This window comes from Pyricularia pennisetigena, chromosome 2 (assembly GCF_004337985.1).
Source record: "Pyricularia pennisetigena strain Br36 chromosome 2, whole genome shotgun sequence".
NCBI classification, from domain to species: Eukaryota; Fungi; Ascomycota; class Sordariomycetes; order Magnaporthales; family Pyriculariaceae; genus Pyricularia; species Pyricularia pennisetigena.
In genome coordinates this window covers 7,519,274-7,591,362 of record NC_043741.1, presented here as the reverse complement: position 1 = coordinate 7,591,362, position 72,089 = coordinate 7,519,274, and the positions used below count along the sequence as shown (strand labels likewise).

At 35.0% G+C, this 72,089-nt stretch overlaps 5 protein-coding genes across 5 annotated transcripts; 2 read left to right on the top strand and 3 right to left on the bottom strand.

Annotated features, from left to right (window-relative positions):
* Positions 1-35,664: 35,664 nt before the first annotated feature.
* PpBr36_02071 (uncharacterized protein) lies at positions 35,665-36,483 on the bottom strand (the record flags this gene model as incomplete). The annotated part of the gene is made up of 1 exon (XM_029889254.1): positions 35,665-36,483. The coding sequence occupies one exon, from the start codon at positions 36,481-36,483 to the stop codon at positions 35,665-35,667; it is 819 nt and encodes a 272-aa protein (XP_029751854.1).
* Positions 36,484-37,996: 1,513 nt separating this feature from the next.
* Positions 37,997-42,047, bottom strand: PpBr36_02070 (uncharacterized protein; the record flags this gene model as incomplete). The annotated part of the gene is made up of 6 exons (XM_029889253.1): positions 37,997-38,043; positions 38,106-38,403; positions 38,503-38,609; positions 38,672-38,794; positions 38,857-39,122; positions 40,978-42,047. 6 exons carry the CDS (start codon positions 42,045-42,047, stop codon positions 37,997-37,999), a joined length of 1,911 nt encoding a protein of 636 aa, XP_029751855.1.
* Positions 42,048-42,733: 686 nt separating this feature from the next.
* PpBr36_02068 (uncharacterized protein) lies at positions 42,734-46,509 on the top strand (the record flags this gene model as incomplete). The annotated part of the gene is made up of 4 exons (XM_029889251.1): positions 42,734-43,160; positions 43,237-43,394; positions 43,463-43,609; positions 46,300-46,509. The coding sequence occupies 4 exons, from the start codon at positions 42,734-42,736 to the stop codon at positions 46,507-46,509; spliced, it is 942 nt and encodes a 313-aa protein (XP_029750748.1).
* On the bottom strand, positions 44,131-44,700 carry PpBr36_02069 (uncharacterized protein; the record flags this gene model as incomplete). The annotated part of the gene is made up of 3 exons (XM_029889252.1): positions 44,131-44,223; positions 44,265-44,501; positions 44,572-44,700. 3 exons carry the CDS (start codon positions 44,698-44,700, stop codon positions 44,131-44,133), a joined length of 459 nt encoding a protein of 152 aa, XP_029750749.1.
* A 335-nt stretch (positions 46,510-46,844) lies between the features above and the next one.
* Positions 46,845-48,530, top strand: PpBr36_02067 (uncharacterized protein; the record flags this gene model as incomplete). Its single annotated transcript, XM_029889250.1, has 3 exons — positions 46,845-47,036; positions 47,099-47,814; positions 47,954-48,530. The coding sequence occupies 3 exons, from the start codon at positions 46,845-46,847 to the stop codon at positions 48,528-48,530; spliced, it is 1,485 nt and encodes a 494-aa protein (XP_029750745.1).
* Between the last annotated feature and the right edge of the window lie 23,559 nt (positions 48,531-72,089).

The following is a 72,089-nucleotide window of genomic DNA, read 5'->3' as shown; positions in this document are numbered from 1 at the left end:
CCCCTAACGCTTCCAATTTATAAGGTTTTTTTAAAATTTATAGGGTTTGAACCTTTAAAAATTTAGTTTTTACCTACTGAATTTGAAAATATTTAATTAATTCGTTAATTAATTACTCATTACATTTCCTTTATTTGCAAATATTGGATTTTTATTAACCTGATACCGGCCGTACTACCCGAATCTACCCTGTACAGGTTAATTAATAAGCAGTTTATACCGACTTTATACCAAAAATTGAATTAAAATTGAAAAAGCTTGTGTTTTGGGCGATTTACGCATTCCAAATACCTTATATAATATGTTTAATTTGGATTATTACCAACGAATAACCAAATTAGCTATTTGGTTTCATAATTAATTCCGTGAGTCAATATTATGCGAATCGGGGGTTCGAATCCGGGGGTTATTATAATTTTGGGGGTTTTTTCCAATTCGGGGGTTCGTCCATTTCGGAGGTTACAGGTCGGTACAAAGGGTTTAATCACCCAGGGGGTTCATATTGTGAACATGGCTAGCGCAGGGCTAATTATATGAGCTACCCTGCATTATCTTATAACGGCTAGCACGGACTGATTTTATTAGTCACCCTGCATCGAATAAATAAATAAATAACAAATAAAACGTATACGCGTTTATACACACAAAGCTTTATATATCACGTCTTTGTTCATAGTTTCAACAACAAAACAAATACGTCATATTTAATCTAGCTTAGTGGTATAATGCACGTACCATAATCTATATTATATATACGTTGAAATGCGTGGGTTCGAATCCCGTTATGGTCGCAGATTTTCTGTGCATGCATAAGCACAATAGGCCGTTAGGCTCAATGGGCCGTTAGGCTCAATAGGTCGGCAGGTCAGTCACATGAATAAGGCCAAATCATGTGACGTGACCCCGCATTCCGGACATCCGGATCGAAGATCTGCACCTACGGATTCGAACACGTAATTCACAATTTAGCCTTGGATTCATCACCTTCATAACCTTTATCGATTCAACGATTTAACGAATCGATTGTGCAACAACAAAAATATATCATCTCTATTACCCGCTAGCAGACGGTTATCTGCCATTTCAACGTTCCATCAGCCTTATACGTGATCCACCTTTCCCCGCGTTCAAGATTAAGCTTATTCTATCTCGTAACCTCCTCACACATATCGGGAGTTCGAATCGGGTTGGGACATAAGGGGGATTTTTTTTGGTTTTTATTTTTATATACTTTTCTTTTCCGACTTTATATAAATAGTAGCAAAAAGAAGGGGGTGTTAATTATATGCGTTATTTAACATATAATAGGTCCACTTTTATTTGTATATAAACCATAATAGATAGTGCCAAAATGGGGTTGCTAAGGTTATTAAATTTTCTATTATATTTTGTGTGTTGCAGGAATTGCGATTCAAAGTCAGCGAATGGGGTTTCACCCTGTACCGGGTTTAATACCCACCCTGCACTTACGAATTAGCTACCCTGTACCGGGTTGAAATTTTCACCAAATTAGCAAATCAGTGCGAACCCAGAAATGGTTTATATGGAAATGAGGGTGTTTTTTCAACAACGCATACAATTTTTCGGAAAATCGTGTGCGGCACCGGAACCTTTTGCGGGGTGCGGACCCCCACTTCGATGTCGGAGAGTATGTAAGGGAGACGAAGCAAAATCTCCCCCACCAATGAATTAAATCTATTAATCCCAAAATTAGTGAATTTAGTGCATACAAACTCTGTAATTACAGGTTTTTACACCGCAACTAGCACCACGCCGCACCTAGGCTAATGCCTAACCCCCTGTTAGCAACCTATATTGTTAACAAAACCCACTCCTAAAAAAACATTTAACGCTACCAGACGTTTTCGTCTTTTTTAATCGGTTTGGGTTTTTTTATTTTGTTTTTTTTGGGGTTTAATACTTGGAAAATGGGGGTTTTATAAATATAATTTTGTAATAATTATCACTATTAGGATCTGGTTTAATGGATTTATTATTCGTAGTTAATAGGGTATTATAATAACGGTTATTACTAAAATCCATTTTACTGGATTTATAATTGGCGGTAAATGGAAAATATAATTTATTTGGGCAAGGAAAATGGATGGGAAACGGGTTATTTATACGGAAAATTTTGGAGGAAATTATATTTCGTTTTTTATTTTAGGCCAAATTTACGGTTGGTATTTATTTATTTATATTTATTAATTTTACGGACGCTGTTTTACCTCCGTTATTCGCGGGTAAAGTTACCGTTATTCGTTTATTAATTCCTTTTTATAATGGAACGATCCTCGCTTTTACCCGCTTTGGTTTGCGTAATTTGTTTTTTATTATTTTGAATTCTATACGCCTTTTTCGTCGGATTTTTCGTATATTCCGTCCAGCAATCCTTTTTCGGTACTAATTATACCATTAATTTTTAAACCGTTTATCCGGTTATATCCATTTTTTAAATTTGCCGATATTTTTTCAATATCCGCCTAAAATAACACGTTATTGGGGCGTACGATTTTTTAAATAACTATTCCCAATTTATCGCCCATTAGCTTTTTTAAACCCAGGTATAATAAATTAGGGCCGTCGAAATCGAAACTGGGTAATATTTCGGTTTTTTCGTTTCCCTAACCACTTTGGAATAATAAACACGTATAATAAATAATATTTTGGTTAATTAATATTATGTGGTATTTGCTGTTAATGCGTGTACGTGCGATATTTTCCAACATTTTACGCACCGTAATTGCGATTAGCCCCATCGCTGCATAATTTAAAAATGTTTTTCGCAAATCGTGCGTGGAATTGCGGTTATTTTTAATATTTATAACGAAACCCCTATTAATATATTTAATTGTTAAGTTTGCCGGTTTAAATCCATTCCCGGCCGTGGTATATTTTATAAACGCTAATTTTAAAATCCCGGTCCGCAGCGGTTAATTTATAATTTTTAATCGTAATCACCAGGTTAAATATAGTATTTTAAAATTATGATTTCTTATGTTGTAACCGTGAAAGAATAGGACCAATTGCGGTATTCTAATTTCTAATACGCCGTAATTTCTTTAGTGGAACGCGTTTATTATTATTTATAAAAAGTTAATTCTTTGCAAATAACGGCGTTACGTACGGAAGGCAATACTAATTCTAGGTTTTATATCCTATAATCTAATATCCATTAACCCGTTAATATGACCAGCGAATATATTATCGTAAATACGGTTTACCACGGAAATATATATATTATATAATATATCGGTAAAAACTTTTTCCAAAGCGTTTTTAAAAATTTAATCCCTATATAATAATCCGTTTTGGATTAAAACAGCAATTATAATATATAAAATACGGTACCAAAATATATTTTATAAAAACCGTAAAACGTGGTAAAACTCCTTTTTATTTCTTTAAAATTGGTAGTATTTCCCCAACCTTATTATATTTATAAATATAATGGGGGCGTAATATTATTATAATTAATTAATAAAATTTAATTCGAAATGGAAAAACGCTGGTACGGGTAATATTTATTATTTTTTATTGAAAGGGTGGTATAATTTTATATAAGTTTTTTAAATAATACGGATATATAAAGTTATTTTTTAATCTTTATAAACGAGGAACAGGACGGAAAAATAGTCGAAATAATCGGGTAACAGGTTTAAAAGACGTTTAAAAAGGATTTCGTGGATTTGGATAATTCCTGCGTATTCCCCTTCGTTGTCGGTAGTAACGGGGGTTTGGATAAGGTAAAAAATTAATATAATTTATTCCAGGGTAAGGTATTGTGGGATTGTTCCAGGCGTATATGGGCGGTTAGGGAATAAAAAACCACAAATTTGGTGCATTATATAATATTTGGCGTTTTTGTAATAGGTGTCCGGATATTATTAAAAAGCAGGCGTTTATAACCATTTTTGGCGGAGAAATACGGTAGCGTATTATTGGAATTACCTATATCGTTTAAGTCCTGGCGTTAATATAAGGAAATAAGATATTAAATTTTGCATCTGGTTACGTTTTCTGTATCCAAAATCCTATATTTTATCCAAAAAATTGAAATTATTATATACGAAAAATAAAATTGGGTTACGAACGATTTTTTTTAAATTTGTTTATATATTAATGTATATATATATATATAAATGTAAAAAATTATTATTGCTGTTCGCGGTAAAAGTTAAATATAAATATAAGTATTACTAACAACATATTCGGGTAACGGCGATAAATTGTTGGGTTTACCGTTAAATAATTTTATAAAATAAATATATTTTCAACCCGGATAATATATTTATGATACGTTGTGGAATTCCATTATTTATAAAATATAATACGAATACGCGTAATAAATAGTTGCTTTTTTGGGGAGAATATCCGTGGGTTAAAATCGCTAATATTAATATAACGCGTTAATTTTTTAACGTTAAAAGGTTTGTAATTCAAGAAAAAATATTTAATTCCAGGTATACCACGTTTGAAATTTGTAACGATAAATAAAACGGGCGGTGGCCCCGGGGATGCAATAATAATAAAAATATAAGTTTATATAATATTAGCGTTTTAAGCGGGATTTCCTGTGTAAATATATCGAATATTTATATAATCTAATCCATATCATTTACGTTTTTGGCGGAACAATTTTTTATTCCCGAAAATTGGAAATTTATAAGTTCGAACCGGTTTAGAAGAACGTAAATATTATATTAATTATTGCAATTTTTTACGCAAAAAATCGGTTTTAATAGGCGTAAACAATTTATTATTAAAACGGTATTCGATTTTGCTAACGCGTAAACGTTTTCGGATTTAAAAATTTCGTAATATGTTTTTAAAAAAAGTATTCGCGATAAAATAAACCGGGTAATTTCGTAAAAGTTTACCGTTATTACCCGAACGTGGATAAATTGCGTAAAATTAATACGTCGGTAACGGTTGCGCCAAAATTTAATAATATTGCAAATAAATTTGGTTTTGGGGTTAATTTCCGCTTCGGATTTGAATTTTTTCGGTAATTGCTTTTAATCGATTAAAAAAAATTTAAATTTCCATTTATTTTCGAATATAGGATTGGGCGATAATAATTGAAACAACGATAAAAACGAAAATAATTGCGATATCGATGGAAATAATAGGGTTAAATCGGACGTAAAATACTGGGTTACAAATTACGCGGATGGGAATATTTCTTCGGGTATATTTATTAATATTATTGGAAATATATTTTCCATTATTACGTTTGGGATTTATTTGGTTTAATAATATATCGAATAAAGGTTAATATACGTAAATATATTATATAATAATAAATTTTTTTTATTTTTTTAAATATTGGGGGGAATAATGGTTGGCGATATCGCAGTATTGGGTATTTTATTGGTAATACCGCTATAAACGGCGAAATGCGATAAAATATTTTTAAATTAGAACGAGCGCGATTTTCTCGGCCAATGTAATTGGTCGAAAAACTAAATGGCTAAAAGGTATATGGAACGTTCGGTCCCCATTGCGAAGCAGGGGGGTTTAGTTTAAACACTGAAACTAGTTATAAACGGTAAAATACGACAAAATGTCCTTAAATTAGAACGAGCGCGATCTTTTCGGCCAATGTAATTGGTCGAAAAGCCATGTGGCTAAAAGGTACATAAAACGCTCGGTCCCCACTGCGAAGCAGGGGGGTCTAGTCTAAGCAATGAAACTAAGTTTTAGGTAGTTCCAAGTAGTCTCAGGGCTTATCCCTGAAGCCTAAAGCTCCACAATTGATCCACTCCGTTCGTTTCGCTCCACTTCGTGGCTCAATTGCGGTTTTGCAATGTATTTGTGGGTCCATCCAAAAAACGTTTTGGTTTAGGTTTGAGGATAATTTGTCGATTTTCGCCGTTTATGGCGGTATTTTTGGCTTTTTTGCGACCGATACTCCTTTATTATTCCATAATTACGCAAAATATCGAAAAAAGAAAACAGTGTTAAAAATAGGAATTGGTAGGCTTTTTTTATTAATCCAAACTTTTTTGCACCCGGTATACCAATTAAAAGTTGGATATAATCCGCCTTTTATCCGTTTATGGCGGTATCCCTATTATTAATTTAAAAATACCATTAATACCCATTTCGCATTTTAATAATAACGATTATAATCCGTTAAAATTTATATGTAAAAAATCGCAAAAACGAAAGGAATTTTTACATATAAATTTTAATCCAAATATCGCAAAATTATTTATTTTATAATCCGTATAAAATAAATTTTATTTAATATATTATACGTCCATTTATAAATACCATCGATACCTATTTCGCATTTCACTAATAACGATTATAATCCGTTAAAATATATATGGGGAAAATCGCAAAAGCGAAAGGAATGTTTATATATAAATTTTAATATAAATAACGTAAAACCATTTATTTTACAATCCGTATAAAATATATATTATATGATACGCTATATATCCACCCATTAAAAAAAACCATTATTTCCGCAATTTTTTATATATTTGTATTAAATTATATGTATATAATGTCCGGAAACACGCCTATATATATTTCGTTTTCCCACCAAATCGACGCAATTTTTCGCGGTCCCAATCCCGCATACGCGGCGGCAAATACCTCCTCCGACGTATATATATTCCCGGAATTATACGCTAAAACCAAAATTTTTGGTAATTTAAACCTATAATATAAATTCGTTTTTTCAGCTATTATATGGTTTTTAAACCTTTATACACCCCCCAATATTCCTGCACAAATCCCATATCATAATTAAATACAATATATATACCGGGTTTTATATAATATAAAAAATGTTATTTTACTGGTAAAAACCGGGTACGGGAAAAATATAGTATTGCAAATTACCTCGGTTATTCGTAATAATATTATTATTATCCAAATAATCCCATTAAATAAATTAAGGTAAAAACAGTTATATAATATATAACGTTATCCCGCCGCGAAACCCAAATTAATCGATTAATCCATTTTAAACGTAAATATAAATATACGGTTTTTATTACCAAAATTAATTTTACTTAATATAACCTTTTTTGGAACCCGCAAACCGTTTGTAAATATACGCACATTTTTTTAAACCTGGAATAAACCACCAATTACCGATTTTTTAAACTTTTTCGAAATTTTATATTCCACCAACGTATCGTTTTATTTGTTATTAATAAATTTTATATAATTTTATAGTGGAAGGATTTTAAAAAATCGTTTTCCATACTGCGTTTGGCCCGGGTAATTATATTAATAACCGTACCTATATTCGGGTGCACCGCAATTTTCACAGCAAAAATTAAAATTTACGTTTTCGACCAATTATAGTATAAAAGGATAATGCGTTTTGTTAAAACGTTTTTCGACCGACCCAAAATTACGATTATAATATAGTAATTGGAACGCAAAATTTTTATTAACGATTACCGGCGTTTTTTATTACTAATAGGGAATATTATTTTATTATCCGCCACCCGTATTCTTAAAACCATTATATATATAAACGCCAGGAACCGTATTATCCAAATACGCTAATTCCTAATAAAAAATTTCGTATTTAAGAAATTTATTAAACGAAACATAACCGATATAATTATCCGGTATAATATATTTACACTTAAAATCGATAAAATTAAAATTTACGCAAAATTTTCCAAACCGGATTTTAAAGTTCGTATTATATTTTCCATTTTATTTTTGGATATGGGCATAAATATACCTAATATAAAACGTATTATATAATACGGCGCGTTAATATTAAGCGACCCCGTAAACCTATGGTAAAAGTTCGGACGAACCGTACGCGGGCCCAACCGTAAAAAAACCGTATATTCTTTTGCGTTTTACTGGTATTTCGATACGCAGGGGTCCATCGCTAAATATAAACCAACCAAATTAAAATTATTAACCAAATTAACCAAATAACCTATAATATTACGAGGAAACGTTAAAGGTTTATAAATTATTTATTTAAATTTTTTAACGTATTTATAAACGCGGTTATTCCCCATTAAACTTCCACGTATCGCTAAATTTAATTTAAACGACACTAACCGGGCAAAAGCGTTGGAAATACCATAAACCGGTTTTTTGGGTATATTTAAATTACGCGTTCCGCCCCATTGGACGCAATAGGAAATAATACATAGGAAAAAATTAAAAAGGAGGCGCCAAATATGCAAACCTTCGCTAACGTTAAATATTTTCGACGAATTATATTGGATTTTATACAAAAAACGAATCCATTTTTTACAAGAAATTAACCTGAAAATTGTTGCAACGCCTGCGTATACCAAATTGGAGTTTTACCCGTATTACCCCCTAAAAAGCAGCCAATTAAAATATTTAAAATTTTTTTTAAAAAAGGTTATATATTTAAACAGCTGGATAAATGGGGTACCTATTTTATAATAATTATTTTTTTCCCAAGCCCGCGACGGTTATACGACCTATTATCCCAGCTAGTATTACCCAAACCAATAGCCTTTAATATCGTTAAAAAACTCGTCCATTTTTATGACCGGGAATGGACGAAAAACGATTTACTGGAAAATATTCCAAATTTACAATTAATTAAATAATTTAAATAATGTGACGATTATTTCGTTGTTTAGCTCCCAATAGTATACGAGAATGGGATACGAAATTACGCCTTTTATTTATATAAATAATAAAAAAAAGGCGGCGGAATTAAAACACGGTGGCATTTTAGGAAACGATGGATATAATTAACAATTATTCGGGAAAACAAACTAATAAACGCCGACGAACGAATTAAACGGTATTATAACCACAGGTTAAAATACTAATTAACGTTAACGGTTGCAAAGATATGCAATATAGGAACGTTTATAAATTTATAACCCAAAAACTAAAGGGCGATTAAAATTAAATCCTAATTAAATTAAATAACGTGTTTTGGATTACAAAAGGGTCGAGCGATAAAAAAAATGACGCCGAATTGGATTAATTAAAGGGGGAGGATTAAATAGCGCAAAATATATAATTATTAAATATTAAAGTCCCCAATTAACGGCTTAAATAAAACGATTAAATGCTGGATAATAATAATTATTACGTAAATTAAAAACCTGGATTATATATAAGCTGGTACGGCGTAACGGCGCCCCGATTAAAAATAAAAGAGTTCGATATTGCGAATTGTATCAATTGTTACGGTTAAATTCCGGAAATTTTGGCGTTTCCACTTTAATTTTATTTTATTAACAAAAAGCCCCATAGGTAAGCCCAATTATAAATACCTCCTTTTTTATTTTTATTAGCTTTTTTTTTTACAATAAAAACCTTTTTCCCAACCGCCAGATTTTTTTCGTAACGATTAATAAAAAATTGTAACGATTAAACCAACGTTTAATTTTTAACCAATAAACGTAGTAATTATTACAATCGCAAAACTGTTTTACCAAATATTGCAAACATATTCGTTAGGAAACCTGATTAAAACATTTTTAATTGGATAAAACTGTTTATACCCTATCCACCCAAACAGGTATTAACCCAATTGTAACGAGGGTAAATTATAATTAACGCCCTTGTACTGCAAAAATACCCCCCACCCGGTTAGGTCCGGGGCAGATTAATTAATTTTATTATAATAATAGTAACAATAATTGCTTTAATTCGCCAAAAACCGTAATAATTGTTACAATTACGTTTTGTTATTACCATAATTCCCAAAAAACGTTAAAAAAGTAAACCTTCCGCCCATCCCACCACCAAATTCACGTTGGGATATATACCCAGTAATATTAAATTATTTACCAATTTAATAACCATACCCCAAAAAGAAGCGCGGATAAAAAAAATAAACCAATACCTTAAAAATTTGGAAAATTACGACGCGGATATTGCAATTATTTTGGAGTTAAATTTTGTTCGGTTGGAACGTTTTACATTATAAAATTATTCGGATATAACCGGAATCTTTTCAAATTTTCCCCCCATTTTTAATAATAATAATAATAATTAAAATAATACCGATATGGATTCCGGCGATAATAAATCTGCCCCCGCCCCCGTTAATAAAAATGGAAATAATGCCGATATGGACGCCGGCGATAACGAATTTACCCCCGCCCCCGTCGATTATAATAACGACGATACCTATATAAACGAAAACGATAATTAATTTACCCCCGCGTCCGCCAATAAAAGCGATAATAATATTAATATGGACGATAATTATAACGAACCTACCCCGGATTTGGATAACCGTTAATTGCAAATTCCCCTGGTATTTTTTAAACCATTTACCAGCGTATTGTCCCCGCCACCAAAAAACCCCAAAAACCGGCCCTTTTTACCATAACCGGAAATTATTATTAACCCGGTACCCGCGCCATTAAATAGGCCGCCCGCACCCCGTATATACAAAATTACCACCGTTCGGCCAATTAAAATTAATTTTATTTTGGTATCGTGGACGTAACCTAAATTTAATTCGACGCCAAATAATGGATTAATAAATTTCGTATAACCCGAATATTATTTCCCTTCGTATAAAAACACGGATTTCCTGGATCGTTTACCCGTCCCGTTATAAAAGGATTTTTAATTGGGTAAAAATTAATCCGTATTAGCGATAATTATTATAATTTGGCGCAGGGCAGGGAATACGAATATTATTAAAATAATTCGCATTATACCCCATTTGGGTTATATTAACTATTTTAAAATTAATAATAATACCAACCCGCCCGCCTGGTTCGGTCGCGGAAATAATATTTTCCGCAATACGAACGAAACCCCAATCGCCCAAACCCCTGAACGCTTTTAATCCGTTGCTGGCGTCGCCGTAGTAAAAACACGCGTTAATGGCCAAATTTTGGTATATTATTTTAATAATAATTCGTCGAATATAAACGAGGTAATAGTCGTATTTAACTACGAAACGATAAATATTTTAACATAAAATATTAATATAATAGGTTAATATTTCCTTTTATTGGATTACGACAATTATTATAATTCCTGCATTAATATGTCCTGCTATTTATTATATTGTAATAATTGTTACAATTTTTTGCGGTAATGCCAAGTAATTATTGCTATAATGTAATGATTATTACAATTTGGTTTTTACCTTTTTATATATTTTATAATAATGGGTACAATTTTGATTATTAATTAATTTATTTTTAATCGCCGACGTATTCGGGTTTTTAATTTATTTTAAAGCAGGTAATCCCGGTAAATGGATTAAAGGTAATAAAATGCCCGTTTGGTAAAAGACCTTGGCCTCCGTACCGGATATATTTAACGATAAAGGTATTAAACCCATTTTCGATAATTTGGTAAATCGGCGTCGTTTACCCTTTATCCCCCCTTTTATCCGCCAAAATGATATTAATTTCCCCGGGTTAAAAATATTCGCAACTAAATTTAAACCGGTTATAATTCCCACAATCCTGGCCACGATATTAATTTACCTGCGGATAATAACCACCGGATTTAATTTTAAAAACGGCGATTTAAGGTTTAAAACCGCTGATTTTGGACCATATATGTATGGCGGTTATTATATCGACGATTGGTTTAAAATTTGCTACTATTTCCTTTATTTTGTTTTTCGCCGCTAGGGAAAAATCGTTATTGGAAATAAAAAAAGTTTTAACGATTTTGGTGGAAATTGCCGCAATTTTTTTAAATTTAGTATCGAATAATCCTCCATCCTATTTATTATCGCCAATTATACAATTATCGCCGATAACGTTATCGTTTTAAACAATTTGCATTTAATGCAATTTTAACATCGTTTGGTTACCCGTTCGCGAACCGACCAAATTATGGACGTCGCCAATTTATTTGGTTTTAACCGCGCTTATTATAATAGGACGATAATAATATTCGCTATCGATACCTGGTCCCGTTTTAAACCTATTAAAGTCGGACGGTTAAAAAAAAAAGCGTGCAAATTAAATTTAAATATACCTATTAAATTTGTTAATATTTAAAGGTATTTTTAACAATTTGTACGACGAAGGGCGGTTCCATCGTCCTATTTTTATTAAATTTAAAATAAAAATTACCGAATTTTATCCCAAATTTTTTGGCGACGACCAATAAAACGATTTTTTCAATTTTATATAAACCCAATCCATTATCGCCGATCGATTTGCTAGTATGGACCGCGCAAAAAAGGAAATTTTCGAGGACGCCCGCGAAAAAATCCTAGCGGTTTTTTTGGTATATTATGCGCAATTTTCCATTTTAACCAAAAGTTATCCTTGGATTGGTTATTTTTTTAATTCGGACGCGATTTAGGTTATTATAAAAGATTTGCGCTTTTTTTAAAACATTTTGCCTGTCGACGGTTTAAATACCGATAATAAAATGGGTTTTAAATATAAAAAATTAAAAGCAAATATTTTTAGTTTAATTGGGATATATTTAATGCTTTTTTTAATTGCTATTAATTACCCTATTAACTGGTTGGTAAATTATATATACATTATCCCTAATAATTGTAATTATCGTTACAATATTACCCCTATTTTTGTAATTATTATTACAATTCTGCCCCTATTTTTGTAATTACTGTTACAATCCCACCCCTATTGTTGTAATTATTGTTATAATTTTTGTTTTTATTAGATTAATTTTTTTTCCGGTTTAAATACCCACCCCTTATTAAAGTTGGAGCAATTAGTTTTTAAAAAATTGGTTATTAGCCAACGAAATAAGTATAGGAAAAACGATTATTTATTTTACGACGATTTATATATAGTATATCCGTTGCTAATACGACCGATTTATCCAAAATGCCGACGGATATTTTCCCATTTTGATTTTCGTCCCGGTCAATTTTATTTCGCAAATATTTAAAAAAATAATAACCAATTTCCCAACTTTCGACGTTAAATACTACTATAATTTAACCGAAATATACGTTACCAATACCCCGCGAGCGGTTAATATTTTTACCCAAACGCAGTTTTACAATATTTAACCAAATTCGCTGCCCGTAAATCTAATCACAAATTTGCGGGTACGGTTATTATTATATTTTATTGGATATTTTTAATCCGAAAAATTAAACAGTTGGACGAAATCCATAACGCGGAAAAGGTATTTAATTTATGGTGTATGGATAAAATTGTCGATTCCAATCCTTAGCAGCGCCCCCCCGACGTCGACAATTTCGACGATAATTCCGAAATTGAAAATAATACCTAATAAATGTTTTTTTATAACAATTATTATAATTTCGTTATATTAATATATTTGTTTAAATTAAATAATTTTATTAGGAACCGTTAACGCAGAAACGGTCGGAAGGCCGATTTCTCCACGGGCGAAAATATTGAAAATATCCGGCGTTTGGTTATATATTTATTATCCGGTACTTTTGTTTAACGTATAATTGGAAACGAAATTCAATGTTTCCGCTACCGCGAATCGATAATATACAGCGCATTTCGCTTTATCTTTTACATCAATCGGGGTATAATCATTATTACGCCGATTATTAACAACATTAAGGATATTACTAGCTTTAATACCCTGGTTTAGGATAAAATTGCGATCTTTTTCGCCCGACCTAAAAACCTGTCCTAAGAAAATATGCTTACGGTCGATTACATTTGGGAAGGTAATGGTTATTTCGTCGTTTCTAATATCGATAAAAATACCAGAATTTCGTTATAAAAATTCGAGTTAGTAGGCTAAAAATGGTGGTTATTTTACCCTCGAATTTTAAATTTTATAGCTTTTACCATTATATTAAACGAAAAATCGTTAATAATTTTTAAACACACGGGCGTATTTACGGTATATAAAAATATAAATACCGGGCTTATTTTACCCAACGGTATAATTATTTATCCCCGTAAGCGCATTCCGTTTTATAATATTATTATTAAAAAGCTCCAATTTGGCCACCGTTTCGAAAACGTTATAACGAATACCGAGGCAATTTTTAAAAACATTATTACCGCATTCGTGGGCGAAAATACCGACGATATTAGTCCCGTTCCATTAGGAATTCCCACTAATACGGATATTACCGTTAGTGACCGCCAAATTTCGGCTTTTTTTAATATAAGTTTTATCCGCCTGCTGCAGTTTTTGGCAATTAATTACCTTTTTTGGTTAATAATCCACGCCGAGGACGATACCCGGGATATTAATTCGGCGGAACTGGGTAAAATGCTGGCGTTAAGAAAAGTGGATTTTAAAACCAAATACCGCAACGTCCGACAAAATTTTAAAAAAAATTTATAAAAAAGAAAAACCCGTTTTGGATCGGTAATTGTGGACGTTTTAATTTAATATAGCGGCGACGGTCCCTTTAACTGGGTTTATTCGAAAACCTGCACTAATTTTAAAACGTTATTTCCGTTGGGCAGGGTTAAAACGGTCCATTTTATATTAAACGAATCGCCATTTATTACCCGCGTGGTCGAAATTTGTATAAAAGAAAAAAAAAGGGTTAACGCGTCCTGGTTATAACCCCTAATTTTTGGATTTAAACGTAAATTAGCCATATGGTAACAATTATTATAATCCCTTTTTTTCCCTACAATTATTATAATAATTATTACAATTTTTATATTTCTGGATTGTAACAAATATTATAATAGTTGTTATTTTTCCATTTTTGTGAAAATTGTCACAATTTCTAATATATTTGCTAATTTTTTTTAATTTTATTGTTTTTATTTTGGAAAAACCCAGTTTCGGTATAGCTTTTATCCGATTAAGCCTGTTTTAAGCCGAACGCGATAAAACCGTTTCCGATTTTACCGATTCCAGCTCCAATTTTAACGTTTATATTCTAAATATTAACATTTCCAGCGCTGGTTTTAATTTGCACCCCAATTGTTGCATTGGTATTATTATTTTTTTAATATGGAACGTTAATATACAGTTGCAAATTTATAATCGTTTAATTCGGTTAAATTAAAAAAAACCTGTTATTTGGCGCATTTTCGAAATGCAAAATACCTTTTTCGATTGGGTAAAAAATCGCATATTCCGGAAAGTTAGTACCCCTTTTTCTACTATTCCGGCCGTTACTAATATATAATAAATATTATTTAAATATATTACTCGCATACGTTTCCCCAAAATTATCCAGTTTCCAATTGTTAAATAATTCCTGGCGTATAAAATAATAGCAATTATATTTTTTAACTTTTCAATTATTTCGCTTGGATAGGAAACCCCCCCCAGCATTTTAATATTTTTTATTTTAATAAAACGCGCCGCATAAACAAAATTTATTTTCGCCTGGTTTTAATATTCGTGTTAAATATCCCTAAACAATTTAGCGAACAGGATTTGGTGGAAAAAACGTCAGCTTTTATTTTAACGTTAAATCCAGTTTATATTAATTATTAATACCAGGAATAAAATGGTGGCCGTAAAACGTTTGCTAATTATATTAACTATACATATTTGCCTTATTTCGATTATGCTATTATAAATTAGGGGTTTATGGTTAAATTAATAAAATAAATTAAAAATAACGATGGATTTTACGACGAGACCGCGACCGCGCGGGTTATCGGGGCTCTAATAAAAGATTTTAATTCCTGGGCTATTAAACGCCGGGAAAATAATAAACCGTTTGAAAAAAGTATTTTTGGTAATAATAACGCCGACTTTTTGGCGGTCGTTATTCCGTTTTTTTCATTTATTGATTTTGGCTTTAATTACGATAATTTTATATTCGATTCATTAAAAAAACTTTGCATACCCATTTTAAAAAAGGATGAAAAAGAGGACGATTCGGTCCCTGGATCGTTTACCGCGACCCCAGTTCGGAAAAAAAGGCGTGGCGTTAATGAACCTATTCTTAAAAAAATACTTAACGCTACCAAACGTTTTCATTTTTTTTTAATCGGTTTGGGTTTTTTTATTTTGTTTTTTTTTAAGGTTTGGTATTAAGAAATTGGGGGTTTTGTATATATAATATTATAATATTTATTATTATTGGGATCCGGTTTAATGGATTTATTATTCGTGGTTAATAAGGTATTATAATAACGGTTATTATTAGGATTTTTTTTGCTGGATTTATGATTGGCGGTAAATGGAGGATATAATTTATTTGGGTAAGGAAAATGGATAGGAAACGGGTTATTTATACGGAGGATTTTGGAGGAAATTAGATTTCGTTTTTTATTTTAAATCAAATTTACAATTAGTATTTGTTTATTTGTATTTACTGGTTTTGCGGACGTTGTTTTACCTCCGTTATTCGCGGGTAAGGTTACCGTTATTCGTCCATTATTTTTTTTTATAATGGAACAATTTTCGTTTTTACCCGTTTTGGTTTGCGTAATTTGCTTTTTATTATTTTAAATTTTATACGACTTTTTCGTCGGATCTTTCGTATATTCCGTCCAACAAATCTTTTTCGGTGTTAATTATACTATGAATATTTAAACCGTTTATCCGGTTATATCCCTTTTTTAAATTTGCCCCTATTTTTTTAATATCCGTTTGAAATAACTCCTTATTGGGGCGTACGATTTTTTAATTAAATACCTTCAATTTATCACCCATTGATTTTTTTAAACCCAGGTATAATAAATTAGGGCCGTCGAAATCGAAATTGGGTAATATTTCGGCTTTTTCGTTTCCCCAACCATTTTAAAATAACAAACACGTATAGTGGATTATATTTTGGTTGGTTAATATTATATGGTATTTGTTATTAATACGTATACAGGCGATATTTTCCAATGTTTTGCGCACCGTAATTGCGATTGGCCCCATCGCTGTACAATTTAAAAATGTTTTTCGCAAATCGTGCGTGGAATTGCGGTTATTTTTAATATTTATAACGAAATTTTTATTAATATGTTTAATTGTTAGGTTTACCGGTTTAAATCCATTCCCGGCCGTGGTATATTTTACGAACGCTGATTTTAAAATCCCGGTGCGCAGCGGTTAATTTATAATTTTTAGTCGTAATAACCAGGTTGAATATAATATTTTAAAGTTATAATTTTTTGTTTTGCAACCGTAGAAAAATGGGACCAATTGCGGTATTATAATTTCCAATACGCCGTAATTTCCTTGGTGGAACGCGTTTATTACTATTTATAAAGGGTTACTTATTTGCAAATAGCGGCGTTACGTGCGGAAAACGATATTAATTTTAGGTTTTATATCCTATAATCCAATATTTATTAAACCGTTAATATAACCAGGGAATATATTATCGTAAATACAGTTTACCACGGAAATATATATATTATATAGTATATCGGTAAAAGCTTTTTTCAAAACGGTTTTAAGAATTTAATCCCTATTTAATAATCCGTTTTAAATTAAAATAGCAATTATAATATATAAAATGCGGGACCGGAATACATTTTGTAAAAGACATAAAACGTGGTAAAACTGTGAGGAGGTTACGAGATAGAATAAGCTTAATCTTGAACGCGGGGAAAAGTGGATCAGGTATAAGGCTGATGGAACGTTGAAATGGCAGATAACTGTCTACTAGCGGATAATAGAGATAATATATTGTTGCACAATCGATTCGTTGAATCGTTAAATCGATGAAGGTACGAAGGTGATATATTTAAGGCTGAGTTGTGAATTACGTGTTCGAATCCGTAGGTGCAGATCTTCGATCCGGATGTCCGGAATGCGGGGTCACGTCACATGGGTTGGCCTTATTCATGTAACTGACCTGCCGACCTATTGAGCCTAACGGCCCATTAAGCTTAACGGCTTATTGTGCTTATGCATGCACAGAAAATCTGCGACCACAACGGGACTCGAACCCACGCACTTCAACGTATATATGATATAGATTATGGTACGTGCATTATACCACTAAGCTAGATTAAATATGACGTATTTGTTTTGTTGTTGAAACTATGAACAAAGACGTGATATATAAAGCTTTGTATGTATAAACGCGTAAACGTTTTATTTGTTATTTATTTATTTATTCGATGCAGGGTGACTAATAAAATTAGCCCGTGCTAGCCGTTATAAGATAATGCAGGGTAGCTAATATGATGAGCCCTGCGCTAGCCATGTTCACAAAAACTTTTTTTTATTTTTTTAAAACTGGTTATATTTCCCTAATTTTATTTTATTTCTAAATAAAATAAAGGCGTAATATTGCTATGATTGTTTAATAAAATTAAATTTAATATGAAAAAACGTTGGTACGGGTAATATTTATTATTTTTTGTTAAAAAGCTGGGATAATTCGGTATAAATTCCTTAAATAGTACGAATATATAACGTTGTTTTTTAATCCCCGTAAACGAGGAGCAGGACGGAAAAATAGTCGAAATGGTCGGGTACCAGGTTTAAAAAACGTTTAAAAAGGATTTCGTGGATTTGGATAATTTTTACGTATTCCTTTTTGTTTTCGGTAATAGCGGGGGTTTGGATAAAGTAAAAAATTGGTGTAACTCGTGCGAAGGTAGGGTATTGTGGGATTACTCCAGGCGTATATGGGCGGTTGGGGAATGAAAAACAATAAATTTGGTATATTATATAATATTGGGCGCTTTCGTAATAGGTGTCCGGATATTGAAAAAAAGCGGGCGTTTGCAACCATTTTTGGCGGAAAGATACGGTGGCGTACCATTGGGATTACGTATATCGTTTAAATCCTGGCATTAATATAAGGAGATAAGATATTAAATTTTGCATTCGGTTACGTTTTCCATATTCAAAATCCTATACCTTATCCAGAAAATTAAAATTATTATATACGAAAAATAATATTGGGTTACGAACGATCCTTTTTAAATTGGTTTATATATTAATATCTATATATATATATATATATATATATATATATATATATATATATATATATATGTAAAAAATTATTATTATTATTCGCGGTAAAAGTTAAATATAAATATAAATATTATTAATAACGTATTCGGGTAACGGCGATAAATTGTTAAATTTACCGTTTAATTATTTCTTAAAATAAACATATTCCAAACCCGGATAATATATTTATAATACGTCGTGGAATTCCATTATTTATAAAATATAATACGAATCCGCGTAACAAATAATTGTTTTTTTAGGGGGAATATCCGTGGGTTAAAATCGCCCATATTAATATAACGCGTTAATCCTTTAACGTTGGGGGGTTTGTGGTTTTTAAAAAGGTATTTGGTTTTAGGTATACCACGTTCGAAATTTGTAATAATGGATAAAACGGGCGGTGGCCCCGGGAATGCAATAATAATAAAAATATAAATTTGTATAATATTGGCGTTTTGGACGGAATTTCCTGGGTAAACGTATTAAATATTTGTTTAAACCAATTTATATCGTTTACGTTTTTGGCGGAACAATTTTTTATTCCCGAAAATTGGAAATTTGTAAGTTCGAACCGGTGAAAAAAACGTAAATATTATATTAATTATTGCAATTTTTTACGTAAAAAATCGGTTTCGATAAACGTAGGAAATTTATTATTAAAACGGTATTCGACCCCATTAACGCGTAAACGTTTTCGGATTTAAAAATTTCGTAATACTTTTTTAAAAAAAAGTATTCGCGATGGGGTAGGTCGGGTAATTTCGTAAAAATTTGCCGTTATTATTTAAACGTGGATAAATTGCGTACAATTGGTGCGTCGGTAACGGTTGCGCCAAAATTTGGTAATATCGCGAATAAATTTGGTTTCGGGGTTTATTTCCGTTTCGGATTCGGATTTTTTCGGTAATTATTTTTAATTTATTAAAAAAAACCTAAATTCCCATTTATTTTCGAATATAAAATTGGGCGATAATAATTAAAATAACGATAAAAACGAAAATAATTGCGATATCGATGGAAATAATAGGGTTAGGTCGGACGTAAAATATTGGGTTATAAATTGCGCGGATGGGAATATTTTTTCGGGTATATTTATTAATATTATTGGAAATATATTTTCCATCATTGGATTCGGGTTTTATTTGGTTTAATAATATATCGAATAAAGGTTAATATGCGTAAATATATAGTATAATGGTAAAAATTTTTGATTTTTTTATATATCGGGGGGAATAGTGGTTGGCGATATCGTAATATTGGGTATTTTGTTGGTGGTACCGCTATAAACGGCGAAATACTAGTCTCAATGCTCAGGCTAGACCCCCCCCGCTCCGCAGTAGGGACCGAACGCTCCATATACCTTTTAACCACATGGTTTTTCGACCAATTACATTGGCCGAAAAAATCGCGCTCGTTCTAATTTAAGGACATTTTATCGCATTTCACCGTTTATAACTAGTTTCAATGCTTAAACTAAACCCCCCTACTTCGCAATGGGGACCGAACGTTCCATATACCTTTTAACCATTTAGTTTTTCGACCAATTACATTGGCCGAAAAAATCGCGCTCGTTCTAATCTGAGGACATCTTATCGCATTTCGCCGTTTATGGCGGTACCACCAATAAAACACCCAATACTGCGATATCGCCAACCACCATTCCCCCCGATACACGAGAAAATAAAAAGTTTCTACCATTATACCATATATTTACGCATATTAACCTTTATTCGATATATTATTAAACCAAATAAAACCCGAATCCAATAATGGAAAACACATTTCCAATAATAATAATAAATACACCCGAAAAAATATTCCCATCCGCGCAATTTACAACCCAATATTTTCCGTCCGACTTAACCCTATTATTTCCATCGATATCGCAATTATTTTCGTTTTTATCGTTATTTTAATTATTATCGCCCAATTTTATATTCGAAAATAAATGGGAATTTAGGTTTTTTTTAATAAATTAAAAATAATTACCGAAAAAATCCGAATCCGAAACGGAAATAAACCCCGAAACCAAATTTATTCGCGATATTACCAAATTTTGGCGCAACCGTTACCGACGCACCAATTGTACGCAATTTATCCACGTTTAAATAATAACGGCAAATTTTTACGAAATTACCCGACCTACCCCATCGCGAATACTTTTTTTTAAAAAAACATTACGAAATTTTTAAATCCGAAAACGTTTACGCGCTAATGGGGTCAAATACCGTTTTAATAATAAATTTCCTGCGTTTATCGAAACCGATTTTTTACGTAAAAAATTGCAATAATTAATATAATATTTACGTTTTTTTAACCGGTTCGAACTTACAAATTTCCAATTTTCGGGAATAAAAAATTGTTCCGCCAAAAACGTAAACGATATAAATTGGTTTAAACAAATATTTAATACGTCCACCCAGGATATCCCGTCCAAAACGCCAATATTATATAAATTTATATTTTTATTATTATTGCATTCCCGGGGCCACCGCCCGTTTTATCCATTGTTACAAATTTCGAACGTGGTATACCTAAAACCAAATACCTTTTTAAAAACCACAAACCCCCCAACGTTAAAGGATTAACGCGTTATATTAATATTAGCGATTTTAACCCACGGATATTCCCCCCAAAAAAACAATTATTTGTTACGCGCATTCGTATTATGTTTTATAAATAATGGAATTTTACGACGTATTATAAATATATTATCCGGGTTTGGAATATATTTATTTTATAAAATTATTAAACGGTAAACCCAACAAGTTGTCGCCGTTGCCCAAATACGTTATTAGCAATATCTATATATATTTAGCTTTTACCGCGAACAATAATAATAATTTTTTACATAAATATATATATATATATATATATATATATTAATATATAAACAAATTTAAAAAGGATCGCTTGTAGCTTAACACTATCCTTCGTATATAACAATTTCAATTTTCTGGATAAGGTACAGGACCTTGGATATGGAAAACGTAACCGAATGCAAAACTTAATATCGTATTTCCTTATATTAATGCCAGGATTTAAACGATATACGTAATCCCAATGGTACGCCACCGTACCTTTCCGCCAAAAATGGTTGCAAACGCCCGCTTTTTTACAATATCCGGACACCTATTACGAAAACGCCAAATATTATATAATATACCAAATTTATGGTTTTTTATTCCCCAACCGCCCATATACGCCTGGAATAATCCCACAATACCCTACCTTCGCACGAAATACATTAACCTCCTACTTTATCCAAACCCCCGTTATTACCGAAAACGAAGGGGAATACGCAGGAATTATCCAAATCCACGAAATCTTTTTTAAACGTTTTTTAAACCTGCTACCCGACCATTTCGACTATTTTTCCGTCCTGCTCCTCGTTTATAAAAATTAAAAAACAACGTTATATATCCGTACTATTTAGGGAATTTATACCGAATTATCCCAACCTTTTAACAAAAAACAATGGATATTACTCGTACCAGCGTTTTTCCATATCGATTTCAATTTTATTAACCAATTATAGCAATATTACGCCCCCATTATATTTATAAATATAATAAGGTTGGGGAAATATACCCAATTTTAAAAAAAAAAGAAAAAGTTTTACCACGCTTTACGGTTTTTACAAAATATATTCCGGTCCCGCATTTTGTATATTATAATTGCTATTTTAATCCAAAACGGATTATTGAATAGGGATTAAATTTTTAAAAACGCCTTGGAAAAGGTTTTTACCAATATATTATATAATATATATATTTCCGTGGTAAACCGTATTTACGATAATATATTCGCTGGTTATATTAACGGTTTAATGGGTATTGGATTATAAAATATAAAACCTAAAATTAATATCGCCTTCCGCACGCAACGCCGCTATTTGCAAATAATTAACCTTTCATAAATAATAATAAACGCGTTCCATCAAAAAAATTACGGCGTATTGGAAATTATAATACCGCAATTGGTCCTATTTTTCTACGGTTGCAAAACAAAAAACTATAACTTTAAAATGTTATATTTTACCTGGTAATTACGACCAAAGGTTACAAATTAGCCGCTGCGCACCGGGATTTTAAAATTAGCGTTCGTAAAATATATTACGGCCGGGAGTGGATTTAAACCGGCAAACCTAATAATTAAATATATTAATAAAAATTTCGTTATAAATATTCAAAATAACCGCAATTCTACGCACGATTTGCGAAAAATATTCCTAAATTGTGCAACGATGGGGCCAATCGCAATTACGGTGCGCAAAATATTGGAAAATATCGCCCGTACACGCATTAACAGCAAATACCACATAATATTAACCAACCAAAATATAATCCATTATACGTATTTATTATTCCAAAATGGTTAGGGAAGCGAAAAGGCCGAAATATTACCCAATTTCGATTTCGACGGCCCTAATTTATTATATTTGGGTTTAAAAAAGCTAATGGGCGATAAATTGGAGGCATTTAATTAAAAAATTGTACGCCCCAATAGCGTGCTATTTTAGGCGGATATTGAAAAAAACAGGGGCAAATCCAAAGGAAAAATATAACCGGACAAACGGTTCAAATATTAATGGTATAATTAACACCGAAAAAGATTTGCTGGACGGAATATACGAAAAATCCGACGAAAAAAGCGCATAAAATTTAAAATAATAAAAAATAAATTACGCAAACCAAAGCGGGTAAAGGCGAGAATCGTTTTATTATAAAAAGGAATTAAATGGACAAATAACGGTAATTTTACCCGCGAATAACAGAGGTAAAACAGCGTCCGTAAAACCAGTAAATACAAACAAATAAATACTAATTGTAATTTGGTTTAAAATAAAATGCGAGGTATAATTTCTTCCAAAATTTTCCGTATAAATAACCCGTTTCCTATCCATTTTTTTACCGAAATAAATTATATTTTCCATTTACCGCCAATTATAAATCCAATAAAAAGATCTTAATAATAACCGTTATTATAATACCCCACTAACCACGAATAATAAATCCATTAAACCGGATCCTAATAGTAACAATTATTACAATATTATATATATAAAACCCCCAATTTTATAGCACCAAACCCCAAAAAAAAACAAAATAAAGAAACCCAAACCGATTAAAAAAGACGAAAACGTTTAATAGCGTTAAATATTTTTTTAGGAGTAGGTTTGTCAGCGTTACGCCTTTTTTCCGAATTGGGGTCGCGGTAAATAATCGAAAAACCGAATCGTCCTCTTTTTTATTCTTTTTTAAAGTAGGTATGCAGGGTTTTTTTAACGAATCGAATATAAATTTATCGTAATTAAGGCCAAAATCGATAAATGAAAAAAACGAAATAACGACCGCCAAAGGGTCGGCGTTATTATTACCAAAAATACCTTTTTTAAAAAGTTTATTAGTTTTCCGGCGTTTAATAACCCAGGAGCCAAAATCCCTTATTGGGGCCCCGATAACCCGCGCGGTCGCGGTTTCGTCGTAAAGTCCATCGCTATTTTTAATTTATTTTATTAATTTAACCATAAACCTTTAATTTATAATGGTAAAATCGAAATAAGGTAAATATGTACGATTAGTATAATTAGTAAACGTATTACGGCCACCGTTTTGCTCCTGGTATTGGTAATTAATATAAATTGGATTTAACATTAAAATAAAAACTAACGTTTTTTCCACCAAATCCTGTTCGTTAAACTGTTTAAAAATATTTAATACGAGCATTAAAGCCAGGCGAAAATAGAATTCGCTTATGCGGCGCGTTTTATTAAAACAAAAAATATTAAAATGCTGGGGGGGTTTTGCTATCCAAACGAAGTAATTAAAAAGCCAAAAAAACATAATTACCATTACTTTATACGTTAGAAATTGTTTAGCAATTGGAAATTGTATACCTTAGGGAAACGTATGCGCGTAATATATTTAAATAATATTTATTATATATTTACAACGGCCGGAACAATAGAAAAAAGGGTATTAACTTTCCGGAATATGCGATCTTTTACCCAATCGAAAAAAATACTTCGCATTTCGAAAATGCGCCAAATAACAGGTTTGTTTTAACCTAACCGAATTAAACGACCACAAATTTGCAATTATATATTAACGTTCCATATTAAAGGGATAATAATACCAGTGCAACAATTGGGGTGCAAATTAAAACCAGCGCTGGAAATATTAATATTTAGGATATAAACGTTAAAATTGGAGCTGGAATCGGTAAAATCGGAAACGGTTTTATCGCGTTTAATTTGGGACAGGTTTAATCGGATAATAACCACACCGAAACTGGTTTTTTCCAAAATAAAAACAATAAAACTAAAAAAGTTAGCAGGTATATTAAAAATTGTAATAATTGTTACAAAAATGGAAAAATAATAATTATTATAACATTTATTACAATTAAGAAACATAAAAATTGTAATAATTATTACAATAATTGTGGGGAAGAAAAAGGATTATAACAACTGTTATTATATAATTAATTTACGTTTAAATCCAAAAATTGGGGGTTATAATTAGGACGCGTTAACCCTTTTTTTTCCATGTAAATTTCGACCACGCGGGTAATAAATAGCGATTCGTTTAACATAAAATAGACCATTTTAACCCTGCCCGACGGAGGTAACGTTTTAGGATTAATGCAAATTTTCGAGTAAACCCAATTAAAAAAACCGTCGCCGCTATATTAAATTAAAACGTCCACAATTACCGATCCAAAACGGGTTTTTTTTTCCTATAGGCTTTTTTTAAAATTTTGTCGGACGTTGCGGTGTTTGGTTTTAAAATCCACTTTTTTTAACGCCAGCATTTTACCCAATTCCGCCGAACTAATATCCCGGGTATCGTCCTCGGCGTGGATTATTAACCAAAAAAGGTAATTAATTGCCAAAAACTGCAGTAGGCGGATAAAACTTATACTAAAAAAAGCCGAAATTTGGCGGTCACTAACGGTAATATCCGTATTAGTGGGAATTCCTAATGGAACGGGACCAATATCGTCAATATTTTCGCCCACGAATGCGGTAATAATATTTTTAAAAATTGCCTCGGTATTCGTTATAACGTTTTCGAAACGGTGACCAAATTAAAGCTTTTTAATAATAATACTATAAAACGGAATACGTTTACGGGGATAAATAATTATACCGTTGGGCAAAGTGAACCCGGTATCCATACCCCTACGTACCGTAAATACGCCCGTATATTTAAAAATTATTATTGATTTTTCGTTTGGTATGGTAGTAAAAGTTATAAAATTTAAAATTCGAGGGTAAAATAGCCACTATTTCCAACCCATCAATTCGAATTTTTATAAGGAGGTTTTAATGTTTTTATCGATATTAGAAACGACGAAACAACCACTATTTTCCCAAATATAATCGACCGTAAATATATTTTTTTAAAACAGGTTTTCAAATCGGGCGAAAAGGATCGCAATTTTATCCCAAACCAGAGCATTAAAACCAGTAATATCCCTAATTTTATTAGTAATCGGCGTAACAATGGCCATACCGGATTAATATAAAAAATAAGGCGAAATACGCGGTATATTATCGATTCGCGGTAGCGGAAATATTAAACTTCGTTTCCAATTATACGTTAAAAAAAATACCGAATAATAAATATATAACCAAACGCCGGATATTTTTAGTATTTTCGCCGGTGGAAAACTCGGCCTTCCGACCGTTTCTGCGTTAACGGTTCCTAATAAAATTATTTAATTTAAACAAATATATTAATATAACAAAATTATAATAATTATTACAAAAAATATTCATTGGGTATTATTTTCAATATCGGAATTATCGTCGAAGTTGTCGACGTCGGGGGGGCGCTGTTAAAAATTGGAATCGATAACCTTTTCCGCGTTATAAATTTCGTCCAACCGCTTAATTTTTCGGATTAAAAATATCGAATAAAATATAATAATAACCGTACCCGCAAATTTGGGATTAAATTTGCGGGCGGCGAATTTGGTTTAAAATATCGTGGAATTGCGCCTGGGTAAAAATAGCAACCGCTCGCGGGGTATCGGTAACGCATACCTCGGTTAAACTATAATAGCATTTAACGTCGAGAGTTGGGAAAATGGTTATTACTTTTTTAAATATTTGCGAAATAAAGCTGGCCGGGACGAAAATTAAAATGGGAAAACATCCGTCGGTATTTTGGATAAATCGGTCGTATTGACAACGGATATACTATATATAAATCGCCGTAAAATAGATAATCGTTTTTCCTATACTTATTTCGTTGGTTAATAACGAATTTTTAAAAATTAACTGCTCCAATTTTAGTAGGGTGTGGGTATTTAAACCGAAAAAGAAGTTAATTTAGCAAAAATAAAGATTGTAACAATAATTACAAAAATAGGGGTAGGATTATAATAATAATTACAAAAATAGGGGCAGGATTGTGATAATAATTACAAAAGTAGGGGCAAAATTATAATAACAGTTACAATTGTTAAAGATAATATATATATATAATTTACTAACCAATTAATAGGGTAACCAATAGCGACCAAAAGGAGTATTAAGCATATCCCAGTTAAACCAAAAATATTTGCTTTTAATTTTTCTATATTTGAAACCGATTTTCTTGTCGGTATTTAAACCGTCGACAGGTAAGGTATTTTGAAAAAGGCGCAACTTTTTTATAGCAACCTAAATCTCGTCCGAATTAAAAAATAACCAATCCAAGGATAATTTTTAATTAAAATGGAAAATTGCGTATAATATATTAAGGAAACCGTTAAAATTTTTTCGCGGGCGTCCTCGAAAATTTCCTTTTTTACGCGGTTTATATTAGCAAATTGATCGGCGATGGTGGATTGGGTTTATATAAAATTGAAAAAATCGTTTTATTGGTCGTCGCTAAAAAGCTTGGGATAAAATTCGGTAATTTTTGTTTTAAATTTGGTAAAAATGGGACGATAAAACCGCCCCTCGTCGTACAAATTGTTAAAAATACCTTGAAATATTAACAAATTTAATAGGTGCATTTAAATTTAATTTGCACGTTTTTTTTTAACCGTCCGACTTTAATGGGTTTAAAACGGGACCAGGTATTAACAGCGAATATTATTATCGTCCTACTATAACAGGCGCGGTTAAAACCAAACAAATTGGCGACGTCGATAATTTGGTCGGTTCGCGAACGGGTAATTAAACGATGCTAAAATTGCATTAAATGCAAATTATTTAGGGCGATAACGTTATCGGCGATGGTTATATAATCGGCGATAGCAAATAAGGTGGAGAATTATTCGATATTAAATTTAAAGGGGTTGCGGTAATTTCCACCAAAATCGCTAAAACTTTCTTTATTTCCAATAACGATTTTTCCCTGCCGGCGAAAAATAAAATAAAAAAAATGGTAGCAAATTTCAAACCAATCGTCGATATAATAACCGTTATATATATATAATCCAAGGTTAACGGTTTGAAATTTCAAATCGCCGTTTTTAAAATTAGGTCCGGTGGTTATTATCCGCAGGTAAATTAATATCGTGGCGAAAATTGTGGGAATTATAACCGGATTAAATTTATTTGCGAATATTTTTAACCCGGGGAGGTTAATATCGTTTTAACGGATAAAAGGGGGGATAAGGGGTAGGCGACGCCGATTTACCAAATTATCGAAAATGGGTTTAATACCCCTATCGTTAAATATATTTGGTACGGAGGCCAAAATCTTTTGCCAAACGGGCATTTTATTATTTTTAATTTATGTACCGGGATTATTTGCTTTAAAATAAATTAAAAAACCGAATACGTCGGCGATTGAAAATAAATTAGTTAGTAATTAAAATTGTACCCGTTATCCCAAAATATATAAAAAAGTAAAAACCAAATCGTAATAATTGTTATATTATAGCAATAATTATTTGGCATTACCGCAGAAAATTGTAATAGCTGTTATAATATAGTAAATAGCAGGACATATTAATGCAGGAATTGTAATAATTGTCGCAATTTAATAAAAGGAAATATTAACCTATTATATTAATATATTATACCAAAGCATTTGTCGTTTCGTAGCCAAATACAATTATTATTTCGTTTATATTCGACGAATTATTATTAAAATGGTATGCCAAAATCTGGTTATTAACGCGTGTTTTTACTGCGGCGACGCCAATAACGGATCAAAAACGTTTAAGGGTTTGGGCGATTAGGGTTTCGTTCGTATTGCGGAAAATATTATTTCCGCGACCGAACCAGGCGGGCGGGTTAATATTATTATTAATTTTCAAACAATTAATATAATTCAAATGGGGTTTAATACGAACTATTTTAATAATATTTATATTTTTTACCCTGCGCCAAATTATAATAATTATCGCCGATACGGATTGGTTTTTACCCAATTAAAAACTTTTTTATAACGGGACGGGCAAACGATCCAGGAAATCCGTATTTTTATATAATGGGAAATAATATTCGGGTTATGCGAAATTTATTGGTCCATTATTTGGCGTCGAATTAAATTTGGGCTGCGTCCGCGATACCGAAATAAGGTTAATTTTAATTAACCGAATGGTGGTGGTTTTATATATACGGGGTGCGGGCGGCCTATTTAATGGCGCGGGTACCGGGTTAATAATAATTTCAGATTATAATGCAAAAAACCGGTTTTTAGGGTTTTTTAATGGCGGGGATAATACGTTGGTAAATGGTTTAAAAAATATTAAAGGAGTTTACAATTGGCGGTTGTCCAAATACGGGGCAGGTTCGCTATAATTGTCGTTTATATTAATATTATTATCCCCTTTATTAACGGACGCGGGGGTAAATTAATTGTCGTTTTCGCCCATATAGGTATCGTCGTTATTATAATCAACGGGGGCGGGGGTAAATTCGTTATCGCCGGCGTCCATATCGGTATTATTTCCATTTTTATCGACGGGGGCGGGCGTAAATTTATTATCGCCGGAATTTATATTAATATTTTTTTAATTATTATTATTATTATTAGGAATAGGGGGAAAATTTAGGGGGATTCCGGTTGCATCCGAATAACTTTGTAATGTAAAACGGTCCAACCGAATAAAATTTAATTTTGAAATAATTGCAATATCCGCGTCGTAATTTTCCAAATTTTTAAAATATTAGTTTATTTTTTTTATCCGCGCTCCTTTTTATAATATAATTATTAAATGGGTAAATAATTTAATATTACTGGGTATATGTCCCAACGTAAATTTGGTGGTGGTTTGGGCGGAGGTTTTACCTTTTTGGCGTTTTTTGGGAATTATGGTAATAAAAAAACGTAATTGTAATAATTGTTACGGTTTTTAGCGAATTAAAGCAATTATTGTAACTACTATTACAATAAAATTAACTAGTCTGCCCCGGACCTAACCGGGTGGGGGGTATTTTTGCGATGCAGGGGCGTTAATTATAATTTACCCTCGTTACGATTGGGTTAATACCTGCTTGGGTGGGTAAAGTATAAATAATTTTATCCAATTAAAAATATTTTAATCAGGTTTCCTAACGAATATGTTTGCAATATTTATTAAAGCAATTTTGCGATTGTAACAGTTATTACGTTTATTAATTAAAAATTGAACGTTGGTTTAATCGTTACAATTTTTTATTAATCGTTACAAAAAGAATCTGGCGGTCGGGAAAAAGGTTTTTATTGTAAAAAAAAAGAGAAAGCTAATAAAAATAAAAAAGGAGGTATTTATAATTGGGTTTACCTATGGGGCTTTTTGCTAATAAAATAAAATTAAAATGGAAACGCCAAAATTTCCAAAATTCAACCGTAACAATTATTACAATTCGCAATATCGAACCCTTTTATTTTTAATCGGGGCGCCGTTACGCCGTACCAACTTATATATAATTCAGGCTTTTAATTTACGTAATAATTGTTATTATCCAGCATTTGGTAGTTTTATTTAGGCCGTTAATTAGGGATTTTTATATTTAACAATTATATACCTTGCGCTGCTTAATCCTCCCCCCCCCCCTGGTTAATCCAATTCGGCGTCGCTTTTTTTATCGTTCGACCCTTTTATAATCCAGGACACGTTATTCAATTTAATTAAAATTTGATTTCAATCGCCCTCTAATTTTTGGGTTATAAATTTATAAACGTTCCTATATTGGATATTTTTGCAACCGTTAACGCTGACCAGCATTTTAACCTGTGGTTATAATACCGTTTAATTCGTTCGTCGGCGTTTATTAGTTTATTTTCCCGAATAATTGTTAATTATATTTATCGTTTCCTAAAATGCCACCATGCTTTAATTCCGCCGCTTTTTTTCTTATTATTTGTGCAAATAAAAGGCGTAATTTCGTATCCCATTTTCGTATATTATTGGGAATTAAGCAACGAAATTATCGCTATATTGTTCAAACTATTTAATTAATTGTAAATTTGGAACATTTTCCAGTAAATCGTTTTTCGTCCATTCCCGGTTATAAAAATGGACGAATTTTTTAACGATATTAGAAGTTATTGGTTTGGGTAGCACCAATTGGGATAATAGGTCGTATGACCGCCGCGGGCTTGGGTAAAGGATAATTATTGCAAAATGGGTACCCCATTTATCCAATTGTTTAAATATATAACCTTTTTTGGAATTTTTCCTAGGTATTTTAATTGGTTGCTTTTTAGGGGGTAATGCGGGTAAAACTCCAATTTGGTGCACGCAGGCGTTGCAACAGTTTTTAAATTGGTTTATTGTAAAGGATGGATTCGTTTCCTGTATAAAATCCAATATAGCTCGTCGAAAATATTTAACGTTGGCGAAAGTTTATATATTTAACGCCTCTTTTTTTAATTTTTTCCTATTTATTATTCCCTGTTACGTTTAATAAGGCGGAACGCGTGGTTTAAATATACCCAAAAACCGGTTTATGGTAATTCCGACGCTTTTGCTGTGAACATGGCTAGCGCAGGGCTCATTATATTAGCTACCCTGTATTATCTTATAACGGCTAACACGGGCTAATTTTATTAGTCACCCTGCATCGAATAAATAAATAAATAACAAATAAAACGTATACGCGTTTATACACACAAAGCTTTATATATCACGTCTTTGTTCATAATTTCAACAACAAAACAAATACGTCATATTTAATCTAGCTTAGTGGTATAATGCACGTACCATAATCTATATTATATATACGTTGAAATGCGTGGGTTCGAATCCCGTTGTGGTCGCAGATTTTCTGTGCATGCATAAGCACAATAGGCCGTTAGGCTTAATGGGCCGTTAGGCTCAATAGGTCGGCAGGTCAGTCACATGAATAAGGCCAAATCATGTGACGTGACCCCGCATTCCGGATATCCGGATCGAAGATCTGCACCTACGGATTCGAACACGTAATTCATAATTTAGCCTTAGATTCATCACCTTCATAACCTTCATCGATTCAACGAATTGATTGTGCAACAATATATCATCTCTATTACCCGCTAGCAGACGGTTATCTGCCATTTTAACGTTCCATCAGCCTTATACCTGATCCACTTTTCCCCGCGTTCAAGATGAAGCTTATTCTATCTCGTAACCTCCTCACATTTGCCCGGTTATTATCATTTAAATTAAATTTAGCGATACGTGGAAGGTTAATGGGGAATAACCGCGTTTATAAATACGTTAAAAAATTTAAATGGGTAATTTATAAATTTTTAATATTTCCTCGTAATACCACGGGTTAGTTGGTTAATTTGGTTAATAATTTTGGTTCACTTGGCTTGTATTAAACGATGGACCCCTGCGTATCGAAATATTAATAAAACGCAAAAAAATATGCGGTTTTTTTACGGTTGGGCCCGCGTGCGGTTCGTCCGAATTTTTACTATAGGTTTGCGGGGTTATTTAATATTAACGCGCCGTATTATATTATACGTTTTATATTAAATATATCCATACCCATCCCCAAAAATAAAATGGAAAATATAATACGAGCTTTAAAATCCGGTTTGGAAAATTTTGCGTAAATTTTAATTTTATCGATTTTAGGTGTAAATATATTGTACCGGATAATTATGTCGGTTGCGTTTCGTTTAATAAATTTCCTAAATACGAAGTTTTTTATTAGGAATTGGCGTATTTAAATAATGCGGTTTTTGGCGTTTATATATATAATGGTTTTAGGAATACGGGTGGCGGATAATAATATAATATTCCCTATTAGGAATAAAAAGCGCCGGTAATCGTTAATAAGGGTTTTGCGTTCCAAACATTATATTATAATCGTAATTTCGGGTCGGTCGAAAAGCGTTTTAACGAAACGTATTATTTTTTTATAATATAATTGGTCGAAAACGTAAATTTCAGTTTTTATTGTAAAAATTACGGTGCACCCGAATATAAATACGGTTGTTGGTATAATTGCCCGGACCAAACGCAGTATAAAAAACAATTCCCTAAAATCCTTCCACTATAAAATTATATAAAATTTATTAATAGTAAATAAAACGATACGTTAATAAAATATAGGGTTTCGAAAGAGTTTAAGGAATCGGTAATTGGTAATTTATTCCGGGTTTAAAAAAATATACGTATATTTATAAACGGTTTACGGGTTCCAAAAAAAATTATATTAAATAAAATTAGCTTTGGTAATAAAAACCGTATATTTATATTTACGTTTAAAATGGATTAATCGATTAATTTGGGGTTCGCGGCGGGATAACGTTATATATTGCGTAATTATTTTTGTTTTAATTTATTTAATAGGATTATTTGGATAATAATAATATTATTACGAATTACCGAGGTAATTTGCCGTATTATATTTTTCCCGTACCCGGTTTTTGCCAGCAAAATAACATTTTTTATATTATATAAAACCCGGTATATATATTATATTTAATTATAATATGGGATTCGTGCAAAAATATTGGGGGGTTTGTGGAGGTTTAAAAACCATATAATAATTAAGGAAACAAATTTATATTATAGGTTTAAATTACCAAAAATTTTAATTTTGGCGTATAATTCCGGGAAAATGTGTACGGCGGAGGAGGTATTTACCGCCGCGTATACGGGATTGGGACCGCGAAAAATTGCGTCGATTTGGTGGGAAAACGAAATATATATAAACGTGTTTCCGGATATTATATATATATAATTTAATACGAATATATAAAAATTTGCGGAAATAATGGTTTTTTTTAATAGGTGGATATATAACGTATTATATAATATATATTTTATACGGATTGTAAAATTAATGGTTTTATATTATTTATATTAAAATTTATATGTAAAAATTCCTTTCGTTTTTGCAATTTTCCCTATATAAATTTTAACGGATTATAATCGTTATTATTAAAATGCGAAATGGGTATCGATGGTATTTTTGGGTTAATAATAAAAATACCGTTATAAACGGATAAAAGGCGGGTTATATCCAATTTTTAATTGGCGTACCGGGTGCAAAAAATTTTAAATTAATAAAAAAGGTTTACCAATTCCTATTTTCAACGATGTTTTTTTTTCGATATTTTGCGTGGTTATGGAATAATAAGGGAGTATCGGTCGCAAAAAGGCCAAAAATACCGCTATAAACGGCGAAAATCGATAAATTGTCCTTAAACCTGAACCAAAGCGTTTTTTGGATGGACCCACAGGTACATTGCAAAGCTGTAATTGAGCTACGAAGTGGAGCGAAGCGAACGGAGTGGATCAATTGTGGAACTTTGGGCTTCTGGGATGAGCCCTGAGACTAGCGAAATACGACAAATTATCTTCAGATTAAAACGAGCGCGATTTTTTCGGCCAATGTAATTGGTCGAAAAGCTATGTGGCTAAAAGGTATATGGAGCGCTCGGTCCCTATTGCGAAGCAGGGGGGTCTAGTCTGAGCACTGAGACTAAGTTCCAAGGCTAATCCCTAAAGCCCGTAGCTCCACCAATCAAACCACGTGGCCGTGGCTTAATTCGTGGCTTTGCTTTATACCTGTGGGTCAATACAAAGATCTCTCCAATTCAGGTCTGAGGTAATCTCAGTGCTCAGACTAGACCACCCCTGCTTCGCAAAGGTGGACCGAGCGCTCCATGTACCTTTTGCCACATGCCTTTTCGACCAATCAAATTGGCCGAAACAATCGCGCTTTCTGGAGCAGAGTGATCTTTGGGTGGACCCACAGGTACATAGCAAAGCCACAATTTAGCCACGCTCAATTAGTGGAGCTCTGGGCTTCAGAGGTGAGCCTTAAGACTAGCTGAAAGGTCCATGGAGTGTTCGGTCCACCCTATAAGGCGGTTTAGTTTAAGCGCTAAGACGATTGGCCTCCTTGGTACTGGCCCAACTCTCTGGTCATAACACGCGGGTACGTACGCGTCGAACAATAAAAATATCAAATAACGACTTATAAACAAAAGGTACGCGCACGCAACGCACCTTCGACTATATAACGCACTTTCGATACACGCAACGCATTTCTAATAAAAGCCAAGTTGTAATTCGCAACCAATTTTCGGGATTGGTGGAGGTTATACGTACCTAATTCGAAAGCGTGTCTAATTTAGGGTTTGGTTTACACAGTTTCAAAGGACACGTACATTTATGGATCTGGTTTTACGGAGGTAGAACCTTTGCATAAAATGCATGCGCAAAAACAAAAAGCTGCCTGTGTCTGTTTATAATTACTTTACATTTGCGTATGTATTATTTATCGATAGTCGACAGGAGGGGTAGGTCCCTATAAAAGGGCCCACTTTCGTTGTACAACCCTATTTTTGTAGCGTTTACCACTTTAACTGACAAAATAGGAAGCAATCAATACAAATTACTTCGTTGGTTCACAAGCCCGTCGATTGGGGCTATAAACACCCCTATTCCTATCAACACTATACGCAATACCCCAGAACAACTAAAAAAAAAGTTCCTTTAAGGTGATTCAAATACAACCCTGGTTGTAAATTTTTCCAGCGGCAAGTCCCTTTTGTTGAGGATTACGTCCATGCAGTGTTTAATGTGGTTCTCTTCCCAGCCCGGCGCGCTGGGCCAACGGGTGCCTTTAAACGGCGCGCGGAACTGCTTGCGCCACCGAAATATACAATGCGTAAGGTGGTGGCGCATGCTAGCGTACGCGACCTTGCCGGGGCCAACGTACATGCTAAGTTCGGTGGCATTAACGGGTCGGCGGCGCAGTTCGTTAATTGGCACCCCCTCGGTAGCAGTGTGGTCGTCTACCATATACGTCCACGACCCATCGGGCTCGGCCCCCATGCGCCGATACTCATCTGCCAACTCGTGGTCGATGCATGACGGATGCTCCCATCGCATGTCAAACTCTTCGAAAACGCAACCACGCGACACCGCTTCAGCCGCCGTGTACCCGCATTTGCGGAAGCAGTCGTGCACCGTTTGCACCTCGTGCCTCGTTTCTCTGTGGGCCTGCACCGCCTGCCACACCATGCCCACCAGTTGGAACGCGCCAAACATGGCCAGCATTGGGATGGCGATTTTACCGGCCAGCTTTAGCCGGGTGCACCTGATTTTTGGTGCATGTTGCGATCCCCCGTCATCCTTCTCAGACCATTCTTCGTTGTAGTGCGAGCCGTTGATACTCTCGTTCTCGCCAGAATGACCGTCGTGCAACGGGCTCCGCGGCGAAAATGACGTGAGCGGCTTGTATCTTGTTATACGTGCCACGGCTTCCCGGATAGAATTCAGGGTTTCGGTCATCTTTTCCAAGAACAGCATGATTGATTTGAGGTTAATGGGTTAAACGGGCTGCGAGTGTCGGAAATAACGGTACTTTGTTGCTCAAGAGATAGAGAGACAGAAAAACACCAATGACTTCTATTTCGAGAACCGAAACGAAACGACTTTGCAAGACAGCCAGCGGCGATGACGTACAACCTAAGCGTCGGGGCTGGTGCAGAGGTGGAATTCAAATAGAGGTGGGAGGGGGCGCAACAACAAAGGCGGAAGTGGGGAGGGTGCCTTAGCTTGTCCGTATAAGTTGCTTTGCCTGAATGCCCTGGACAGCCGCACTCCTCGAAGGTTAGACGGTAGCTGACTCTGTATACAAAGGTTTTGTGGCTATGTCATACTGATCTGCTCCATGTCTCTACGATTGGCTTCCTGGAAAACTGGGCCTTCCCTTTCATGTGCATGTACTAGTTTGCTCGATCGAAAATTATGAAACCATCGTCGTTTGTCTGGGTAGAGAATCATTTGCCTAGTGGACAGAGAGGTTTTGGATATGACACAAACTGGGCATTTCTACCGATTGAGGGTTTCCTCTCCGCCTATAAAGTAGCTAAATTGTAGCGGGGTGTTTAATCAGCCCATGATTTTGGAATATATCTAAGTTTTAACTTGCCTGAAAATAGACGCACGTTATAACCAAATAGAATTTTGGGATTCTGTGAAAATATACTTCGGGGCTAAATATCCTTGAAATCTCCATAGTCCAAATTAACTAGGTATGAAATAGCCAATCGTAACATTGTCGATGACTCGGAAGGTGTTAAAGAAGCGACGGTGGCCTGGTGAGTGACTAATATTCGGAGGCACCTAGTAATTTAAACGCTTGCCCTTTTTAACGTTTGACTTCGTAGCTTTGTTTCACGTGTTGAAATGGACGCCAGAACTCTCGTCGAATTAAAATTTGATTTTGATAGATTAAGGGTTAAGACCAGGCCAATATAGGGCCAAGAAACTCCGCACTAGAAAACTTTTCTTTTTAGTCTTTTTGACTGCTTTTTGAAGACGCTACGCTCGTAATAATTAGGTCCGCTTCGCTCACACGAGTCACACCATACACACACAGACACACACCTTCGCTCGACTAAATAAGTCCCTACGTTTCCCGAAAAGAAGCCTTAGTGCAACTTGAAATCGCCGACGAGGAGACGAATCTGCATTTTGACTCTACCCAGGATCATTCTACTTTTCGTTCATTTGTTCTATAAATATAAGAATAACAAACTTTAAGTTTCAATTGTGGATTATACTAGTGCGTAATTACAAAATCTGAGGGAATATTCCCTATGCGATCGCTTCTTATATTCTTATAAGGGATTAACATAACATAAAGAGCTATTTTGCATTGCAATACCTTGACTGGATGTTCCAAGTGTGATTATGTTGTGGTATATTTTAATTCTAATAAGTAGGTTTCGCAATATATTTTAACCTATAAAGTAATAAGGCGGTGAAAATCCAAAGTTCCATCTGCTTTCCTTAAGAATGTTGCCAATCAGCAAAGTTAATCGTCTTTGTGGGGACCGGGACTTTTGGACCAGTCAATAGCGCCTAGTTTTCTCTGGTGAGTTTCATTGGACGCAAAAATATCCGAGTAACTGCTCGAAACATACCAAAATGAGGATGGACCATGTTTGCCTTCTTAATGTCGAACCAATTGTCTTTTGACCAGCGGAAAATGCTATCCCAATCGACACACTCGTGATGGACGTTAAAGTTGAGCCACGGCTTTGTGTGCCAATCGACCCAATCTGACGTCAGCACGGTGACATCGGCCCGGCACATAATGGCCTGTCTGAGCTCGTCAATGCAATGATCGATGTGCATGGGGATTAGCTCGCCGGTCTGTGATTTGAGCATGGGGGCATAATCTGGATAGAGGTCGACCGTGAAACCGATCCTGATCATGCGCTGCAGTTATGGCGTTTTTTGGTTAAAGACAAAATTAAAGCGAAGGCGATAGATGTATCCATTGGTGGCCTTTACCAAACAATGAAGGTGATGAAATACGTCAATCATACCGGCGTATCCCCCTTTCCCATCGTTGATCCGGACCGCCGTACTTTCGTTTCTTCCCATTTTCTTAAACCAGTCGTCCCGCACGCGGATATTAATGGCTGTCAGGTTATTAGCTTGGTATTTCTATTTCCAATGAGGCTGAGGAAATTAATTTACCTACCACTTAATAGCTCATCCCACGCGTCATCGAGTTCCGGCCTTGGATCACCTCTATAGATGGTGGTGTCGTTCAGCCCAGCATGAAACTTGGAGCTGGTCCACCGTACGGCCTCGCGCACGGGGGCTCAAGACGCCGAGACCGCCAAGGTTAGTTAAGTCACGCCGAGAAGACCTATGCAAACTCACTGTATGTCAAACGACCCGACTTCCGATCGATGTATCCACTCTCAATGGCGGAAAACACCAAAATAATGGCCACTATGAGAGTGACATACACCATATCCTTGGAGCCGAAATTAAGCTCACGCAGATATATCAGCCACGACACCTTTTCACTTCGTTTTGACGCATTGCGCAGTCCGACGTGGTGGGCAGCGAGCAGAGAGCTGCTAGTCGAATACGCCGCAGCCGCAGCCTCCTCGTCCAAGGGCGATGATGGCTCGCCATAATGGCTTGTTTCGTTTCTGGCCTTGTGAGACATGATAATGAGTTATATTTTCTGTTGAGAAAGAAACACGAATTATGCGAAAATAGTTTCCTGTCATTTAGTGCGAGAAGCTCGAAACAAAACAAAGAAACCTGACAAGAAATTTCTTCCTTCAGTGAAAACGTATGGACAAAAGGCGGCTATGGCCAAGAGTAAAAGTGCCATGAAAGAAAGGAGCTGGCTTAGCATTGTACTAACCACCCTGTCGTGATCGGGCGATGTTAGGATAAGGGCCAGGGGCTTCATCAATCGGATGGGCAGTGGTGGTAGCTAAGACCTTTTCGTCGACTGACTAAGAAACTTACGCGGGAAGCTAAGCAATTTCCCTTGGCATGGTTGACTGACTTGTAAAGTTTTATCCTAGATCGAAATTGGTGTTACACAAAAAAGCCTTCTGCTTGCTTCAATTTTATTCGAGTCCAAAGAACTTTTATTAAGCGTCGCAACTTTATTTTAGTTTACAGTCAAGCCCCCATAAGCCCGAATTGCTGGGACCAGACTAATATAAACGTTAATTTGTATTTGCCCTAAACTTACACGCCAGGTTGAAAAATCCGCCTAGCAACTTTGACCCCCAGCAATAACTAATCGCTGACCGTCTATAACTTTTCCAAATGTCAAAGTTTGTGCAGCTGATTTTAAACTTTGGGTGTATAATTCAAACCACACTTAGACTTGATTTATTATGGCAAGTTTTAGTAAGTGGTCCAGGATGTAGAAGCTACAAACCTACTCCCAGAGACTCGGGCGGATGCGGACATCTTCTGCCGTGGGTTAGAATTAATGTAATGCGAGCACAAGTTTGCTTTGTCTATATTTTCGTGCGCCTAGGGTAGACCTGCCACTAGGTCGCCAGTCGCTACTTGTATAGTTATACAAAATTATCAGAAGACTTGCCAAATATCCTAAAAGATTTTCCACGGGGACTAAGGATTCCCCATTGGCAAAAGGATTATTCCATTCTTTTTCGGTTTGGGCCCGTTGTCTAATCCTAGCAGAAATATGCGAAACTTCTGTGTAACAGCAAGCTGTATCATTATAGAAAAATAATTAAGCGGAGGTTCAGAAGATAATGTAAAACTCTCATCATTAATTTGCGCAAGTTTAATATGATAGTATTCGCTCAGGTTAACTCGTAAAGCTGTTGACCTACACAATTTCTTCCTCCCAAGGGACTAAAGCGAGTGGTAACGGCGAATGGACGGAGTGAATTTTTTGCTCAGGAACACGAATCTTTTAAAGAAATCCCCCTTGCCTAGACAATGTTTTAAAATTAAAATGAGGTTATAGGTAACCGAGTTTATAATTGCGCTAAACTACGGGATTAAGAGTCGATAGTAATTCTAGATATGTAGAGATTGACCACTTGTGGTCGATTTCGTGAATAGATAATTTAATTTACTGGTGCTTAATTTCTTTATATATGCACATATATACGCGTGTGTGTTAATTCTTCAGTGTGATAAAAAATATGATATGGAAACCAACGGGCTTTTTTAAACAAGGAAGGCAAGTAACTAGCTGGCCAAAGTAATTATCTCTTTGCAAACCAACGACGCATATGCGACACCAGACCCAACACTGGACGGTCTACCCCTATCCAGACCAGGCTTGCAAAGAACAGTACCACGCAAAGCTCCACAACGAAGACTATTAGACTCGATGTCCAAGAACCACCGGACGAGGCGCGTGCCCATGGCCAGCCCCAGACCTGGAGGATTGGCTCGTGCACTAGATACAGCGCGAACGAGATTTGGCCAAGGAATTGGAAGGTGGGGAAGGATAAAGCGGCCCGCAGGAGGCGCACGCGACGGACTGACCACAACATCATGGGCGCCCCCAGCGTGTGCCACATGTGACGGTCCTGGGAAACGTGGGACAGTAGACCAAAGCCCCAGGCCTCGATGCCGCCCCTGTCGGGGTACGAGCAAAGCATTAGGGAGACGAGGAGCAAAGTGCAGGGAATAAGGCGTCGAGCCGTAGTCTGAACTTCTTCCCGCCGTCTATCGCCCGCATGACCGAGCTGCTGCTGCTGCTGCTCTTCCCCCTCGTTCTCGTCCGCATCTGCCACAGCCAGGCCGAGGCCAGCTAGGAACGCGACCATGTCCCAGCGCTGCCACAGGGCGCAGAACCCTATGAGGAAAAGCCATACGCCCGCGCGCACTAACGGCCGGCCGCACGGGAGCAGTGCGGCGAGAAAAGCGAAGAGCATCATGGAGCAACGGAACTCGGCGCCGATAGTCCACAGGTGCAAGCCGTACGCGGACTTGGGTCGCAAGCCGGACGACCAGTCCCAGGGATTCATGAGTTCGCGGCTTACAAAAGCTGTCCAGTCGAAAAGCTGCTCAGCGACGCTGGGCATGGTAAGTGGCCTGACAGGGTAGAAATCGCACTCCTTCTGGTCGGGTGAAGGGCACATGTTGGCTGCGGCGTGATCGTATAACCCCATAAGCGCGAGCGCCAGGCTAACTTGGGTCACGAGGAGACTGGGCAGGAACAGGCGCACCGGACGCGTGAGCATGGAGCCCGATAGCCGCGCCAGCAAAGTATCCCACCGCTCACGGCGGGCAAAGCGCAGCGGTCCGACGGTGAGGACATAGCCCGAAATTGTGAAGAATATGGCCACCATTGCAGGGCCCGAGTGACTAGCGAGCCGCAGCAAGGGCAGCGACGATAGCGACTGGTTTTTCATGCCGTAAGCATACCGCAGCCGCTGGCCGTCTATAGCTATAAAGTAGTGGTATGTGTAGACAAAGAAAGCAGCGACACCTCGTAAGCCGTCCAGATAGGCCGTCACTGGGATTAAGGTACTGCGCGGGGGTGGTTGTTGGGTACGACGTGCCTGCGCAACGGACTCGCTTGAGATAGTTAACTCTTGCATTGGCAGCATTATCCTAACACGGAGGTGGAGAGGATTGTCAGAGTGATTGCAAAAGTTCACATTGTCATTGCTTTCCCCTTCGTCGTTTGGAATATAAGCACATAATTTAGCTTTGAGATTTTCGTGTCGCTGAACTAAATTGTACATCAAGAACATGATTTCACGCTATATAACTATCCTGGAAGAAAACGAAATTTTAAGTTTATTGTCCCAAGCTGCTGGGAAATGAGGAAGAACTTCGGTAGGTTTGGGCAGGGTTAAGGGTGTTTACTAGTTGGCTTCACTTAGTTACCCTTATGTTAATGATAACAATAATAAAATGACTCATGAACCCTGTTATTCCCTTTCTGGTAAGTGTTAAAAGTTTGTTGAGCCCTGGTGACGCACACGAACGTACACGTGCAGTCTGCATGAGTGGTAGGAGAGCCATGTATTCAGGTAGGGTGCGCTATCTAGGCTAACGAGCGTGGCAGCGCTTTTATGGTGTGCACAGCGCTGACTAAGCTCATCTGGTCATGTGATGCCAAGATCTATCTACTGCAACACCTGGCATATTATCAAGACTTGGTCTCCTACGCTGCTCGAGGGCATTTTTGCCTTGACATGCCAGCTTATGCGACATACTATCCATTCTCGCCAAAGTCGGTGCTCACTTTTCCCAACTTACCAATCCCCTCAGCTAAACTTGGATTAAAATGGAAAATTTCGAGAACAAGTCCTCTCAAGAAAACCACCGCAGTTCCTCGGAGCACTTGTCGGACATTGCCGTTGACCGCGAAACCCTGTTGCCGCACTTTCGACAGGAGCCAGCGCGGCGTCAGTGGAGTAAGCCCAAGCCTACCATCATCTTGTTCCTTTGCGTGTTCGCTGGTGGCATCATAGGCGCTCTAGGCTCGTGGTTGCTACAGAAGCCCGGCGTCCCTTTTGCGCCAGCCGTAAAGCACGATCCACACGGACATGAGCACGTCGCGCATTTTGTGCCGCAGATGGACATCATTGGCTTCTTCCCAGAGGTGTCGCATCGCGTCACATATTTTGAGAAGCAGCCAGAGTACATTTCGAACCACTCGGACCCGCAGTCCATCTTGGAGGTTAAGAAGCTGTGGGAAGCCCTGCTACCGCGTCAGTTATAAGTCCAAAAACTGCCATGCGACGCAAAAAGGTTCAAAAGGCTGACAATTTTAAATTAAACAAAAAGCCGGAGAGGGCTTTCTATACGTTACGGATGAGGAGGCGGAAAAGTACGACTTCCCAATGCTGATACATTACAATGTGCCACCTGAGCATGGCGTCCCGGGCAAGCCTCTGCGCGGCAAGGCCATTGGGACGACGATTGCGCATTCTTTACACTGTCTGGTTAGTTTCTCACGGTCCTTCTCAAACTTGCTCCACAATGGACAATTGACCAACTGGAAAAACAAAAGTACCTCATCATGGCCGAGTACGACCTAGTATTCCAGGGCCAGGGCCCGGGCGACGGCTTCAAGCACATGGACCACTGCATCGACTGGATCCGCCAGTCTCTGATGTGTGCGGGTGATGTGGCACTATCGGGCAATCACGGCCCCCTTGTTGGTAAGAAATATCAGTTTCCTCACGTGTGCAAGAACTGGGATGAAGTTTACGATTTCATGGATAAACGCCACGTTGATAATCGGCACAAGCTGAACCACGCTGTTCCTGAGCATCGACCTGTTGAGGAAAGTTAGAGTTTCTTCTATTCATGGGTTTTGCCCTGGCCTGACCAGAAGAGCTCTCTCCCATGAAGAAGTTTAGGGTTGTGATGGTCTGCATTTTGGAGGCTCAGTCAATACTCAGATTTAGTTGAGACGTGAATAGTTTGATGTGGATAGAGACGGAAAAAAGAAAGTGACAAAAAATATCCCCAAATGCACTATTTTCTTTGGCGCACTCGGGACCTAAATCGCTAGAAAGCAAGCGCATATGGATGCTTAGTGAACTACAAGGATCTACCACCAAAGGATTTATTTTGGTCACTACCTTCCCTCCTGCAACCACTTTCTTGCATCCTCAGGCACCATAGCCATCGTGTTTATCTTCGAGTCTATGTCCGTCTCCATGCCCGCTGTGGTCAAACCCAGTATCCAATGGCTTCGAACTGACGGCGTGTTTGCTCATCCATGCACTGACAGCATCCTGGCGCGTGTGGTGGAGGTTTTAGCCACTATGGGGAGAGCATTTCAGATTTGATTGGGGACTACATACCATATCTCTGCAACGATGCAAAGCCCCATATCCGTTAATCTTGAGCCTCCCACTGTCGTCTTCAGCCAGTGGCTCCAACGATACATCACCGGAACAAAGAACAGCCTGCTGCAAATAGTCGAGGCAGTGTTTCAAATGCGTAAGGAAGTGGGCCCGAGGATCCGACTTGTTGGCAGAGGGATCCACGAGCTGATTCCGGCCGCTGAAAACGTCCCAGAACCCGTCGCGGATCATCCCCTGTCAAAGAAGATTGTTTGCTTAGAGGGCTGAGGAATAAAGGAAATTGGGTTGGAGACAGCGCACTTACCAGGCAGTGTAGCTGGTGGGTCCAGCTCACACCGTAGAGACTAGTGTTAGGGTTGCTCGTCGGTAAGCCGTGCCCAATCTTGTCTTCCAGCAGCGCACTCTTATTGAGCTCGACGAGGCTGTGACCCATAGAAAGGGCGCGCCACGCCGAATCACTTTCTGGGCTGGGATCAGTTTCTAGCGGCGGAAATTTCATAAATCTAATGAGCTTTGTCGGGACTTTTATTCTCGACCAAATTGTTAAAGAAAAATCAAGACGGTGGGATCTAGCGGAATTTTGCTCACAATTTGGCATGATACCAAAGTTCTCCCCGGGCCAGCTACATCTGCATAGCTGTTGGAAAGGGACAATCCTATTCACATCACCCATCAACCACCACGGCAAGGTAAGGAGCACCAACACTGTGCCACATAGTGCTGAAAGTTGGATATATCGCCTGCCTCGTCCTTTTGTTGCTAGCTGTTGCTTTGGGGAAAACATATTTACTATGAATGTTCTTTTCCTGTAATGCCTGCAGCTGGTTCGTCAAGGACCTGCGACACGATACGTACGATGTCTGCCTGGGACTACAGGACATATCAATGAAGTAGTCAAAAGACGAAAAAGTAGGATCTTCTCGACACCAGCCAATAGAGCCACTGGTCTTCTTCTTGTGCCATGAAGGGGACATTTCTTGACGCCGTTCGCACTGAGCTTTAAATTCCGATGAAACACGGTTCAGCCGACAGAGTAACAAAACATACATACTTCCTAAGCTCGCCGCTCGATTCAAACGACCGGTATTTGACAGCAGTATCTTGCTGACATTAGCGAGTTTCCCAGTCAAGATAAACGAGATAAATAATGTTTAAGGGTAGCGGAAGAGGTCTACAAGAATCGAAAAAAGTATAATAATTTCGATAGATTATTCCAGTATAATGTGTAGACATAAAGGTAATTCTAAAACTCGAAACTCTATATTCTGGAAGCAGAAAGTACACTGAGATATTTTGCAGGGATAGGGGTATAAACCATACTTTACCGGATGTTAATGGTAATAGTAAGTTCATTTCCCGAAAGTAAATAGCCTACTAGTAGTACGAATCAGGGCGTGCCTTGCTCCCCGAACGGCATACGAGTTAGTTTCGGAGATTACGATACCATGTAGTAATCCTTGAAAGAATATATAACCTTTGAAATTATTCAAGTTTGTTTAAAAAACCATATGTTGAACTTAAAAAATAGTATGTTTTAACCACTGCATGTAGCGCGGCCGATATTCGGTGAAATGGAAAGGCCTCGTACATAAGCTTTTTTCCATGTTGTCCAATCCCGCACCCGTATCGCGCAAAGAAAAGTCACCGTGACCGGTGGAAAATGACCCACAAGTGTGAAAAATGAAACGCGTTCATAAGGTTGTTTATTCAATACGGGGTTTTCTATAGGTTTCTATCGTTTATCTCCATTACTGACAATAATGCCCCTATAATTTCAAAATGCTTTTAAACATGCTCATTTGACCGTTTGGAGGAAATCCTCGAACTCCTTTCTCACCATGCATTTGTATGCACAAAAGTCCACAGCCTAGTTTTCAAATTATCTTTTGAAATACGTTTGCAATCTTCGAAAAATACACCACACAATGTTTGCCAAAGCCGTTTTCATTACCGCCTTCGCCACCCTGGCCCTTTCAGCCGTTGTGCCAGAAAGTAAATGAATCCCTACCGACCCTACTTGACACTTCTCCAGACTAACCATGAAGAAGAGCGGGACAATGTGGTCTGGACCATTAGCGGCCCCAAAGATGCTGTCAAAGCCTTGGGATCTCCTGCAGAGGCCCTTGAGTCCATGTCCAAGGACATGAAGGCCAAGACTAAAGTCGAGCCGGCCGCCGCGGCTCAGCCCATCGTTGAGACTCGCGACAAGGCTGATGACCTCCTAATGTACTACAACGAGTAGTCGTGTCCGAACTTGAGGAAGCTGGCTTTTGCCACGAGTTTTGGAAATTGGAATTGATGATCAAAATTAGGCTTCATCCCTATTTTCTGGCACATGACCGGATTCTGCGAGCTAGGACATAGGATACATGGGCTCCATCCACATCTGCGAACACTGTCAGAGTTTAAGCTCTGTCTGTGCGAGAGCATTAGAAGACATTGGCAATGGGAGAACCTTGACTTATGGGTTACATCAAATGTATAACTAGCTATGATTCGCCTTGTCGTGACAATAGACAAACTCCACTCGCTTCCTCAAATTATCCCTTCTTTCTTGTCCTTGTGGAATATATGAAGATGACAATCTCATCTTGGCCGTATGTCTCCCCATTAGAAACTGTTTCCGAGGAGTGCGAACACCTGTTTTTGGAGCTCGACGGATCTGAACCAAAGGAACCCAAACCACTCTCTATCTCACGCCTCGTTCTCTTGACATGTCCCAACCTCGGCCTACAGGTGTATTGGTTCCTGCTGCAGAGCAATGGAACGGTATGCTCTACCTATTTATTTCTCATCTTTCTACAGACCTATACTGACACATAAATCCCCAGCCATACCTCCGGTCCCTCGGTATACCACCCTTTTTCGTCTCTTTAGCTTGGGCCTTAGGACCCATTTTTGGCATTTTTGTCCAACCGATAGTTGGACAAATTAGCGACGAATTGCACCACCCTTTTGGGCGACGTAAGCCAGTTATGATGACCGGAACGGCAACAACAATCATAGCCACAGTTTTGATGGCCTACGCGCCGGAGTTGGGGGCGACAAAGATTGCGAACACTTGGCAACCTTGCGCCATCGCCATGGTTTGCTTATTTGTTGTTCTATTCGCAATTAACGTTTACTCAGTAGGCGTGCGTGCCCTCATTGTCGACGCCTGCCCTCCCGCACAACAGTCTGCCGCGGCTGCCTGGTCTATGCGTTGGAGCGTACTAGGGTCTGCGATTTTAGCCATATCGAGTTTTGTATCCTCCTCCACCCTGAAATATCAAGTGGACGCGGTTTTTGCGTTTCGCACTTTAACTTGGGTGGCCTCTTCCTGTTCGGCTATTTCTGTCGGGCTGGTATGTTGGTTTGTCCCCCAGTCCGCCGCATCGCCCTCTTTGCAGAAAGCCGAAACTGCAAGGCATATACGATTTTTCGACAAATATTCGCCTTATGAGCTTACGCGGCGATGGAGGCAGTTGCCACCAGTAACGGGGAAGGTTTGTGGTGTACAATTATTTGCTTGGTGCGGATGGTTCCCTGTGTTATATTATATGTCTACGTGAGTTCTTTTATATTGGGTCCATTCCTTTACGCAAAGTCATACAAGTTTGTTGATTCCAGGGCAGCAGGACTAAAACCTGTTTTGTCCAGATACATCCACAGAATAGGTAAAGGCCCATTCTTATTTTTCTTCCAAGGATTATCTTACTTGCAAAAGCTGAACATTATAATATAACAGCACACTTGGAGGCCATTCAGGAGGGACATCCCGATCCGGAGACTTACGCGAAGCCCTACCAGCTTTACGCTTCCGTCGCCTTTGCGTTAGGGACTTTGCAAGCCACTTTTCTGTTAAGCTTGTTAAACGCGACAACCACCGTCCTTTGTCACGATAACCATCCTCGAATTTGGCTCGCTTCACAATTACTCGCAACTCTTTGCCTTTTCCCTACAGCCATCATACGTACTTCTGTTTGGGCTCTTGCCCTCTTATCATTTATTGGCGCTACTTGGGCAGTGACTATATGGGTTCCTTTCGCCTTAATCAACACAGAAATCTCGTCACTGCCAGCCGGCACTGCAGCCATTCAAGGTTTACATAATATGGCTATTTCTGTACCTCAAGTGGCGAGTGCGGTAGGGTGCGCCGTCGTGCTGGTCGGCTTAGATATATTGGGTATACTTAATAGTGCGGCATGGTTGTTAACGTTGGCGGCGGTGCCGGTTGGTTGGTCAGCATATCTGATTTGGCGTTTGGAAGGAAAGCTCAAGTAAAAGCCTTAATCTTTTGGGCGAAAATACCTAGTTTCAGAGCTTCCTACCTAGGGGTGAGCCCTGACAGTAGTGTGCGCTACAAGCGGGCATTTTTGGGATCCCAATAAGAAATGGCAGTCGGTTTAACAAAGTTTGGAAAGTTAAACTTCCCCCGAAAATCACACTTTGCACAGGGCCAGCAGCGTAAGTGAAGTAGGTGGCGATTAGGTTGGCGATTAGGTTGGCGAGAAATCTCCGGAAAGATGTCCCGAGATTAATATTTAAACAACAAATTGCGCCCATGACGTGATATCGGAGACAATTGCGGCGGGGATGGCGATCACAACCTAGTTTATATTAGGCATCGGCACCATAACGGCGAGCCTGGCGGCAGTAAATTTACATTTGTTGGAAATGACCAGTCGCTGTAGGTTGGGTCTGGGAGTGCTTGGACCTAAACGGTAGGGTCCGCGATATGGCGAACTGCTAGGTCGTGCCGATCACAGTAAAGGCTAGTCTCAGTGCTCAGACTAGGTCCCCCTGCTTCGCAGTGGGGACCGAGCGCTCCATGTACCTTTCAGCCACATGGCTTTTCGACCAATTACTATGGTGGCAGGCAAAAAAAAACCACCCCCTGTCACCGTATATTTGTTGATGTAACTTTCATAACGTTCATATAATTTCAAATTTTCGACCCACAGGTATTTCGTACTTTTTTTGCAGCTAACGCAATTGTTATTTGATTTAACGATTTTACAACCTGAAATTACAGCCGCGATTGATTTTGTAATATATTTCATTATTAAATATTTAAAGCCGTAACGCGTTGTTTAGCCCTGCAAAAAAAAAAAAAAATCGCTTTTAAAATCCACGTTAATCGCTAGTCTCAGGGCTCATCCCTGAAGCCCAGAGCTCCACAATTGATCCACTTCGCTCCACTTCGTGGCTCAATTGCGGCTTTGCAATGTACCTGTGGGTCCATCCAAAGAACGCTCTGGTTCAGGTCTGAGGACAATTTGTCGATTTTCGCCGTTTATGGCGGTATTTTTGGCCTTTTTGCGACCGATACTCCTTTATTATTCCACAACCACGTAAAATATCGAAAAAAGAAAATATCGTTGAAAATAGGAATTGGTAGGCCTTTTTCATCAATTTAAAATTTTTTGCACCCGGTACGCCAATTAAAAGTTGGATATAACCCGCCCTTAATCCGTTTATAGCGGTACTGTTTTTTCGATTTTTTTTTCAATTTTCGATTTTGTTTAATATTATTTTTAATTTTTGACCAAATTTTATATATTTTGCACGTGGAGGGTCGTATATATGTATATATCGTTATAAAAAATCTTGGTGTTTATATCGGATTATATAAGCAGTTAAATAAACGGATAAGCAAAGTATATACTTTTTTATATATAATTTACAATCGAAACTCGTTTATATTTTTACCAGTTTTAACGATAATAAAACCAAAACTTCAGAGATTCGATTACGTATATAAACAAACGTCCAAGTCCAATCCTGCCTATAATATCGGTTTCAAAAATTGTTTAATAAAAGAAAATGCTAAATGTGTATTTTATAAATCTTTTTGCTTTATTTAATTATTTTTATATTATTTTTGTTTTGCAGCCAAATCTGGTGGTTTTTGCACGTGAGGGGTGGCATATATATATTTAATATAACATTACACTTTTGTACGCTTATCCAATTATTTTAGCGGTTAAATATACGGATAGGTAAAGTGTATCCAATTTTATATATATTTTGCAATCGAAATGTTTTTATATTTTTACCAATTTTAACATTAATAAAACCAAAGTTTGTAGAAATGGAGTGTGTATATAAATAAACGTCAACGTGAAACCCAATTTTCAATACCGGGCCTTTTTATTTTTTTATAATAAAAAATGCTAGATTTGTGCTATTTTTATATTTTTTGCTTTATTTAATTGAATAAAATTTATAAAAAAAAACTTATCTAAAATTTATTAACAAACTTATAAAAAATTGTATTAATTCAAAATATTTTTATTCTACCAATATTTGCGTAAATTATTTAATTTTTTAACAAATTGTTAATTTATATAAGAATATTAATAAAACTTTTGTTTCAATCGATAATTGCATGCAATTTGCAATATTAGGTCTACTAAGGGATAAAAACTGTAAACTAAATTAAAATAATTATTGCATACCATTATTTAAAACAAAAATTAAATATAATAAAAAATTACAGATTTTATTTAATATTTTAATATCTTTCCAAATACAGTAGCTATAAAAACGCGGCCGGCATTCAAATACTCAGCAAACTCCAATAAACTTAACGCAAATTACTATATATTTTTATAATTTTTATTTATTTTTTTATACAAATATTTAATTGCATATTATGGGTATATTATTTTCTTTTGCCATTATAATGCGAATATATTGCATTTACCCGCTACAAACGGCAGAATACCACAAATTATCCTTATATTAATAAAATAATTATACGCGATATCGTGATATCAAATATATTATTAAAAATACCGTTATAAACGGCGAAATGCGACAAATTATCGTTGGTGGTACCGCCATAAACGGCGAAATGCGACAAGATGTCCTCAGACTAGAACGAGCGCGATCTTTTCGGCCAATGTAATTGGTCGAAAAGCCATGTGGCTGAAAGGTACATGGAGCGATCGGTCCCCACTGCGAAGCAGGGGGGTCTAGTCTGAGCACTGAGACTAGTTAATCGCCATTATAACGAAACACTTTACCGAACCCCAACGAGCACGCGTCCGTACTTTTATACAATTTTGGATCGGGGTTCCACCCACCTCCAAAGTCGCCACCACTGTTCAGGGATGGGGATTTTTACCCCTACCACCATAGTATATTGGCCGAAAAGATCGCGCTCGTTCATGTCTGAGGACATTTTGTCGCATTTCGCCATTTATAACGGTACGCCAATATTACCAACAATAATTTGTCGCATTTTGCCGTTTATAGCGGTATTATTAACGATAATTCGTCGCATTTCGCCGTATGTATCGTGTATATATATTATATACGTATTATAATAGTAAAATAAATGGTGTAACCACGGTATATAATTAAATATTCGAATATAACATTAAATAAAAATCGTAAAAATGTAAACTAACCTGCGTTAATGTTATAGGGTAAGCCAACGGCCTTGGGACCGTTAAATACTCTTGTTGGTATTATTACTAACGCTGGGGGAAAAAGGGAGGAAAAGGTATATATCCGGGTCGTGGTAATATCCCTCCCTTTATATATTATCCTTAACCCGTTTTCATATTTTATTACGTAATACGTGCTTTAAACACGAACTTATAATATAACCAGTATTCGCCCGTCCTTTATCGGGTGTAATCCCTATTTGGAAATATAAAAGCAATCCAACGGGCGCGTGCCCTATTATAATTTACCCGTCCATTATTTTGGGCGGTATAAACCCGTAATTGGGATTTGTTCGTTTATTTTCGGCCGCGGTTATATCGCGGGTTTTTTATCCCCCGTTCCGTTTACGGGCGGTTATCGCAATTCGCCTTTTTTTATTTTGGGTAATATAAATCCGTAACCGAATTTTATCCTCCCGTTTTTAATTGCGATTATATTGTGATTTTTTTATCGTATTTATCGTTTACGGGTGGTTATTGCGGTTTATTTTCCTTTTATTTTAGGCGGTATAAAACCGTGGTCGGGTTTTACCTTCCTGTTTTTGGTTATAATAATATCGTGGTTTTTTTATCGTATTTACCGTTTGCGGGTAATTGTCGCGGTTTACCTTTTTTTTATTTTAAACGGTGTAAGGCCGTGGTCGGGTTTGCTTTCCTATTTTTGGTTATAATAATGTTATAATTTTTATATCGTATTTACCGTTTACGGGTGGTTATCGCGGTTTATTTTTTTTTATTTTAGGCGATATAGGTTTATTTATCCATTGGTATAATTTATTTCCCGTAATAATTGCGGTTTTTGTTTTTCGTATTTTTCCCGCGTTATTGTCCTGGTTTTTTTTACTTTCCAATTTTTTTTCCATTTAAATTCTTTTTATATTTCGATTCCTTTTCGTCCCCGTTTTTTCCCTTTTTTACCATTTTATCGATTTTTTCCCGTTTTCCCATCGTTTTATTTTTTATTTATATTATTTTTATTTCGTCCATTTTTGTTTTTTATTCGTTTTTATTTATTATTTATATCGTTATTTATCGTTATTAATTCGCCGTTATTATGACCCGGGCCTTTATTTCTTTCATCGCGTTACAAATAACGCTTTGATAAATTAATACCGGTGGTGAAAATGGCCGGTTTTCCCACCGTAGTGGTTAATTATTTTCGTCGCATAACGATAACGGTCGCCCATTTGTAAATTATATCGATTAAATATTAATTGGGTAATATTGCTAATTTATATTCGCAACGTTTTCGTCGCGTTATCGGTACCGCGGAATTCCAGGGTGATTTAAATAACGACGAATATACCGTTCCGGAAAATATATTTATTTTTTACGTCTTTTATATAAAGGCGTCCAAAACCAATAGGGTTTAGGAATATGGCCCTGCCCCCGACGGTATTAATTACCAGCGATATTACGATATTAAAAAATTATATTGTTATTATAACGAAACCGTTTACGCTTTAATTTTGTTTTTCGCCGCCATTTGCGAAAATTAAAAATTACGATTTATAATGGTTATTATATCGTCCAACCTTTAATTAAAACCACCGTCGTGGATAATAAAAAAATCCCTGGTAAAAATACCGTATTGTTTCGAAACTTTTTTACCGCGTATACCAATTGGGTTCGCGTTTATTAGGACGTATAAAATAAAATAGTTAATTCCGGGGCCGCGACGACCCCTATTAAAACCATTGTTTTTATTATTATATTTAATATTTCTTTTCGTAGCGGCGGTAATTGTAACCGTTATTTAGTACAAATTTTCGCACGCGGTTTTATTTATTTGGAAATACGTTTAATTTTTTTAGTAAATAATTTTTTCGATAACGTTATTAATTTTAAAAATTTTTAAAAACGGAATACGTCGCGTTATAAGGAAAATTTGCAGGAGGCGCGCCGAAATAATAATATTTTCGTTATTTTAATTACCGTTTTAACTTTTTCCTCCGCTGTTTTTGTACGCCAATTTCGCCCCGCGTATTTTTTACGTTTTTTCGCCCTTATTATTACTACGCCCCGTCGTCGTTTCGAAATTCTTTTTTCGCGTTACCCCGTCGTATTTCGTTCTGCTCGTGCCCCGATTCGGTATATATTTAATTTTTCGCGCCCCCGTATTCCTATTTTATCGCGTTTTCGTATTTTTGTTTATAATATGGGTAAAAACCCGTCGTAAATCTTTTTTAATCGAAAATGTTATATAATATTATACCGCTTTTTTACGGGAAATTAACCAATTCGTTAAATAATAGAATTCCCGATTTGGAAGGACGACGCCGAAAATAATAAAATAAAAAAGGAGGACGTTAAAATAAAAAAGGGAAATAAAAAGGAGGGAAATTTGGATAATAAATCGGAAACGTATAATTCGGTTTTAAATTAATATTTTATCGCCGCGTAAAGTTATTATTTCGTATTACTTACGTTAATTTAATTTAAAAACTAGGTGGTTGGGATACGGTTACGCCGCTTTAAAAATGAGCGCGGTTTATATAGTCGTCGGTTTATTTTTATTATTTTTCGCCCCGGTAAAAGGTTTAATTTTTCGTATTTTTTTTTACCGTACGTTTGGTTCAACTAATATTTATTTTAGGTTTACCGCGTCGTTTTTTTCCCGGGGAATCGTCGATTTTTTAATTAATTATAATAAATCCCTGGTCCGGTTATAGTTTTAATTATCAACGTCGTTTCGATATTAAATTATTATTTATTTGGACCGGTTTTTATTTTGTTTCGAACTCGTCCAATGCCCGTATATTTTCCACCGTTACCAAATCTTTCCACGTAAATTCGTCGTATTTTTTCCATTTTATTAAAACTTTACGTTTGCGTTTTTTCCCACTGCGTTTTTCGCGGCCAGGATTTAATTTATTACCTATTTTTCCACGGTTTCGTTATTTAAATTTAATAAAATTAATAACGGGCAGGGTTTAATATTAATACGAATTTGGGACGGTAATAGGTCGTCCGCGGTTTTTTCGATTAATTTTACGTAAAAAATGGGGTGGATTTTTTTCGGGACGTTTAACGTAACCGTTAATAGTGGAAAATCGTTATAACCGTATATTTATCCGCCACGAAATTTAACTTTTTATTCGGACGGTTAATTTTAACGTTTCGTCAATTAAAAAATATTTTATCCTTTATTTTAAAACGGTCCGTTGGTTTCCGTATTTTATTCGCCTTCTTTTCGGCGTTATTATATATAAATTATAATGGCGTGGACCACGTTTATACCGTTTTTGAAATATTGTAAAAACAAATTCGCGCGGTTTTTGGACGTGGAACCCTGTCGTCCGTTTACCTATATTACCGGGACCGTATTTATTTCGTATTTTAATAATAATTTATTAAAATTAATTCCCGTAATTAACGAATTTTTATTATTTAACGCTAATTAAACGGCGGGTAAGTGTCCGGGCCAATTTATTTAATTAAATATTACGAAAACTTTTAAATAATTTATATTTCCTAATTAATCCGTTCCGTACCCCTATCCGTTTTTGGGTGGTAGGACGTCGATAATAAATATTAAATTCCTATTTATCGGTATAATTCCGACCAAAAACTTTTTACCTAGTCCGACCCCCGGTCCGATATAATCGCGTTAAAAAAACCTTTAAACCGCTACCAGGTGGAAACGAATTTTACGGCGCAAATTTCGGTTTTTATCGAATTTGTCGTTGTTAATTGGATATATTTGGAAAATTTATTAATTATAATTATTATACAACGCGGCGCGTCCGTATTATTATTTGGGAAATCCGTTATAAAATCGATGGAAATTTATTTTTAAAACCTGTCCGGTATTGGTAGGGGTTATAACAGTTTATATTTGCGTCGTTTCAATGGTTTTATCCTGCGGTATATATCGCAATTGCGTACAAATTGTCGGATATATTCGGCTATCCCGTCCCAATAATAATCTTGGGTTAAAATTGTAAATATATTATTTTTACCGCAATAACCAATCATTGGGGATTCGTGGGTTCGTTGCAAAATTGCCGTAATTAGGGGTTCCTATTGGGTAATTCAAAACGGCTTTTATATAGTAGCGTATTGGAGGCGTTTATTAAATAATCCGTTATTTATGCTATCGTTTCGGTTTCGGGTAAAACTCATTTTATATTTTGTTGGACCGCGTTACGTTTATGGGCGTATACCGGGTTTTTTCCATTATTTAGTTTTAAAATCCTGTTATATAAAATTGCTGGAAAATAAATATTTTTTCCGGGACCGCCGGTAATATATTTTATAATAGTGTTTAAAAAATACCGATTATGATTATATTGGGTATTGGGCGTAATATTGTCGTTTTTTTTATTGATTTCGTCCTGTTTCCGTTTCGATAATGTATCGGAGATTATCGCGTATTTCCCTGGTCGGTATTTTAAAATATCATTAAATTTAAATAGGATTTTAATTTACCGTATTTACCATTCTGATACTATTTTCGGTTTCGTAAAATTTTCGAACGTTTTATAATCCGTGAAAATAATAAAGGGAAAACGGATATTGCGTAATTCCGTTTCCCATATTTATGAATAATAAACGACCGCGAGCAATTTTTTATTGTGGATAATATAATTGCGTTGGGCCGTCGTTAGTTTAACGGAATGGAATATTGCCGGCTTTTATAACCCGTTTTTTTTTGTACCAATACCCCCCCGATAATTACGCCGGAGCAATCCGTTTTTATTTTCGTTTCCGTTTCGTCGTTTTATTGGGTTAATATTAGCGTTTGTAAAAATATTTATTTAAATATTTTAAAAGCAGCGTCCTTTTTAAACGTCTATTTAAATGGTATTCCTTTTTCAATTGATCGAAATAGGGGCGCCGTTAAACCCGAATACACGTTTATAAAATCCCGGTAAAAATTTGTAAATTTTAGGAAACCGCGCAGTTTTCGTAATTTGGTCGGGGTTTCCTATTCCCGGATCGCGCGTAATTTTTCCGGATCGGTTTTTACGTTTATATTAGCGTATATAATAAACCCCAAATATTTCAGGGAAATAATTGCGAACGCGTTTTCATCGAAATCCAAATTTAAATCCGTTTTCTTTAATTTTCCCAAAATGTGGGTAATTTTCCGCCAATAATCCGTTTTAAAACCGGATATATAAATTAAAATATCGTCCAAATATATTAATATATAATCGTCCAATATATTCCCGAGGACGCTGTTAATATATCGTTGGAACGTGGCCGGGGCGCCCGTTAATCCGAATAAATATACTAATTATTCGAATAATCCAAATTTTATACGAAAAATTATAAAATGTTTATCCCTTTCGGCCACGCGTAATTTATGGAAAATTGCGCGTACGTTTATTTTAATAAATTATTTTGCTCCGGATAAGGAGCGGAATATCTTTTTAATTAATAATGAAAAATACCAGTCCTGTATTATAATAGCGTTTAATGCTTTATAATCGATGTATAAACGCTATTTTCCAAAGGTTTTCCGGATTATTAGGACCGGGGTTGCGGTTAACGACGCGTTTGTTCGAATCCATTTTTTATTTATTATACCGATTATTTATCGCCGCAATTCCAGCAATTAATTGCGCGGTATATAATATAACCGGTTTTATAATAACGGCGGGGATTTACCGTCGCTGTTTTTTTGGATCCGGATATTACGACCAGACAAATTGGGTTAGTACCAATGAGGCCAGGCGGGGTCACACCCCTCCTAACGACATTCGCCCAAAAAAAACACCGACCGACAGGAAACAAAATTATATAAAAGATTACGTAACCCCACGTAACCGCCAAAAAAACAATATAATTAATATATTACATATTAATTATAGCAAAACAAATAATATGCTGGCTATGGGACATATTACACATATTATACCCAGGATAAGGACTATATAAGGACACGCTCATTACCATGTAAATAGAATTTAATTTAGGATTATTTAGCAGTAATTAGTTTATTACTTACCCAGGAATCGATTATAATTTTACCCCATTTATTAAAAGCCCCAATTACCCAATTAAAACCTTCAATTATTTTAACCCACTATATTTTACCCTAAAAACAAGTTACCCGATACCTTAATTGTAACATTTTAATTGCTCCTGTTTAATATTTTGTTTTAAAATATACGGAATAATATCGCCGAAATAATATTTTCTAATAAAACCACCTTTTAAACCTTTTTTATTGATAACGTTCCGGCCAGCGTTAACGTATTGCGCCAAATGGTTGCGACGTTCCAAACAAAAAATCGATAATTCCAGGAACGAATAACCGAATAAATTAATCGAATTAATAGGAATTATATTAAATACCTTTTATTATTACCCTATAATAGCACCCCAGGTACCCTGTAAGGATTTTTTACAAAAGCCCGGGCCTATTTTCACTTTAACGAGGATAATTTCGATAATAACGCAAATAAGGTTATTTACGCAGTTTCACTACTAAAGGGCGATTGCGTTCGCCTGCTTCAAACCAATTTTACGAAATTATTTAAATTACAATAAGGAAAAAAACCGTAAAATTGAAATTAACCGCATTTTCGACGATTACGAAAATTTCGAAAAATGTTTTAAAGGAGTATTCGGCAGCCCAGACGAGGAACGCACGGTTAAACGTAAATTGGTGCGTTTTATTAAAGCTAAATCGGTATCTAAATATACTAGTAAATTTCGACAAATTACCGCTAAACTATTATAAGGCCCCGAAATTTTAATGGTACGCTTTTATACGGGATTTAAGGAAAAGATTAAAAACGAATTTATTAAAAAAAAACGACCCGATATTTTAACCGAATACGTAAAACTAACAGTTAAAATCGATAACCGATTTTACGCACGAAAATTGGAACGACGCGAAAAACGCAGCGTATGGGGACTAGTTTTGCGATAAATTAATACGGGACGCAAATACTAATACCTTAAACCGTTTCGCCAATATAATATTTCCTACGGAATATATAACAGATTTATGGATTTTAACGCGATTTAATATAAAAAACCTCGTAAGGATCCCAAAAATGGTAAATGTTTTAAATGCGATAAATTAGGAAATTTAGCCAAGTTTTATCCCCGAAGCACTTCGGTTTTACACCCTCATTCCAAAAAACCACGAAAATTTAATACTATTACCCACTAAAAAATATAACTGGATTAATACAATTCAATAAATTGGACCGTATATTGCGACGATAATTATATAGCCCATAATAACGTAAAAATAGACGTTAAATGGTATTTATAAAAACCCAAAAGCACCCGGATTTTAGTAATAGGAAATCGCGTATTTATTGGAACTAAACCACCAGTACAATTACGCAAATAAAACGCTAAATTACCCGAATTTACGGAATTAAATATTTTCAAAAGATTAAAACCAGAACCATTTGGATAAGCCTACTATATCCGGATAATCCAACAAGCCCCAACGGACGAATTTCATAACGAATTAAAAGACGAATTTAGCGAAAAAAAGATTATATTTTCAAATTTATATAATGCAGCAAGGGAAAACAACCCCTATATATACGAGAAAAAATTTATCGATTTATACCAAAACGACCAATTAGTGCAATTTCCCGGAATTTTATTTCGAATATAAATAGAAAACCCTATAAAATTAATTGATTTAATCTTCGGAAATTACCCAACCTTGGATACCAAATATCCCAAACATATAAAAATGTTTTGGGTAAAATGTTTTAAGAATAATTGCGGATTGCATTTTAGCAGAAAAATAATTTACGATCTTTTTCCACGACGACGCAAAATAACGAACATCCACGAAATATATACCATCATTAAATTACCCAATTGGGAAATTAAAATAAAAATTAGCACCAAACCAGCGGTAATTTTTACCTTTTGTAACGATTACCTTATAGTATATTACAATTAAAAATAATTCCTATAATACGAATGCACCCGAAGTATATGCAAAATACATATATTAGCTAAAACATAGGTATAATACGGAATAAAATTACGATAACCAGGACCCGCATTTATAACTAGAATCGTGTGGAACCCCAACGTTAAAAATAAAAAAATACCCACGAACGTACGAAAAACGCCTGCACTAACAGGGTACCGATTTAATAAAGTTTAAATTAAAAGCAGTTATACGCCCCGAAATAAAAAAAATAAGGACCCACGACGCGAGTCCAGCAAATTAAAAAATTAAGATAGCCAAACGGTATAGGGTATTAAACGGTAATAATATAAACGGAATAAAAAACCCTAAACGCCACGTAAACCACGAAAGTAGCACACAAATATATATTCCTAAATATGCGATTTAATAAAAAGTTTATACAAACGCTCCTTAACAGCGGAATATAAGGCAATTACATTTTTTTGAAAATTGTGAAAAAACGACGGATATTTTGGTAATAAAAAAAAATTATATCGATTGTAAACCGTAAAAAAAAGGTAGTCTTATACGGGAACGGTACTATCGAAATAAAAATCGTACATTTTTGGATGGAAAATTATAAACGAAAAAAATAAATCACTTTAAATATTACGGAAATAAAAAATAAAAATATAATTTTAGGAATTCCCTGGTTTAAAAGGAATAACCTCCGGATAAATTGGATTATTGGCCAAATTTAATAGGAAAAGCACCTAATTATTAGACGATTTCCAGTAAAGCAGGGCTTATATAGGAAGCGTAGGGTATGGAAGGATTAAATAAAACAAATGGCGTATTTATAAAAAGGACGACCAACCCCGGAACCAATATTGGAAAAAAAGCGACTATCCACAGGCTAAAACAGATCCAATTATATAATATTGATTACGAAAAAACAGACCAAAAACGGTAAAATTGCAAAAAAATACCAAAATTATATACGGTTATTTAGTTAAAAATTCGAAACAAGATTACCCGAATATAGTCCGTTCGACCACGAAATACTATTAAAAAAAGAAATTTAATTAAAATTCCATAAAATATACGGTTTAAATCCGACACAAATGGAGGTTTTAAACGAATATTTCGCAGAAAACCTTAACAAGGGCTATATTAAACCATCGACATCACCAGCAGAATACCTAATTTTTTTCGTATCAAAGAAAAACGGAAAATTACAATTATGCGTGAATTACAAACCATTAAACGATATTATAATAAAAAATTGTTACCCGCTCCCATTAATAGGAAAATTTCGAAATATGTTTTATTAAATATAGTAGTTTACGATATTGAACTTTAAAGGAATATACAAGTTAATCCGTCTAAAGGAAGGCGAAAAATGGAAAACAGCATTTCGCACCAGACGAAAATATTACAAATATTTGGTAATATTTTTCGGTTTTACCAACGCCCCCGCAACTTTTTAAACCATAATTAACCACGTTTTTAGGGAATGTTTAAACATTTTTATCGTTATTTACCCGGACAATATCCTTATTTTTTCCAAAACGTTGGAAAAATATAAAAAACACGTTTATACAGTTTTACAAAAATTACAAAACGTTAAACTTTTAATTAAACCCGAAAAGTGTACTTTTTACATTAAACAAATTAATTTCCTAGGATATATTATCGCCCCTGGAAAAATTAGGATGGAAAAATTAAAAATTCAAATAATAAAGGAATAACCCCAACTATAAAACGTAAAAAACTTTCGGGCATTTTTTGGATTCGTGAATTTTTATAAAAAGTTTATTAAAAGTTACGGCGCGATCGCCACCCTATTAACCAATATAATTAAAAAGGATTTCAAATTCCAATAAACGGAACCAATATAGTAAATTTTCGAACAATTACGAAATGCAATAGCATAAGAACCGATTTTTAAAATATTAGACCCAATAAAACCTTTCGAAATTGAAACCGACGTATCCAACTATGCAATTGGAGGATAATTTACCCAACGAAACGAAAAAAAATGTTTGCATTTTTGCGTTTTTTTTAACAAAAATTATATGGACCAAAATTTAATTACCAAATCCACGATAAAGAATTTATAGCTATTATCCGAATATTCGAAAAATGGAAACTATAATTATCCGGAGTTAAATACGAAATATTAGTTTATACGGACCATAAAAATTTAACCTATTTTACCATTAGCAAAATGTTGAATGAACGACAAATTAAATGGGCAAAATTCCTATTAAAATTCCATTTTAGAATTATTTACCGAAAAGGAATAAAAAATGGTAGGGCCGACGCTTTTAGCAAAAAACCAAATTATAAAAACATAATACCCGAAAAAACACGAAAAACTATTACGGTGGACGATAACGGAAACCTTTTACCAATTCACCGAAACCTCATGGCGACCAATACGGTAGTTATACCAAAAAAATACGGAAAATTCACGAAAACAAAACCCACGGATATTAGGGAATTTCCAAAATATGGAAACGGTTAAAACAGCACTATAATTTCAAAAGAAATACGATAAAAAGTACGAAAAACTATTAAAAATTGCGAACTTTGCGCAAAAAGCAAATCCGCTAAACATAAGTTTTGCGGGTTTTTACAGTTTTCACCAACCCCTGATAAAGCCTGGTAAATTATTATAATGGATTTTATCGTTAAATTACCATTTTTCGAAAAATTATTCATTAAAACTAAATACAATAATATATTAATTATAATAAATAAACTTATTAAATACGCCTATTTCCTACCCTATAAGGAAAGTAATAACGCCGAAAAAATCGTTTATATATTTTTACGAATAATTGTTAGCAACCACGGATTTCCAGAAAACATTATTACGGATAAAAATAAATTTTTTATATTCACGTTTTGGAAATTTTTAATGGAATAATTAGGAATTAACCACAAATTATTTACAATATTCCACCTATAAATAAACGGATAAATAAAACGAGCAAACTAAATAATAAAACAATACTTAAAATATTATATAAACCATAAATAGGATAATTGGGTACGATTATTACTTACAACATAATTCGTATATAATAGTTTAAAAAATAAAAATGTTAAAACAAACCCGTTTTATAACAATTACGGATTTAACCCTACGGTATATGGAGAACCAAAAACCACGATTACGGCCCTACGAACCGATAAACAAATAAACGAATTACGAAAACTCCACCAAAAGCTCCAATAGGAATTGGAATTTGTACGAAAAAAAATGCCCAAATACGCCAATTAATATCGGATAAAAAAACCATTTTTCCAGGAGGGAAAAAACGTTTATTTTATTCGACGTAATATTAAAATATAACGACCAAATAGCAAATTTAATTTTAAAACATTTGGATTTTTTAAAATCGATAAAAAAATTAGCGAAATTAGTTACAAATTATTATTACCAGGAATTATGAAAATCCATTTAACGTTCCACGTATTATTATTGGAACCAGCACCACCCGGTACCAATATATAAAAGATAATCGAAATCGACGCAATAAAAACGTACGACGTCGAACAAATACTGGACTATAAACGTAATTACGGTAAAATAAAATATTTTATTAAATAGGAAAATTATAAATACGAAAGAAATATTTGGGAATTTTTTAACCATTTCGAAAATTGCCAGGAACTATTCCGCCAATACTATTTAAAGCTGGATTTGCGAACAAATTGGCCAAAAAAAAGGACGACCTAAAAAAACACCACTTATTATTCCCAGAAACTAAGGATCGACCAAAATTTTAAACCACACCATTAAACGAATTTACAAAAAAACGATTGATATATATGATAAATTAAAATAAACGAATAAAACAGTTTACCGACCGAATGCTGCGCAAAAATATTTACCTTATCCAATAAAAAAGATTTGAAAAATTTATTGGGAAAAACGAATTCCAAACAAAATTAGAATCCGGAAAAAACGATTCCAAAAATATTTTAGGAAAAGTTTCGGCCGATCGCCGCCGTTTTTCCTATTTTATTTCCTCACGCTCGATTCGATCCAATTTTTCCAAATTATCGATACCACGACGGACCGCCTTTATTATTTTTTTAAATTATATTTTCTTTTATTTACGTAATCGAAAAACGTTTCTTCCGCCGTTTCCAATTTAAATTTAAATTTTAAATATTGGGCCGCGATTTTATATAACTGTTTTCGGGAAATACCAATAATATTGTATCGCGAGCGACCCAGGCGAATATATTCGATATAACGAAAGGAATTCCGAAGCGATATAGCGCATTTCGCGATCCCCTGCGATTCGCAAATAAAAAAAAAACATTTCGACCGCCGAAAAAAAAAGTACAAAAAATCAATCGTTGCGACGAACGGTGGACGTACGACCACGAATTTTAATTACGCGATTGGATATGGCGTAAAAAGGTTAATAAGGAAAAAGTATGGAAATAAAAACAAGGATTAAAGGAGGACAAACTATTTAAAAACCAAAAGGATTTGGCCAAGGAAAAGGAAATTTAATATTACGATTAAATAAATTGGGTTAATACCAATAAGGCTAAGCGGGGTTATACCCTTTCTAACGATATTCGACCAGAAAAAACACCGACCGATAGGAAAGAAAGTTATATAAAAGATTACGTAACCCCACGTAACCGCCAAAAAAACGATATAATTAATATATTATATATTAATTATAGTAAAATAAATAATATATTATATATCAATTATAGTAAAATAAAAAATATGTTATATATTAATTATAGTAAAATAAATAATATATTATATATTAATTATAGTAAAATAAATAATATATTGGTTATAGGATATATTATACATATTACACCCAGGATAACGGATTATATAAAAACACGTTTATTACCATGTAAATAGAATTTAGCTTAAGATTGTTTAGCAGCAATGAACTTACTACCTACCTAGGAATCGATTATAATTTCACCCCAGTTATGAAAAACCCCAGTTACCCAGTTAAAACGCTGAATTGCTTTAACCCACTGTATTTTACCCTAAGAACAGGTTACCCGATACCTTGATCGTAACACCGGATATAACAATCCAATTCGCCTTTATATGGGGGTAAAACCGAAATTTTACCGTCGTTAAATAGGTTTTCGAAACCTTTTACTTTTACGGGTAACGTCGCCGGGAGCCCTGCGTCGTTTTTATTTACCGCCGATAAAACTAAAACCCGGGTTATATTTCGTAACGAAATAAAGGCGAATGCCATTTATTCGTTTATATTTTTTTTTGTTTTTCGGGTCGCGGTTAAAAATACGTTATTTATAATTACCGTAGGTTTACTGTTTTTCGGACGTAAAGACAGCTTTTGCACGAATAACCCTTTAACGGACCCTATTTTTAACCTTTCCTGGTTTAAATTAAATATTATTTTTCGGTAAATTATCCAAAAAAGTTCCAGGATTAGGTCCTGCGTTAATCCCGGGATTATATAAAAAAATATCGGCGCGAATTAACCGTCGATATTTACGGCGCAATTACCCATTTCCCGTATATCGGTTCGTGTTTGTCCCGTTACCGTGCCCAACCGGCGGATTTATAGTAAAAAAACCTTTATTATTCCCAATTTTTTGGTATAATTTTTGTTTATAACCGCGTAATATTCGTATTTTAAATCCATTTATATAATGATAAATTTCATTGAATTAATTAAAACCGGGATAAAAAATGGTCGCTTATTTATTATAATTTATATTGTTTTAATTGTTTTTTCCGATTTATATTTATTAACCTATTATAGGGTAATCCGGGTCCGTCGCGTCGGTTTTTTTTTGGGCTAAAATTATAACCCAAGGTTAATTTTTTCCTTTTTCGGGGTCGTTTGGCGTTGGACGTATAACCGGTACAAACTGGTAATTTTGGGCGTAATAGGAAACGGACCCGTAACGGAAATAGGCCTTTATTTTACGGCGTCGTTGGAATTTTTAAACGGATATTTATAAAACCCGATTTGCTTTTATTTCCATCCAATTGGCGTTTTCTTCGTTTTTTACCAACGTTATAACGGTTTCGGTTAACTTTTATCGTTAATACGCCTATTATTATTATATTCTTCAAATTTATTTATAAGGAATTTGGAAAGGGGCCGTTCCGTTTTTGGTTAAAAGGTTTATCCAAATCGATAATTTCCAAATTTTGGGCGATATAACGGTATAAGGCGATAAATCCGTGGTAGGAATTGGAAACGATATTTTTTTTACCGACGCCTTTTTTATCCGATTAACGACCCGGAAACGCAAATAATTGGCCCGTATTTCGTTTAATTATTCGATACCCCCGGCCGTAATAAAAAGGCGCTCGAATTTGGTAAAAAAATATGCGAACGATTCGCCGTATTATATTCGGAATACTTTTAATTCGGCGAGGGTTTGGCTTTTTTTATAAAAATCGTCGTACGTACGTCCCAAATATTCGATAAAATTTTCGTGGTTATACCCCTTTCGCGTATTTTTTACCTCGTAAAAAAAACGGATAATATTTTATATTATCGTAGTAAAATTAAATTATACGTATTCGAATTGGTCGCGCTGGTTCCCGATAAATTCCGCGTTGCGTATTAATTTATACAAAATAATTTATTTCCAAATTGTAAATGCAACCGGTGCGCCGTCGTATAATGGGGGTTACGTAAAAGCTTTTTTTTAAGGCGTTATTTTTACGCGATCGCGCCTGCGTTTAAAAAATGTAATTGCATTTAAACGATACGTTTTTCCAATATCGCGATATTCGCGACCAAATTTTGGTAAAAATTGTAAATTTCCTTTCCCGGGCCTGGTTTTGGGTTAGTTATTATCGTGTTTAAATTCGAGCGTTAGTAAATATTATAGGGTAAACCAACGGTTTTGGGACCGTTAAATATTTTTGTTAGTATTATTATTAACGTTGGGGGAAAAAGGGAGGCAAAGGTGGATGTCCGGGTCGTGGTAATGTCCTTCCCTTTATATATTATCCCTGACCCGATTTTGTATTTTATTACGTGATACGTGCTTTAGGCACGAATCCATAACAGTTTAATTGATTGGATTTTGGTAATCCTTTTATTGAAAACCGCGATTTTTTATCCAATTTATTTGGAAAAATATTACGATATTTAGTAAAATTTGTAATTTTTTATTATATTTAATTACTATTTTCAGTTATAAAGTATAATGTTAATTGAAATTTAAATAAGAGTATTTACTATTTAACGGATTTATAATTACAAAATCCATGCAATTTCAATTTGAAATAACGCTTTTATTAATATTTTTATATTAATTATAAATTTATTTCAAAGTCAAATAATTTACGCAAATGATAATAAAATCAAAAAAACCTCTTATTTATACATTCTTTTCTCAATCTGTATTAAAATACCATTTAATTCTAATTTTGGGAGTTTTATTTAATTAAATAAAATACAAAATAGACAAATGGTACAAATTTAACTTTTTTTATATATAAAAGAAATATAAATGGGTATTATGAATGAAATTCCACGCTAACGTTTGTTTGCATATTTAATACAATCCCTGAAGTTTTAGCTTTATTATTAGAAAAATTGGTAAAAATGTGAAAAGTTTCGATTATGAACTATATATAAAATTATATACATTTTACCTATCCGCTTATTTAACTGTTTATATAATTGAATATATGTACCAATTTACATTCATATATTATATAAGCGTAAGTCACCCGGACGTGCAAAAACCGTAGAATTTATATGCAAAACAAAAATAATAAAAGATTAATAGACTAATGCAAAAATATTTAGAAAATATATATTTAGTACTTTTTAGTACAAAAAAGCTTCAAAAACCAGTGTTTTAACAAAATAGGCTCCTAACAGGGGTTTAGGTATTAACCTAGGTGCGGCGTGGTGCTACTTGCGTTGTAAAAGCTTTTAATTACAGGGTTTAAATGCATTAAATTGTTTATTAAATTTGGGAGTGATAAATTTAATTTATTGGTTGGGGAGATTCTGCTTTATCTCCCTTATATATTTTCCGATATCGAAATGGGGGTCCGCACGTTAAAAAGCGCTCCGGTGCCGCACACGATTTTCTGAAAAATTATTTTGTATACGATATTGAAAAAACACCCTTATTTCCATATAAACCATTTCTGGGTTCGCATTAATTTGCTGATTTGGTGAAAATTTGAACCCGGTACAGGGTAGTTGATTCGTAAGTGCAGGGTTGCTGTTAAACCCGGTGTAGGGTGAAACCCTATTCGCTAATATTTTAAATCGCAATTCTTGCAATATACAAAATATAATAGAAAATCCGATAACCCCAACAACCCCATTTCGGCACTATCTATTATGGTTTATATACAAATAAAAGTGGACCTATTATATGCTTAATAGTGTATATAATTAATACCCCCTTTTTTTGCTTCTATTTACGTAAAATCGGAAAAAAAAAGTATAAAAAAAATAAAACCCCTAAAAAAGAGATCCCTTTTATGTCTTAACCCGACTCGAACTCCCGATATAAACCTTTTGGATAATTAAACTCTTTATACCGACCTATAGCCCCCGAAATGGACGAACCCCCGAATTGGAAAAAACCCCCCTAAATTATTGTAACCCCCGGATTCGAACCCTCGATTTGCATAATATTAACCCACGGAATTAATTAATAAAGCAGGTAGCTAATCTGATTATTCGTTGGTAAAAGTCCAAATTAGGTATATTATTTAAGGTATTTCGAGTGCGTAAGTCGCCCAAAACACGATCTTTTTCAATTTTAATTCAATTTTGGGTATAAGGGCGGTATAAAATGTTTTATCAATTAACCTATATAAGGTAGATTTGGGTAGTGCGGCCAGTATTAGGCTAATAAAAATCTAATATGTGCAAATAAAGGAAATGTAATAGGTAATTAGCTAACGAATTGATTAAATAATGCCTTAAAATTTAGTAGGTAAAAACTAAATTTTTAAACGTTTAAACCTTATAAGTTTTTAAAGAATTTTGTAAATTGGAAGCGTTTAAGGTTTTGTTAGGTTATTAGCGGGCATTTGTTTGGATTCCAGATATTTTAGGGTTATTAATCCTTTTATCACTAATTCCCGTACGTAATGAAATCTTAATAACGTATATTTGATACGTTGGTGGTGCGTAGGGTTATATGCGTTAATTATAAAACCTGTATTATTTCCAAATATTGCAAAAGGGTTTTTTATAAGTAGTCCAATTTTTATAAATAGGTTTTTAAACCATTGTGTTCTACGCAAAGTTTCCGTTAAAACATCGATTTTGGTTTTTGGAATGTTTAAAGTTATAATATTAACCTTTTTGCATTTCCACGTTATAAAACCCCCAAATAGCGTATATAAATATCCGTAAATGGATTTTAAATTTTCCCTAGCCCTGGCAAGATCGTTATTACTACAACCCAGTAATGTAAAGCTTTTAAAACCTTTTATTAAAAGATTGGGTGGTAACTCGGCTTTAAATACTTTATTTCCGTAGTAAAAAAATGAAATTTTATACCCGTTAAATAACGTAATAAGTTTTTAACTGTCGTTAAATGGATTATAGCAGTTTTTATTAAAAACGTAAAACCCATTAAACCGTAAAACCGGTATCCGGGCGCGTTAATAATATTAAATACATAAAAGTGCCGATAATACGCTGTGATAATTTGATTTTTAACGCATTTACGGGTTAACCCCCGCTATATTTTAGCACACCCGGTTGTAAAAGAATATATATTGCTTCGCAATCAATTAATCCGAACGTTGCTAATGTTTCCTTTATATACTAATTTTAATAAAGTTGAATTAGGCGTTCAGGTTTATCTTCTATAATTTAAACGCCTAAAAAATAGGCTGCAGGGCCCCTGTTTTCCAACGCGTATATCTTATTAAAACGGGTTTTTAGATCCTAAAATATTGCGATTTAAAACGTATTAGCAGTGTGAACATGGCTAGCGCAGGGCTCATTATATTAGCTACCCTGCATTATCTTATAACGGCTAGCACGGGCTAATTTTATTAGTCACTCTGCATCGAATAAATGAATAAATAACAAATAAAACGTATACGCCTTTATACACACAAAGCTTTATATATCACGTCTTTGTTCATAGTTTCAACAACAAAACAAATACGTTATATATAATCTAGCTTAGTGGTATAATGCACGTACCATAATCTATATCATATATACGTTGTTGAAATGCGTGGGTTCGAATCCCGTTGTGGTCGCAGATTTTCTGTGCATGCATAAGCACAATAGGCCGTTAGGCTCAATGGGCCGTTAGGCTCAATAGGTCGGCAGGTCAGTCACATGAATAAGGCCAAATCATGTGACGTGACCCCGCATTCCGGACATCCGGATCGAAGATCTGCACCTACGGATTCGAACACGTAATTCACAACTCAGCCTTAGATCCATCACCTTCATACCTTCATCGATTCAACGATTTAACGAATCGATTGTACAACAACAATATATCATCTCTATTACCCGCTAGCAGACGGTTATCTGCCATTTCAACGTTCCATCAGCCTTATACGTGATCCACTTTTCCCCGCGTTCAAGATTAAGCTTATTCTATCTCGTAACCTCCTCACACCCGTAAATAATTTGAAGTGTTAGTTATATGCGTTATTTAGCATGTAATGGGTCCACCTTTATTTGTATATAAACCACAATAGATAGTGCCGAAATGGGGCTATTAGGGCTGTCAGATTTTCTATTATATTTTGTGTGTTGCAGGAGTTGCGATTCAAAGTCAGCGAATGGGGTTTCACCTTATACCGGGTTTAATACCCACCCTGCATTTACGAATTAATTACCCTGTACCGGGTCTAAATTTTCACCAAATCAGCAAGTTAGTGCGAACCCAGAAATGGTTTATATGGAAACAAGGGTGTTTTTTCAATATCGCATACAAAATAATTTTTCGGAAAATCGTGTGCGGCACCGGAGCGCTTTTTAACGTGCGGACCCCCATCTCGATATCGGAAAATATATAAGGGAGATAAAGCAAAATCTCCCCCACCAATAAATTAAATTTATCACTCCCAAATTTAATAAACAATTTAATGCATTTAAACCCTGTAATTAAAAGCTTTTACAACGCAAGTAGCACCACGCCGCACCTAGGTTAATATTTAAACCCCTGTTAGCAACCTATATTATTAACAAATTATAAACCCGGAAAGGTTTTAGCTTGTGCACCAAAATGCATTTTGCATCGCTGGAAAACTTAAAATTTAAACTTTATTTTAATTATTATCGCATTTTTACGGCACGTATATTAACGAAAATATTGCTGTTTTTGTGCGAAATTGTTGGTTTTAAGCGCTAATTCAGCATTTACCCCCCTATATTTACAATAGGGATCGCCAAAAATTAGCGTTCGACTCAGGCCTTTTCAGGTATTATAGCGATCGCTTGCATTGCAAATCCAAAATTTTTGGTGTGGTTTTTGTGGATCGTGCACGCCATTATAATTGGCTCAAAATTTTTAATTGGGTTTACGTTAGCGAATTAGGGCTAAAAACCCCTGTATTCGTTCACTAACAACCCACTTAATCCTAATGCGTTTAATAAGGTTTACAATAGCCCATAAACCCGTTAGCGGGATTACGTTAGTGGTTAATATACCCTGCAATTTACCCTGCACAATACCCTGCAATCTACCCTGCACCTATTTAACGAATTAAATTCGTTACGTGCACCTGGATTAGTACAAATACCAAAACACCCATTAATTAGGGATTCTAGGGATTTTAACCCTGTATTTTAATGGACTTTAACCATTAAAAAAAGCAATAAACCCTGTAATTGGCAATTACAGGCCTTTACCCGTCAAAAGGCAAACGGTGTAACAAATCCTAAATTAAATAGGGTATTTCCCCTTAAGCAATCAGGTTAATTAATTATAATTATAAATTAACGAATTACAATTACAATTTAGATTACCTTATAATGGAAAACAGCCTTACATCGGGCTTTCCAAACCCAATTTCAGCAAATAAGGGGCCTAAACCCAACCCAAACGAAGTTCTAACCGCTAAATTATAAGCCCAAAATTTGCAATTAAAAGCGTTAATTACGCAAATGGATTAATTTTCAAGGATAATTTAACAATTAACTGCCCTGTTAACGCTAAAAAGCGGTAATTCCACTAATTCTAATAGTAATTCGGAAAACAAACCCGCTATCGCTCCCCCTAATTCACCTAAAAACCTGATTTTAAGTGACGGAATAGGTAAAAAACTATCGAAACGGGTATTTTCCTTCCCCGAAAATTGTAAGTTAATAAGGGTTAACAATTACGATTTGTGGAAATAGGCGTTAATAATACAATTTAAGGTTATAAAAACAGCGGAATTAATTTCCAGCCTTGAAATTGGTTATATTTTACCGGAATACGAGCAATTAATCCTATTATTGCTTATAAAAAACAGTTTAACCAAGGAATTTTCAAAATTTATTGCATGGTATTCCAGCCCCGTAACGGCTTATAAAACCCTGGAAA